General features: G+C 40.5%; 1 protein-coding gene across 1 annotated transcript; it reads right to left on the reverse strand.

Annotated features, from left to right (window-relative positions):
• Window positions 1–1,184: 1,184 nt before the first annotated feature.
• Window positions 1,185–43,783, reverse strand: LOC145449920 (uncharacterized). The gene is made up of 9 exons (XM_080328358.1): window positions 43,721–43,783; window positions 43,496–43,613; window positions 43,337–43,428; window positions 40,748–40,865; window positions 40,588–40,679; window positions 38,087–38,241; window positions 33,444–33,625; window positions 32,589–32,724; window positions 1,185–1,398 (listed from the first exon to the last, which is right to left on the reverse strand). The coding sequence occupies exons 1-9, from the start codon at window positions 43,781–43,783 to the stop codon at window positions 1,395–1,397; spliced, it is 960 nt and encodes a 319-aa protein (XP_080184484.1). The 3' UTR covers window positions 1,185–1,394.
• Window positions 43,784–72,089: the final 28,306 nt, after the last annotated feature.

A 72,089-nucleotide genomic window follows, 5' to 3' on the forward strand; every position in this document is an offset into this window, starting at 1 on the left:
ATAAATTTTATTGTGTTCGAAATCGACTCATCTATGCGTGTGCCAAATTTCAGAAGATTTGGGAATGTGGTAGTTCTAACTTTTGTTATCCAGGTTGGGAATGACCTGTAAGCAAAAAATTCTCGGAATATATCCAAAAGATTCCCGGAAACGTTCGATTCTACATGATTCAAAAGATCAGGTTATTCGGCACTGTGCATATTCTCCGGAAGACCTTGAATGCACCACTGGACTAAATTACACTTGTAGGCCTACTCGAAAATCACGGAATAATTTCTGTAAATTCGATTCTTCATTTTAAATAATCTTTACCTCTGCAACCTTCCCAATTCTTCATCTAATGTAATTCTGTAATCCGACCTCTTCATGTATTGCATATGAAATATTAATTCGACTGTATTACTGAACTTTTAAAAATTTACTTCAATCTCGCTATATTCCTTCGGGGCAGCTTGTTCCTCGACTTGTGTGTGTATTTACCAGTTTTACTGTGAATAAAGAACATAATAATGTATGATTAATCAACACATCGTGAAATCCATAATTTCATGGTTGTGTGATATCGGGTGCGGCTAATTCGCTAGTAATATAGGTCAGAGGTGCGACAGCAACCCTGTTTTTTCAAATATACAGACTTCACGTCGAACTCGACGGACTATATTTGTCCGATGTTGACATCAAAATAACTTGAATGAAGGCACCGGATTTCTCGTATTACGAAAGAAAATATTATGTTGTACTTCTTAATGAGCAGTTATCAGCAAGCAATATTTTTAAATGGGGTTCCAAGCCTACTTGCCTCAGCCTCCGCAAAGATAACGGTGCTGGGCGTTACGAATCATTAGTCGCAGCAATATTGAAAAGTAAGATTCAAAAGTACTGCTCGAGATCACAGCTCCACGGGCGTCTACAAGGCATATACTCGCCTGTCTACTTGAGTTTATGACTAGAAAAAAGGTCATCACTGTCACCTGGCTGCCAAATCCGCTAACTTACTACGACTAAAAGTTACTACTACACCGTGACCTGTCGACGAAAACAACGTATTGTGTGTGTGCGTATTAAATCAATTACAAATTAGACTGTACAAGTACATATTAATTCAGAACAATGGATATATATTTTACGTAATTCCCTATGGAAAGCATAATGTATCATAAAAGTCGTATATCGGTTTTATGTTACTCATTGTGATTGGTTGTGGTCAGGATAAACTTTGGGAATCAATGTACGGTACAACTCTTTCATCAGACTTCGTGCTCGATTGAGTACACACGAAATGTCGAACGTCATCTGGATACATTCCGATACAGTACGGATTTTCAAGAAGAAGTATTTTTTCGAAGCAATCAAGTCATTGTGAAATCCAGCATAATGCGGCGGTTGTTGGTCGATTATCTGAAATTCAAGCACAACCTTATCAAGCAGCTACAACTCTTCTACATAAGAGTAATTTTACGTAGCATTACATCAAATATTACAAAATCGAAAGCAAAAACTGGGTTAGGAATCGTAATAATGAAGAAATCATCCAACACACGAATACCTCCTAATACCTGCATCCGTGTTCATCCGTACCCCAAGGACAATCCGAAACCGAGTTGCAAATGCGATTTCGATGAATGCATCTGTCGCTATAATCGCATTGAGATGTGAAGTTAGGACATGGTAAGGGACGACGCTTCGGTAATTCACCTAAATGTGTAGGGAGACATTTTGTTGAACAGATTTACGCTTGGAATGCTAACATTCGACGATGCGTGCGAAATAGTTTCGGGACCCCGAAAATACCGATCACGGGTTCCTGGGCTTTCAGGCTATTTTATGATCCAAATCTGGAATTAATCCCAATGAATTTCCGAGATTTCTAGAAAACATCTATCAAAGCTTACTACAGCTTAGTAGCGCCATATCTCTTATTTTGCAGCGTCAAAATATCAGCCTATTGTATCAACTAACAAAATCACATTCGCGTGATTTTTGCACTTAGTGGGGGAGATAGCGTAGAAGTGTCGGCCCGGGTTCGATCCCATCCATCGAAGGTTATTCTCTGCTCGGCGACAAAAACGGCAAAAAAGACCGGATTAAGGACGACGAAGACCACGAAATAGCTTCTAGAAGGTCCGACGAAGAAAAAACATAAGATCGAAGAATACTGTGACGTCGGGATTAGGTCAGCATCGTTCGGCATCCCCCTATATGTTCATTAAATAGCACTGTGCATCGCATTGTGCATTGTGTGTGTGTCTTGGGTAAATAAAATTATAATCTGATGATTGACGATTGATTCGCTCATGTTTCAATGATACAAGAAATTATGTTCTTGGATAAATTGTATGTGTTTGTGTATGTTACTACTTTGCTAATACCGGGATTCAGGAGATAAAATACCGAAAAATTCCGACCCTGCGATTTCAAATTAGATCCGACTTACAGCAAAAGTCATTCAGGGGTAACGAAGTACTTCTACTGTGGCGAGATAGCGCAGTGGCTGCATCACCAATGGGTGCGGGTTCGGGTCCGACCGAGGGCAACTTCAGAATTCCTATGCTCAAGTGGGTGGGTGGGTATGGGGTATTATGGAGCTTAGCAACTAGGGCTTTGTGCCCCAGGCCTGAGTGTTGGAAGCTTATCTATGCTCCTCCCCGGTACCTCATCCACGTGAGCGGTGTTTCACAAAAATCCTAAAAGTGGGCCTTGCTGTAAGTCGGCAGTTACGGTGAAAAATGAAGAATATCGGCCTGATGCAAATGGCCATAATAGTCGACAAACACTATAAATACCACAAAACAAAGAAGTACTTCTACCTTTTCGAAGAACTCGAGTATAAGATAGGGTGCCGCTACTTGCGGTACTTACTCAAGCAAATCCAATTCTCCGTTACTTTTACTTCTGTTTGGTGATATTTTGTGATTTACTTACTAACATACTTGTCACTATTGACAGTCTACTTGTCCTCCAATTAGAGAGAAAGACCGACGAATTTCGAGGCTATTTTTACGGAGTTCAAACAAACATAACTAAAGCCCGATTTGAAGTGGCGTATATACGTTCACGAAAATATCCGTGAATATAATTAAGGTAGTGGTTTGCTTGGTTCCGTTCACATCGCATCATCACATCACATTTTTGCCTCTATTTTAGGGATATAAAATTGTTAGAATTGCCTCTATTTTCGGAATATAAAATTGAAGTATATGGCATTTTACGATCCGCCATACTTGTTATTAACGTATACTAATCGTGCAAAGCATTAACAACGTATCCGATACAACTTCTCCGTATTGCTCTTGGTCTAAATCAGAGGTCTCAAACACGCGGCCCGCGGGCCGCATGCGGCCCGCCAGAGCATTTTGTGCGGCCCGCGACGGCATTTTAGATTTTTATGAATTTGACTATATAAAAGTGTCACATACATCTTTTCATGTTATAACGTTGAAATTCCCTCTTAAATTGCTCCGAAAGCCTGAAACTATTCATCAAACTTCACTATCACATCAATTGCAAACGCTACCACGCAGTGGAAGATTCACTATTTCGCCACATTTCCAATTCATGATGACAAAACCTGACCCTTAGACGATTCGTGACTGAAATCTGTGAGTTGGACTTGGACGCGACCCTTCTTAGAATTACTCAGACTCGGGCTAACTCGATGGCAAAATGAAAATGACTCGAGTGGACTCGGAGTGACTCGGAATGCCGTGAATTTGTTAGAACCATGGACGCAACAAAACTAATCGCGTATCAGGGGAATAATAATAGATCAGATGGTCGCAGCTTGGTATTTCGCTAATTAAGCAAGTATAGTTATGGCAATCATTTGCAATCTGTTACTTACATCTTTGGTGGCTAAACCATGTTATTAAGGCCACTTAAAGGTACCGAGTACCGTTGTGGTACGCTCCAACGATGTAATAACAATGGGCCGTTCGGCGTTCCGACATTTCATTCACTAGGACACATTTATTAATATATTTATACTATATTTATATTTCTTCTGCTCCTATATATTTGAAGATATTTGGCCATGAGATTAATAGCCTACTCATCAAAAGTATACCCGAATCCTGGATTGGAATTACCATGCCCAACTTAAAAATGTTTTGATATCAGATCAGTCTCTATTATCAATCTGGTAAATTCAAAATATTCATAGTAGCTGCAAAATTATAACCCGATAGCTTTTATGATGGCATCATACATTATTTGTCCGCCCATATGGTGTCTATATCTTATAATTAATTTATATCAAGTACAACAACAATTCTATTCCAATAGTTATAAATGTGATGATTCTTTTCGTGCCAGGCCTAAATTGATACAATTTGACGATGTGTATATACTGTCAGTCTGCTGGATCGGCTCACTTTCAGTAGGACAATTCATTCCCGCCGAATAAGGCCTACTTGGAAAGATATAGAATACCCCTATAAATGCTGCGGCCCGCGGCGTCGTCAAAACTGGAAAACTGGCCCGCGAGCACATTTGAGTTTGAGACCTCTGGTCTAAATGACGAGCCTTATAATACGAGGACGGGTGCCACGCCCTGGCATTTTCTGAAACGTGCTGCTCGGTGAACAAATGAAAAAAAAATCGATTTTCCGGAGCACAACTATCCCGTACATACCTTTATGCGGCCGAAAAGTAAAAGTTATTCCTCTTGGGACGCAACAATTGAATCAAGCTCTGTACGCCTTCCGCATAGCTCAATTTGCAGCTTTTGACAATTCATGTGAGTAGATTTAATGCCAGTCGATTCTACTTCTACACTAATTCTAGTAGTTTTGCATGACTATTAAAAGCACCACTTCTAATCGCACTTGAGTAGATTTCTGCGTCGCTACTCTTTACTTCTATTTGATTAGCTTTCTTGATTACTTTGACCAACCTCTGGAAAGTATACCTCGTTGTTGTGCGCGTTGATTTTTTTAGACGGTGATCGTATACATACATGATGCATATTTATATTTAAGTTTCAAGATAGCGTGGTGAGGGTATATTGTATAATCCACATCTGCAACACCAAGGGGTTGTGATTTCAAATCCGACCAAGGTCGACTCCAGAATTCCTATCGAAGTGTTGAAGGTTTATCCAGGCTTTCCTTCCACCTCTAATTATAGGTAAGCGGTGTCTTATAAAAGCCTAGAAGTGGGCCGTGCGACAAGTCGACTGCTACGAAATCAAAAAGATGGAATATTGGCCTGGTGTAAAAGACCATCAGTGTAGTTGATAAACACCATGATTACCACATGCATGCAAACAGACATATGAATATTAGAGAAGCACTACAAAAATAATTCATTGTAATTTTCGAAATCGCAACGACTTCACTTATCCGGGCTGGGCGAAATCGAGCACCAATTTGTTCGATTCCGAATCGATCAATGTCAAGCTTCAGTCGAATATTCGAGTGCCGCTCATCTTGACGTGCCCAAATATTATTAATAATTTCAATTTTTGACTTAGCTACGAGGTAGTGATCGGGGGCCAGTGTAGCAGTTCGATTATTATCAGTTTAATGATATGTCCGTATGAGCGTCAGTACCAAAGAAGCCTTATCCTACACCTACATGATTTGAAGTTAAGTGATATGACACGGAAATGGGTCTACAGACTTCCTCGATCTAAAATAATCCTCCATGCACAGTTTCAATATTTATAAATTATTTACAATTAAGATGATGAGTCACAATCCGTACGAATACCATAGCATAGAGCATTAGATTGCTCTTTAAAAACTGAAAGGAAATATGCAAGAGCCCACCTGTACATTGAACAGCAGCCAGTGTGCCTCTTGGACAGTAGTCGTATAACCGCTGGAATGTGCCTCCAGGGCAATCAGTCAGCGTCCATTCGCTTCCCGCGCAATTGACATTATTCATGAAATTGGATTGCCGTATATGATATGGCAGCGACCTTGAGTATCTGCGGCGAGCTTTTCCTTTCCTGTGAATAGGGGTTTAAAACGAACCTTGACTTCATGGAAAGAGAGCTGACCGGATTTGGTTTCTTTACCATGTAAGCCAGGGATGAGCAAACTACGGCCCCGACAACATTTTATGTGTCCGCGAAAGTATCGCGAAACGTAATTGAAATATTGATACAAATCCGCAGTGAGAAATTGAATTACCAGAGTGAGTTAAATTAACTTCTTTATGATATTAATTAAGGTATAATCTTGATATTGCAATTTTTTTTAATTTTATTGCTAACACGATGGAGCAACCTCCGGGACTACGCATTTTCAAACTCTTCGGTTGTTCAACATCCAAGTATAATCGCAGTGATGCAATAGTAATATTAACCCCGAATAATCCAATTCCAACGTCGGTGTTTTCAGTTGAATATGTTGCATTCCTCACAGCGAATACGCTGGACTAACGCCAGATTGCGACTATACAGAAAAGGAAGCATAGAACTATATGGCAACTTATGCCATCGTTAGAGCCATTCTTTTTTCGGTTCCTAATTGTATTCAGACGAACAAGCGGATATTCGTAGTATTTCTGCGAATTCCATCGTTCGCGAATAAACGAGTTGTGCGCCAAAACTTTTAATGGTTGAGTTGGGATCATTTTGGGTTGATGAATCCGATTCTGGGCTCCGAATTTCTCTATCACGTCGGATTTGTCCGGTATATTTTTCTCATTTTCATAAATTATACAAAATTTCGGCTTTCATTAGTGACATTCCGATGCGCGTGCAACAGCATCAGATCAAATATTGTTATCTATTAGGGATGGTGTGAACGTGAGGTTCACGTTCGCGTTCTGTGTGTGAACCTCGGAAATTTAGAGGTTCGCGTTCACAACAGAACCTTGGTAGGCTCTGCACTGTGAACCTTTTTCATATATTGCAATTTTCACTTCATTATAACATCATTGGTTCAAATTTATTGCATTTCAACTGCGGGCCACTCCATGCATGGCCCTGGCAGCATTCAAAATCAACACTAAACGAGCATGCACCTTGACAATCTCAAATGTTTTACTTGCTTTGTTACAAAAGTTTGCTCGAATTATCCAGTTTTTCGTTTGTGAATATTTAGTGACTCTCTGCTGTGAGTTTGACCCGCAATCACACAACATCACGAGCGAAATACGTAGTCAGCGAAGGATACTTATTCAACCAATCAACAAGATTGATATCGTTTTCTGATGTAAAAATTCGAGAAGGCGTATGGGGTCACTCTGGACTTCATATCTTTACTGTATCATTAAAACAAAATCTGTGCGATTGAGGAGTTGGCTACTGTTGTATAACTTCTTAATGAGGTAATATCGGTAGCAAATATAGAAACCCATTTTACACTCTGATCAATATCAATGTAGCAATACTCAGACACTGAATACATTGTCTGGTCTGGCCTAGACCGATAAGGGATGAGCGTATATTCCCTGGTAAGTCCTCGTCGAAATTGTTGGCAAAGCGACGAAAGATATTGATTTTATGGTAGCATTATATCCTTTGATTGCCTCAGTTGATACATTTAGCGACGTTTAAAACACCAATATGTACTTCAGAATTGTTGCATTATGTGGCCCAAGTCGTCGCTAGGTATCGTGTACATTAATATAGGCTATCACTTCATTGAAAGATAGGGTTGGAATTAGCAATATGACGTCACGTGACGTCATGAGGTTCACGTTCGTGTTCACACAGAACCTTTTAAAAAGGTTCGCGTTCACACGAACCTGAACCTTTCAGGGGTTCACACCATCCCTATTATCTATGATGCTGAAACCTAGGTTGTTGTGGAAGAGAATAAGTGAGTTTCAGTGAGTTTGAGTGACTCTCTGTCTTCTTTCAATCGGGACCTCTTTTCGACCCATAAAACTATATGTGGACGCAACCCTTTTAGTCGGTAACAGTAATTATCTTTGTATACCACTCTTCGTTTAAAGATTATGATTAGCGGCTCCATAGTTAATTTACTTTCCTGCGGTATCTTTATACATATGTCCTGCAGACGTGTCAGTCAATGCATTTTGTGACAGCACTTTGCTCCATTGTAAAACGTTACAGCTTTCCAACAATAAACATTACATTGTTAGTATATTATGTAGAAGAGAATTGTTCACTCCGGCACCTTAACCAAATATATGGTCATTTAAGCTCGCTTTAAAACATTAAAAGACACAGGATGTCTGCTTTTCCAAATAAAAAAGTGCTTATTATGATAACTTGAAAGAATTCATCATGATTAATATCCGCCTGTGATCGTGCTAATTCTTCTTCAGTTTTCATTTACTGTAAACATTTATCGGAATCGAGGGAAGCTCTTTCTCAACTGTTTTTCTTTTGGTTTATTTCCACGATATAACAGGCTTCTCTCGTATTGTCTATTATAGACAGTCAGATGAATGAAGACTGATTACTAACAGGTCAACATGAAATCCGAAGTGTATGTTATACATAATATAAATAAATATGCATCGGCTCCACAGGACATTCGATCCGTCTCGACATAAGGACATTCTGCAGCCTACACCGGGGCCTACGCCTACACCAAATACCGTGTTTACCATGCTGGAGCAGAGTCATAGATAGGGTTGCATCTAAAAAAGGCCTTTAAAAATACAAAAATGTGTTTTTTAAGTTGTAAAATTATGCGATAATTGTGTAAGTGCTTTCCAAAAATCATGGCCCTACGGACAATTACCACCAGATATAACCGACATATATTGATATGGGATGATTGGAACCGTCAAAATAGTCGGTTCAACATTAATAGTACATATATTTTGTCGAAAGAGCTATATTTACCCTATATTTTCAATTGTCAATGTGAATCCACTATGGCGTCACAATTGACGTCATGGCTTTAAAAAAAGCACAAAAAAGCACAAAAAACAATAAGACATGTCTTGAATGAGGGCGTTGTTTTAAACATGTTTGTTTTAAATTGATTTTTGTTTCAAATGCAACCCTAATCATATAGATGAGCACCGATATTTGAAGTGATGTTTTTGAATGGTGTCGAGGCTTTGTGTTTGTGTTTTGCGTGATTAAAGCCATAGTTCTAATTATAAAAGCTTTACATTTTTGACGGTATCTATAATTTTCCGCAATATTTTACTATGACGTTGTACGAAGTAATCGGCGTTGCTACTCAAGTAGCACAAGCAACATTTCTACCGAATTAGAAGTACAAGGACTAATTTCTAAAACATGCCAAAAATTCAAGTGAATGACGAAATGTCAACAGAAGTCAACACACAAGTATATTTGGAAACGCATACTTTCAACAGTTACTCGGAGGTGACTACATGAGATATCGCAAGATGTATCATCTTGGCTAACGAAAAATGTCTATCATGTTTGTTTTGGGGTATTCATGGTGTTCGTCGACTGCTATGGTCATTTACACCATATATACACCATATTCCGTAACTGCCGACTTATAGCACGGCTTCGGAAGTCGACCTCGGTCGGACTCGAACCCGCACCCATTGGTGTTGCAGCCGTAGATTATATTATACCACTGCGCTATCTCGCCACACGCTACAGTGGTCGAATATATCAAAATACCGTGCTTCAAGCGCTATGTCGCGCAGTTCTAATCATCGTATAACTCATGAGAGTGGTGCAGTCTTTTCCTTAAACATATTTCTACTTTTCAAAATCCAAATCGCAAAAGTAAATAGTTTATCTAAAATAATGTTCAGGTAGAAGTGGAAATATTCTGAAAACACATCAACGTCAGTGAGTACTGCAAGTAGAATAAATTGCCAGATTCAGATTCGCATTCAGCGCCGCAAATAGGTAAAAATAATCCAGAGGAATCCTGGTGCAAAATCGCGTGCAGACCAGTGTTATCTGTAATAAAGTATTCAAGTGAAAAGCAACGCCATACGAGGCAACATTTTGGAATCAGTAGACGACTTGAAGATAGAAATCCGTATCTCGACGCAATTTCAGTTTGGCACCCCTGATTTACAGCACGCTTCAAAACAGACAACAGTTTGTCCCAGTTAAAACGCAATTTCAACTATTTCAGTACAAATTTTGAAAGAAACATTGATAATAATGAATTTCTCTCACCCAAAACCGAGATATTTACACACTACTTTTGCATCTTCATGGCGCCAGTTATTCCCGCAAATAGTGCCCCAGCGTCTCTGATTTCGATAACCGTTGTACACCTGTACAACACCAGCCGAACATTTTCTGTTTTCTCCGTTTTGACCACAGTAAAGTTTCATATCACCCTGAAATATATGATACACGAAGTGGAGTTTACAATTATTCAGCGTCTTGGATGTGCGAGTGCAACTGACCTTCACTAATAGTAGCCTACACTGATGTTGATTTCGAACAGTCGAAATTTGAAACAATTTTTTATTCATGGCGTTCTTTTGATATAAATTATTTGGTACTTGCAGGTACCAGAGGCTGTTTTGCGCTGAGTCAATCTTTGTCGCGAAATATATTTGGAGTGGCCAATCAATTTCCACGAACCTCTTGCTCAATATAATTTACGAACATCGTCTTAATAACTATAGACCTCGTAATGTGAGTTAGATCGCCATACCGTCACATTTCTTGAAAGAGACACGTGGTTGAAACATAGTATAGAATAATAGAACCATTGTTCTATAGCAAATATATCATTTGTGTCACATGAAACGGATCTTATACTGTTGAAAGTGTATATCTCCTTCTGCATGCACGGGATGTACCAACACGTACTCAGCTCTACACAATCCGCATGAGTAAGTTTTCAGATTTTCATGGTCCATTAGATCGTATTCATGACTGCTTCTCAAAACCACAAACGTAGGTAGATTTCGAACAGAGCAAATTCAGCTGCTACATGAAGTAGTGTAACCGTCTGGCTCCGGAGCCATAATGACTCTGTAATCTCCGGTGGGAATTACGCGGAAAATTTAATTTGACTTGGGCAATGACTGTATCAATAGCCTATACTTATCACGACTATATCAAAACCAGGATCAGGCTACACCGCTCAAACGCTCTGACATCGGATCAATCTTCAGTACATTTTAAAATGTTGTACTTTAATTGTAGTACGTCAAAGGTCAACTATAGATGCAATATTATAATCCGACAGTTTTACGATGTCATGATACATCCTTTCGCATGATGTCTATAACCAGGCAGGGATATTTTGCGCATTTCGGGAACCAAATGCAAAAACTGCCCAAAAAAATTGAAATGCAAAAAATAAGCTATTTTTGGTATTTAAATAACACTTCCTGTACAAAAGGCCTTCAGATCTACACGCACCATACATACATATATACATGCAGCCATTTCCTAGCTTTTCATTGCCGGGTGGACGATTTTTCATATTATATTGATTTATTAAATTTCCTTATGATTTCTAATCATTGGTTGCTGGGTATAGTGACGTATCAGAAACATTTTTGAATTTGCCATTGAGAATAGATATTGAAGAACCACTTGGTTTTGTATCGGATAAATTTGGTCTCCAACATCGTTTTCAATTCGGATTTAAATCTTGCTGTTTGATGGCAGAGTGTGAATACTGCATGTTTTGTGACTTCGTTTCGTAAGTGCGACCAAACTGAAACAATTTACATGGCTAATTCGGATCTAAAAATATTAATTCATGGCGATGCCAAAAAATAACACGGCCCGTCCATAACCCATTAATAAAAAATATTACGCCTGGCACAAAAACCATTTTGTCCAAATATTTGAAAACGTGATTTTTCCGTGTCAAGCGTGAATAGTGCAATAGTAAATTAGTTTTCCACGTTTGCGGAATGCCTGTCTGCTGGATCCCGATAAATAATGGCTACTTGGAAACTAAATATTAAATGACCCTATTATTGATGCTGCGGCCCGCGGCGTCTTCAAAAACTAGGAAATTGGCCAGCAGGCACATTTGAGTTTGAGACTTCTGGCATAGAATATTCTGGCGCTGTTCATTTGAAAACGCATTATTATGTAGAAATCGTCAGCAACGTACCGTGAAACTGGCTTTTCCTTTCCAAGGCTTGTCACTTAGTGGTACAACCCTCAATGGGATTTGACTTCGAACATTTGGAGGAAGCGCTGTAAAATTAACATGATTCAGAAACACGCGGTCTAAAAGAAACGTTGCAAAGGCACGTGTCGTTTAGCACGAAATTCAAATATGTAGCCTACATGCCGGACCATATTCCAGCTGAAATCGAATAATACGCCTAGAACGGAAGACATGCGATCCCCCCGACATTCTATTTCCTCTGGCGGTACAGATCAACATATTTTTAAGATTTCTGGTCTAGTGCATTGTGAAAATTCGTCATACCTGGGTCGTGGTCGTAGGCAGCTAATACAGCCGGTGTTATAATTCCCAGTATTACAATCGTTAACATCCATATTTTCGGCATTTCAGTTGGGACAGATGTCGTTGCAGTCGGCTGCCAAGTCGATTTAGTATAGCTTTTCTGAAACTTACGCAACGAAAGAACAGCCTATATCGGGGTTGGGCAACGTCTCTGGTCGGGGGTCAGATATGGGGAAATGAAGTGCTTGGCGGGCCGGATTAGAAGATAGTTACATTAATCGCGTGTTTATCCGTCCATACAAGGAATATATCGTGTTTAATGCAAACTTAAAGTTCAAAGTATAGACATGAAAAACAGTATTTAATGTAGGGGTCACCAACAAGCGACTCATAAGGTCATATTTTGTGTTTCGCGCGAGCTGATTTCAAATTTTGGAAGAACGCTTAGTAAAGCATTTGTCATTCCCTGACATCAAACTTATGTGGTCGAAGGATTCATTCAGACTGTGGTAAATCATGGTCCAATTCCTGATTAGGGAAGCAGATTAACTTTGAATAAGATTCGCAAATATATAAAACCTAAAAGGTTAGCTGATTGAGTTGGCGGCGACCTATGGCTCCGTATTCTCGCCAGTTGATACGTGTAAGCCAGGGGCCGGCAACCTTCTGTGTGCAGCGTGCCAAAATGTCCAAAAACATGTGAATTTATTACCAACTGGCGTGCCGAACATTTTAAATGTTGTCATACTTAGCGTTTCAAGCTGGAAATACCGCCAACCGGTTACCTGCACCTGGCAACGGCCACGGTTACGACAGTGATTCATACAAGGTGGTTTTATGTCACATTAAGGTTGGTAAGGTTTTTTCTAGGCTCCTCCCTCTCATCTCCATACAAAAAGCCCAGTAGTAGGTCATGCTATAAGTCGGCAGATATGGAATCAAAAATAAGCGATATGGGCTTGGTGTAATTGTCCGTAGTAGTCGATAAACACCATGAATACCACAAACGACAAAACTTGGTTGGTCTGACACTAGATTTGTCTGCTAAGCTCCAAAGGTCTAAGTAAATCGGTGAAAGTTGTCGTTGCTCCAGATATATTGGAATCGCTTACACCTATCAGATGAAACTAAAATAATATGTACTATCGTGAGGTGAGCACGATTCCAAATCCGCATTCAGACACGGAGCTCATTGTTTTCCTCGTTCGGTCTCATTTGATACGTAAGGCGAAATATTTCCGGGTTGCCTACGAGCTTTATACATTTTAAAAACTTCTGTTTCACTTTTTGCTAAAACATGGTGATAATATGCCGCTTGCGTCAAATCATTTGGCGTGCCATGAAAAATCATCGTGCCCATATTTTCCGACCCTTGGAAGCGGTGTCTTTCAGAAGCCTAGAAGTGGGCCGTGCCACAAGTCGGCAGATATGGAATGATAATGTAGGTAGGATATCCGTCTGGTGTAAATGACTATTGCAGTCGAAAAACATCATGAATTCAAAATTTCAACTGGCTCTGCGTCGGCGCATATACTGGTTGGAATGGAGACGGATTTGGTGAGCAGCGTTTTCTGGGCAACCTAACAATTCAATCAGAAAATTCCCAGAATCAGGAAAAAAGTTATTTTTTAACAATCCTATACTGCACAGTGCATCGCAGTGCGAGCCATCTGGAACGTCCTGGAGATGTGGTTTCGTAACACCGATGCTTTACGAAAAGGCACGTTCACCCGGGCCTCGATTTCCCGAAAATGTACCGAAATAGCGGCTGGTATGAACAAAGTTCGCGGAGACTCAATATCAGTATGAACAGTGAACACGAAATTCACATGAGAAAATTACGGAAATTCCTGGTCTATATGAACATAGCATGTTTCGGCGCGTTTTACCGAAAGGTTTCGTAAATCCGGTATGAAATGGGCTTTAAATATACTTGCAGGTCTATTCGGGGACCAAAGATTCATTGCAGGTATTATTGTTCTATGATAATTGTTGATGGCAGTGTCTAGTCGTGGCAAACATGCCCAAAGCTCACAAGGAATATCGATACTAATTAGGGAAAACACATGACCTCTTCTAAGTGGATTCTCGTCTTTTTTTCAGAAAAATCGAAATGTCCTTCAGGGACGCCCAAATGTTCTTTTTACGCAAATCGTTAGGCGATGACACAGAGACAACTAAAAGTGGTGATACTGGCAGAAAAGACAGCTGAAAACTGCATTGCTTGCTGCATGACTACGGTTGCATTTAAACATGTTTTTATTGTTTTTTATGTTTTTTAAAGCCATAATGTCACGGATATTCAATTGTGACGTCGTAGTGGATTGACATTGACAATTGAAAATATTGGGTAAAGCTTCTTTGACGAAATATACTATATTGCTCTTGAACACACTATTTTGAGGGTTAAAACAATCCCATATCGATATGCGTCGGCTATATCGATGATAATTGTCCGTATAGACTCATACAACGTGTTTATTGGAAAGTACTTACACAATTATGGCATAATTTTACAACTTGAAAAAAAAAATTTAAAAGCCTTTATTTAAAACAGCGAGATGGTGTAATGGTGATGCGTCCGGCTTCTCGGTCGGTATAGGTCGTTGGTTACGATACCCAGCCGGGTCAGACCAAAGACTCAAAAACTGGTATCCACAGCTATCCTGCTGCTAGACGCACAGCTTCCAAGGATAGCATGAAGGAGAAAAAACGTGGGTGCAGACTCGGTGACCATACTGTGGTATCTAGGGTTGCATTTAAAACAAACGGTGTTTCAAAACACTTTGTTTAAAACAGTGTTTTAAATAAATGTCTTTTCAAAAAAAAAGAAATTGTGTTTTTTTCAAGTTGTAAAATTATGCTTTAATTGTGTAAATACTTTCCAAAAAACATGTATGAGTCTACGGACAAATACTACCCAATATAGCCGATGTATATCGATAGGGGATGGTTGGTACCCGCAAAATAATCGGTTCAACATTAATGGTAGAGATATCTCGTCAAAGGAGCTATATTTACCCTATATTTTCACTTGTCAATGTCAATCCACTATGACGTCACAGTTGAATATTGGTGATGTCATGCCTTAAAAAAAGAACAGAAAAAAAACAAAGGCAACAATAAAAAACATGTTTTAAATAAGGGCCTTGTTTTCTCCGTTGACCAAGCATCTCGATGGTACAAGCGAAAAGGAATGTCATCTCTCTCTCTCTCCCTCTCCGTATCTCTTTATTTTAAATGCAACCTAAGTAAACACCATTATAGCGGGTGAAATGCGGACAAAACCTTCACGTCTTCAAGACAAACTGATTACCGCTTACTGGGTTATGGAGAAAAGATCCTGCAACGGGATTAAGAAATCGCACACTCAACTTTGAGTACATCGATCGGTCCTCAGGGGAGTATAGAATAAATGCATACTCAATTAAATAGCCACCAGCTGCATGAGTACCCAGTTTTATCACGTACGTTTTACTATTTGCTTGCCTTTAACCGAAAACCAAATTTACTTTTTTGCATATTCGCCTTCCCTGAGATACGAAGGTATACACATTGTATAACGTCGGGACTTAAAAATGTAAGTGAAACAGCACCACACTCAAATTCGCACAAAAATTATGGGTTCATGCCTGTAAATCTTTGTTTATATATACCTCAACGAAATGATATCGTGCAAAATAGATGATGATATTTTTGCTACACTCCTCACAAATCATATGTACCTATGCGTATATGAGTCGAGTATGTGTCTGTGCCACAAGGTAACCCCTGAGACTGGCTCATGGATACCCTGCTGTTTAATCGAGTGCTATTACGAAATCGCGATATTAAGTCAGTCATTCTATTCAATATAGGCCTAACTAACGAGTTCTGAGATGATATTAATATTCGCCTGAACCATCGATATGTGTTGGCGACAGAGATGCGACACGACCGCAAGGTCACCTAGTCCGTTTTATTTCACCTCCATGCTAACCGTGGATGCTGAGTGCCTAGCAGGATAGCCGCCATATCAGTTTTCCAGTCTTTGGTCTGACTCGGTCGATCCCACGAGCTACCGATCAAGAAGCCGCGAACGCGTCACCGTTACACTATTTCGCTTTGCGTAAGAGTCCACCTTGCTTTTCATATTGACATACTGCTATTCCTACACGATATTACCATTAGATCAATTGATTTACTTCTCCGGTACTTAGCTGTAACCTTTGTGAAGTCCATTCAGTCTACTTCTGGTCTCGCGTATTCAAACGCTAGTTCTTCGAATGGCGACGCCCCTATATATATGCGCTGTATGCGTACAAGAAAGCTTATCAGCTCGGAGAACTCAGCTCCTGCAGGTAATTCAATTGATGGACTTGTTTTTTCGTAGATATACAATGCGTACATTCGTGTTGGACGTGCTCCTGTGACGCAATTCGTTGAATACATCTCGAGTTTTGAGCAGTCAACGTGAACGATGTGTTCGAAGTCGACGAAAAATGAGCTCACAATCACAAGTACGCCGTACTTCACGAATGGGTGCATATCCACGTAAGAACAAGTCTGTCAATTACGGTACAGGAGCTGGTTCTCCGAACTGAGAGGGTTTCTTTTACGTATAGCGAATAGGGGCGTTGTCACTTGAAGAAGTTGAGTTTAAACACGCGAAACCAGACATAGACTGAATGGAATTGGCAAAGGTTACAGCCTACGAGTCGACGTAAAACTGGTCATTTTTATAGGCTACTAAATGTATATTAAAACGTTACAGTAAAATCGCACTATAGTGCCTCGCCTTCGCGCCCGTTCTGTTGATCGCGAGACCGGAGCATCTGGAGCACAAATATAATAATTAAGTTAAATCACAATCACACTTCCCCTTGATCTAAATATAACAAGAGAAACCAGCACATAACTCAACGATGTAACTTCAAACGTGGAAATCAAGTGAACAATTGTAACACGTAGTACATGTATGAAACGGCAAACTTCCCCTAGGTCTGAAGATCGTACGGGAACCCAAGTAAACAGGATAAGTGTGGAGACGAAAAAAACTAATACGCTGTGTACACGTATCGATATTTCAAACTGAACTTCGAGACATTGCTTTGATTTATTGACGGGGAAGGGGAATTATTTGGTCTTCCTCCCCGGTGATCTATTGATCACATCACCAATTTCACAACTTAAACATTTTCAATTTCATGATAGAAAATGGTGTCAACCCCAATTATCTGAAAACTGCCAGAGTTGTCCCGGTTTACAGAGCCGGAGATAGAACTAATGTCACCAACTACCGACCTATATCTGTCCTACCGTGCATTGGAATTGTTTTCGAAAAATTGCTCCTCTCCCGCCTGTCTTCGTTCCTCGCCAAGATGTCTATCATTTCTCCACAACAATTCGGCTTCCGCAGAAAACATCAAACCTCGCATGCGCTGCTAACAGTGGCTGAATAGTACTATGACATCTTGGAGAAACGAAGTGTGGGATGTAGCATTTTTCTTGTTCTAAAAAAGCATTTGACTGCGTCGATCACAGTATTCTTCTCTCAAAATTGGTGCGCTACGGGTTCCTGGGTCCACAACTAGAGCTCATGAAAAGCTACCTGACTGGGAGATATCAAATGGTTTCGACATCCAACACTTTGTCCTCCCCCAACCTTGTTACCTGTGGTGTTCCGCAAGGCTCTGTTCTTGGATCTGTCCTTTTTACTTTAGATGTCAATGATATCTTTGAAACCTCATCATTGAATACCACACTCTTCGCTGACGATACTCACCTCCTATCTCACGCACCTACTACCGAAAGCTTGAATGCCGTCACCAGTGATCAAATGCCCAAAGTGCATGGAGTGGACGTCCCATAATAGCTTTCGGGTTAACGCCGCGAAATCCCAATTATTGGTCGTGAACTCCTGCGATAGCCTAACCGTTGACATCGCTGGCCAACCAATTTCCAACACTAAATATGCCAAATACCTTGGTGTTTTACTGGATTCGGACATGTCCTGGAAGAGTCACATACAATCACTCAAACCACGACTATCGAAGGTATGTGGTCTATTCCGCCGCCTTAGCTACATTCTGCCAGTCAGCGTGCTGTTGATACTCTTCAACTCTCTATTCCTATCAAAGTTACAATACGGAATTCTTTGTTGGGGTGCTGCCTGCAAGAATACAATTGACCCACTGCAAAAACTTCAACATCGGATCATCCGTATCATTGCCAAAGCCCCACGGGGGCCTGGATGTGCAACTGATAAATCGCTTCTCAAAAGATTTGGTGTTCTAAACTTAGAAGATATGAGAAAGCTAGAAATTGCCAAGTTTATGTATCAGTTCCATTGCGGTCAATGTCCCTCAAATTTCAACGACTACTTCACCTCGGAGACAAGAGCGCACAAGTACAGCACACGCGCGTCAACGAAGAACAACTATCATATGATCAGGACTGACTACAAGAAAACGCATTGCTCTATCACAGTGGTTCCCAACCTTTTATTTCCCGTGGCCCCTTGCGCAGGCTTCTCCCACTGGTGGCTCCCTGCTTACCACTAAAAAAAGATTTGTTTGAACGTGCTTGCGTTTATTATTTTAATGCCATCTTTGATGGTGTTCAAAAGCAAACAAAACAAAACGAAACAAAGTCAACGAAGTTTAATTGACCATCAATGCGAGATTTGCTCATGGGATCGTCTGACGAGGCTCTTTATATGACACAGCAAGGCGAATGTCACTGCCAACATAGAGACGGTTTCTAGATTTTTTTTTGATGGTAGCCAGATCAGAAAACCCAGATTCACAAAGATAGGTTGTGGCAAATTGAACGAGCAGTACAGAAGCTTTCTTGCTGGGTAGCGGATATGAATCGTAAAGAGACATCAAGAAACTGGCAAAATCTTCTCCGTTTTCAAAAACCAATTTTACCGCATTTGAAACGTTTAGTTCTCCCAGCTCCTCTGCCTCTTCTTCAATAGGGTCAATTTCGGTGTTGAACGGGTCTTTGTACCACGGAACATGCACACGTTTTTCGGGAAAATAAGATTCAAACTCAGCAGAGACGATTCTCAGGTGCTCAGAGATGCAAGTTTGGATGCCCACGGGTAACTCAACTTTTTTAATTTCCAGGTATTGGCTTAACAGAGGGAACGACGAAGTTGAGCGTACCTTGATTCGTTCTCCCCAAACTCCAATTCGAGCGCATATTCCAGCTAGTTTATCTTGAACGTCACTGACTGTTACATCACGGCCTTGTAGGGAAAGATTCATTTCATTAAAGCTCCCAAATACATCTGCCAAATACGCCAGTATCATGACAAACTCTTCATTTTGAAAGTGGGCGTGGAGATTGTTTTTGTTTTCTCGCAGAAAGATTTCCACCTCAACATGGAGTTCATATAGCCATGAGAGACATTTCCCTCTGGATAGCCATCGAACATTTGTATAAAATAGGAGCCGAACATGTTCATGTTCAGCTCCCATTTCTTTGGTAAGAATTTGAAAGAGTCTGTGGTTTTTGGCCCTCGCACGTATGAAGCTAATCACTTTTACCGCGTCGTCCATAGTTTTCATCAAACTGGAAGGTAGATTTTTTGATGCAAGAGCGTACCGATGTAATGAGCAGCGCGAGGACGTCACGTGGGGCCATTCTTTCTTCACAAGCGTGACGAACCCCCCTTTGACACCAACTATCGCTGGAGCACCATCCGTACATATATGTCTGAAATTTTGCCAGCCGAGTCCATTCGCTTCGAAAAACGAGTTCACAATAGTCTTCACATCTACGGCGGTGGTGGTGCTTGGCATGGTATTGCAAAACAAGAATTCTTTTATCTTTCCCTCTTTTTCATAGCGAGCAAAGGCAATCAAGTGATTTTCCATAGCGCAATCAGTAGATTCGTCCAGCTGAAGGCTAGCCTGAATCTTGCTTTGCTTGATTTCAGAGCAAACTTGCTGACATGCATTAACAGCCATATCATCAATGCGTCGGCGAATCGTATCATTTGAAAGAGTAATCTGCTGAATCTTTTTCTTTTCTTGCAGGTCCTATCAGTAGTTCTACCATTTTCTCCGCACATGACTTGATAAGGTCCTCGGCTATAGTGTGCGGCTTCTTGCACCTTGCAATCCGATATGCCACTTCATAGCTGCATTGAAGAGCTGGCTTTTCCTCCGGCAGGAATCCGAAATGGTTTAGTGTTGCTTCACGGTCGAATCGTACTCGCTTAGCAGCCAAAGCATCGTTGCCAATGTCATTTCTCCGCGGATGATTCTTGTCGTGGTGGTTTCTGAGTTTGGATGGACGTAATGACTCATTGGACATAACATACGAGCAATGCATACATTGCGCGCATTCTAGGCAATCTCGGAGAACTTTTGTAAAGCCGAAAGTAACATAACTTTCTTTCCATTTTCGAACTTTAGGCATTTTGAATTTAAAATTTACGGTAATTTCTTTTTGAGTCTAAAATAGGCTAGGTTTGACCGTTGGTTCTCTATACTTGATATGAAAAGATTCAATTCCGTTATTTTGAGCTCCTGAGAACGAGACTAGTAGCTGCATTCTCTTGACGTAGCCTAATACAACTCACGCAAGCTGTGCAGTGGCGTACGCAGGATTTGCCTGAGTGGGGTGGGGGGCAGGGGCAAACCCGAATTCCGGGGAGTGGGTAATTGCCACTGCACAGCTTGCACATTCATAATCGCGTCGAGAGGAGTCTAAACGAAACTAAGTCGGCGGCTCTTCTTGCCAAAGTCGTCGAATTTCTCGCTGTCGACTTTTATATCCCCATTGATGTAAAGTCGCGGCTAACAGTTGGAAGTGATCATTCGTGACTCGTGAAAGTCCCTACCGGGATACCGGCATTACAGATTTCTCACGTACGGCATACCGCATGATTTTCATACCGGCATACCGCCCACCCCATACGGCAGAACAACACACAGGTACAGGCTCAAATCACTAACATTGTCCAGCTGAGAACATCCACCGTAGGCCACCATTCGCAAACCCTGCCTAGGGCTGCAATGAACGTACCTTTGATATAGTTCTTCGGGCATCACGTTCCGGGAAAGACTAGCCTAGAACGATGCGAACTGTGTTTTTTTCGTAGACACGAGATATTTACTCGATATCGTCGAACCTTGAATTCATTACCCATATTGTTTAATATGATACCAACCCCTTACTCCCGACAGAGAATGATAGAGAAACTACAACTAGCCTGCTGAGGAGGTACAACCGCTAACTAGGACCTCGTCTTCGCTATCTGCATTAGGGCTCTTCAAAAATGATTTTTTTTCTCAAATCGTACTGGCTACTTGATAAAATTGTTAGGTTACCTAATTCAAGCCTACACACAAAATTTGGTTCAATTCCAGCCAGTGGAAGCGGAGTTATTGCCGTCGAAAAATTTGGATTTGAATAAAATAGTATTTACGGTGAGCACAACTATAATAAATAAACAAAGAATCGGTCGGTAGCTGCATTACTACAGGTAAAGAAATTTCTATTTATTATATAAAAATAAATGAAAAAACTATGAAAATTTTCTGTTTACTCCATCAAAGTGTTCGGTTGTCTATAGAAACGATGTTCACCAAATTTGGTTCAATTTCAACTAGTGGAAGCCAGTTCTTGCCGTCGAAGAATTTTGTTTATTAATAAAATAGTATTGACGGTGTCCAATTCTTTAATTATTTATTACAAGGGTGCCCACCGTAAATACTATTTTATACTATTTTTATTCAAATTTTTCGACGGCAATAACTCCGCTTCCACTGGTTTGAATTGAACCAAATTTGGTGAACATCGTTTCTATAGACAACCCAATGCTGTCATGGGGTGAACAGAAAATTTTCAAATTATTTGTTATTTATTTTTAGATAATCTATAGAAACTTTCTTCTCCTGTATCATGCGGCTACTGCTTAGAATTGAACCAAATTTGGTGTGCAGGCTTAAATTAGGCAACCTAACACTTGTATCAAGTAGCCAGGACGGTTTGAGAAAGGCATTTTCGAAGACCCTTATTGTACACAAACTCTTTTTGTTGACACAGCCTTGGCTGGTGTATTTTGATAAAAGTGGACTCCAAGGCACACAAATGAAAGTGGGAACGGCCCGTTGCTACACGATATTATCATTTGATAAATTTATTTACTTCTCCGGTACTTAGCTGTAGCCTTTGCGAATTCCATTCAGTATACTTCTGGTCTCGCGTATTCAAAACGCTAGTTCCTCGAATGGCAACGCCCCTATGCGCTATATGAGTAAAAGCAAGCTTATCAGTTCGGAGAACTTGGCTCTTGTAGGGTAGGTAGTGTAACGATAACGTACCATAGTTGTTTAGAAGTACCAAGCCATGCATGTGATCCTGATGTAAGCCATGCTCTTGGTCTGCTGTGTTTCTTATTTTATTGGCATATTTAGTAATTGTTTACCTTTCTATAGGCATAACTAGTAATTAGGATCAATGATGTTAGTGTGCGATTGTTGCCGGAATAAATTAATAAGATTTGCATTGTTAGATAGGACGCAGTAGAGTAGTATTGATTCTGTTTTTGTGCAACTTTTAGTTCACCGTATCACTGCGGTATTTCCACTGCAATAAGAAGATTCATGCGCCTTGGCTTTAGTCAACGAATATATTGAAGGATATACAAGTGTGGATTTGGTTGTGGTACGTGTTGACTACCGGGACCCTTGCTACGTAATTCGAGTTTGATCTTGAAGAGCCGTAAAAGGTAGGTTAATTGATGGACTTGTTTTTTTCGTGGTTATACAATGCATCCATTCGTGTTGGACTTGCTCCTGTCACTCAGTTCGTTGAATACATCTCGAGTTTCGACTTTCGAGCAGCAGTCAACGTGAACGATGTGTTCGAAGTCGACGAGAAATGAGCTCATAATCACAAGTACGTATTTCACGAATGGGTGCATAACCACGTAAAAACAAGTCTATCAATTACAGGAGCTATGATAGGGTTACCATATTTTTGTAACATAAATTCCGGACGCTCTTTAGCGCCCACCAGCGGATTTCAAAATGAAGTATGAGCGCATTGTGGATCAACACGACGTCACACTAGAAAAGCTTTGTCTATCGACTAGAGGTGGTCACGATCCGATCCAGGAGTGTGTGGTTGTGTGTTGTAAGTTGTAGCTAGGGCCGAAGTCACATTTTCCAGCTCCCTGGCGCCCAAATAAACACTGATTATATGAGCCGTTCGTAGGGTAAGCGATGCAACTTCTGAGGGATTGCTATATGCATCTGGTCGTTAAATGATTTGAATGAATTATGTCAATAGTATTGGTTCTTCCATAGATTACTATATATGGTCAGAGTTGATGTTGTTGCGACATATACACCGACTCATGATATACATACACACGATCTGTGCATATGCGTATGCATACCATGAGCACATGATGTGCATATGCCACTGGACAAGGAAGGTGCAGTGTACGGCTCTCTAAGTCTCGCACCACCTCTCCATGCTATCACAATGCGCCGAGCAGGGAAGTGATGGATACAAGCAGTGGCGTAGCAGCCACCTGGCGGTTCTGGCTCTGCGCCGGGGGCGGCAGGCTCCAAGGGGGCGGCAAAATGAGGCTGCACAGTGAGAGAGATGCCTGCATCATCGTGATGGTTTGAAGATGGAGATGCGATAAGGACTTTATAGTAAGGTCTTCTAGTCTGCACCCCGTTTTTTTCTCCTCCGTGATTGCTGGGCGTCTAGCGGGATAACCGCGGATACCAGTTTTCGAGTCTTCGGTCTGACCCGGCCGGGGATCGGGCCCACAACCTACAGATCAAGAAGCCGGACGCATCACCATTACACTATCTCGCGCGGCGTGTAGACAGCCGGCTAAAAGAAGAGTGCTTGGTAGTCCTATAGCTGGCGTCCCGTCAGCTAAAATTTAATCAAACAGGTCTCAATCGAAAGCTATAGTGTCGCGCTGATTCCGAAAACACGAATTAATATGTTAACATGGCGATGGCATCATTCCGAAATAGCCGTCACGGCCGATTGTTCGGAGAGTTCGCAGAAAAAGGAGAAGGTCTGGCGAACAAACAGAAGATGCTGGCCTCAGTGTTGTTGAAGAATTTAGACGATGCATGTTTCAAGCATAGGACAGATTTAAACTTGAAGCTGAAACTAGGTTTACCGGCATTCACCACTTAAATGATATATTTGGATTTTTGAATTCCCACGCGCTGCTGCAAAGCGAAAGTCACAATTCATTCACCAGCGCTTTTAGAAGCACTTATGACGACGAGGTGGACTTTTTGGAGTTAGCTGCGAAAATTGCCATGCCTTATACCTCGAATTAGGGATCATATAAAGCAGAAGATTGCTAGCTTTTCGTACAAACTAATATGAGGCCTCTAGGACAGGGGTTCTCAACCTGGGGGCGCGGAGCAGTGAAACCACGTTTGATCGTAGTGCAACAACGTTTGATGTTTTACAGTGGTTGTTTAATGCAAAGCTACTTGATTTGACACCGTATTTATGCTCGTGTTCGAAACTTTATCTGAACATTGGTGTTTCAACTGCGAGCAGTGTGAGGAGCTTCTCAAAGCTCAAACTGATCAAGTCTTATATATTTAGTTCTATCATGAATAATGATCGGCTATCAGCTCCATTCATTCTGTCTATAGAAAGAGATTACGTTCAAAAACTTGAATTTGAGGATATTATCGCTGCATTTGCTTTGAGGCGGCCATTGATTTTCTATTTGTACAATACATTCGTTCGCTATTTCTTGTTTTTTTTTATTTTTGCCGTCATTAACGTCGAGACGGTGAGGCTGAGAAGCGGCATATTATTTGTAATTATTCCTATTGACAAGATTACTTGAACATCAATCTATGTCGAAATTTGATGCGGTCTACCTAGGGGGGCGGTATTTTCAAGAGAGCCAGGGGCGGCAGCACATGCTGCTACGCCAGTGGATACAAGTGGTACTAATCAGGTCTTCGGTCCCACGACCTACCGATCCCACGAACCCACGAACCTACCGATCAAGTAGCCGGACGCGTCACGATTACGCTATCTTGTCGGTTTACGCTATATTGACGCTATATTGTACATGGCTAAGTCATATGTCCAAACAGCCTAAACCGACTCAATGAATATACCGTTATCTTGTAATTGCGATTACAATTAAAATTATTTCTGTAACTTAATGATATTTTTATTAATTTTTGATCGCAATTTTTGCGAGGGTGGTAGTCCCCATATTAAAATCAATTAACGTGTTACTAAATCGCGCGCGGCGCGAAGAAAAATTTCATGTAGCATAAACTGCCCAAAAATAATATTGTTTATGTTGATTTAGGAAAAAATTAAAAGCTTACTTCAAAATTCCGGACATTTAGGCATATTTTAAAAATTCCTCCCGGACGCAGTTTTCACAGTGAAATTCCGGACATGTCCGGGAAATTCCGGACGTATGGCAACCCTAAATGAGTTCTCCGAACCGGAGATATCTATACCTAGTAGATGTCTCTAGATATCCCTGCTCCGAACTGATAAGCTTTCTTTTACGTATAGCGAATAGCGGCGTAGACTAAATGGACTTCGAAAAGGTTACAGCCAACCAATCGAAGTAAAACTGGTCATTGTAATATACTATATGTATTTTAAAACATTCCAGTAAAATTGCACAACCAGTCTTCTCGTCTTCGCGCCCGTTCTGTCGATCGCGAGACTGGAGCGTCAGAAGCACACATAATAATTATGTACTATTTGTAGATGGTACACAAACTCTTTTTGTTGACACAGCCTTGGCTGGTGTATTTTGATAAAAGTGAACTCCAAGGCAAACAAATGGAAGTGCGAAAGGCCCCTTCCAACGACGCACATGCGGGATTAACCAACAAGTGTTTGCCGAATGTAGAATTTATGGCCTTTGATTGTTCCGCATCAATCGCGAGCGGATGAGTCAATGATGAGCTTTTCACCAAGCGTGATGCGCGTGTTCTAATAAATCTAGCGACATGCTGGTTTATACCTGCAAACGCTTTGACGTTCTTCTCACATATCCACAATTACAGTGGCACTTAATCGTAAACTACATTACTTTGTAGAAGTGCAGGATGCACGTCTTTACGTGTTGCAGGGAGCAGTTGCGTTGACGTGAAAATCACGTTGGTGTTCACTGCATTTTGAAATGCAAAAATTTATTTCAGTTTTCTAAAAACATTGCTGTTGTGGTTGCTCAAAATAAGCTTTTCTCCTGTCACTATCACTATCACTTATCACTATCCCTCACTATCTGATACGGCTTTGGCGATGGTAATATCATATCTTTCAATTGAAGATGAATTTGCTGATATGAATGGGCAATGGGCATATTGCCTTGGCGTGAAATGCCCCACCACTGCCAAGGCCGAGACGCTTGAAAAGGCTCTGCGGGCTATCTAAAAGACCACGATTTACGAGTATATAGTTTTCCAGAAGTACCGTGTCTAGTTAACCCAAATACCGATTCTTTAGTCCAGGGGTGGTCAATCTGCGGCAGTAGAAGGGAAATTATGCGGCCGTCTACATTTAATTCAATTAGGATACGTTGGCGGCCGTCAATATGCAAATTTCAATTACGGATTGACTCCCTAATCAATAAAAGGTCTGAATTGCTGAAATTTTCTTAGCGCTACACGCGGTTCTAATTTATGATTTTCATATCGTAGTGTCCATTGTAATCTGAGCCCCGCAGTACAGATGCGAACCGCAGAGGATAATGATTCGCCGCACAAAGAAATACCAAATTGTTATCATATTCTGCTCATGACGAAGCAAATTTGTTTCTGGTAGGCTTATGTTTGGGCGAATCCAATCTTGCAACTATACCGACAATCCTGATGAAAGGTAAAGAAATAACAGCATTTAACAAAGGGGACTAATAACAATTGGCCCACCCAAAGATGCAGAACACCATTATAATAAATTCCCTAAATTAGTGAAGGTGAATCTGATCATATGGGCAGAGAAAAGATAATTATTTGACAGTAATATGTAAAACTATATTAATATTATTGAAAAAATCACTCTGACCCCTGACATTCATACATGCCTTTGTGACTGCGACGCGAATTTTGAGCGGTCCGCGAATACTTTATGGAATTCAGAACATAAAACCTACTTCTGAATGTTAATCTCCTGACCAAAATCAAAGTCTATATAAACTGAGCTTGACGTTCGTTCACTATGAAGCCTGTTTATTTATTTTCCGCGAATACGTAATGTACGTCCGTCATACCAATAATCCAAATACAAAATTACGCCATTACAGCAAAGTCTGATGCAACAAGTCACAAAAAGACACTGTTTTCAAACCTTCTTTGTTTCCATTATCACATTTATTTTACATACTGTGTGCTTCAAATTGTTACGTGATACGTTTCCAAATCCCTAACTCGTAATAACACAAGTCAATCAGCGCTGGTGATGAAACGATAGACCTGCAGGCATGTCAAAAAAGAGTGAGGCCGACTGCCGAAATTGCAAGAAGATTCACAGAAATAAATATTTGTTTACTGGAGTCATGGGTAAAGCGCTCCTTTAAGTTTGTGACGTGCAGGTCGTCGTAGAGTATAATTTAAGTTATGGCAAAAAAATGAAGACAAACAGTCGTGTCAGGGCAGGCTAATTTCGAAAGCACTGCTAGTTTCCATAAACAACAAGGGGATTTCACCAAGCTGTACACTGCTCGGAAGACAGCGATCAAGACAAGCTTTGTAGTACCATATTCACATTTAATGTCTTAAAAAACGTGTCTGCGGGTTCAAAAAGAGTTTCAAATGTATCCTGTTTACGATTGTTTTGAATTATGATGGCGAAGAAATATTATTTATGTTAATTAACTGTTGCTTTTTCATTGCCTAATAAATCCACTGTGCAGCATGTATATTTACAATGTAAGTTACTACTTTCACTTTTAGAAATACAATGACAACGCTGCAGTACATAGTTTACAGTTTCGACTCCGCCCGACAACCTATTTTCTGTTTTCCTTTATCGCGCGGGACTTGGCATAATGACTCCGGATTATCTGGTTGCAAGACCAGTCATGCGTAAGGCAGTGTTGGGATGACTCGAGTCAGACTCGAGTCACCTTTTTCGTATGACTTGACTTGACTCGAGTCACTAGGCTAAAATGACTTGACTTGGCTTGACTCGGCGCATCAGAAATGTGGATTGACTCGTGACTCGGAGCAAAATTCACGAGTCAATTTCAAGTCATCAAGTATACTTATAATAATCGGTCTCGATAAAAATCACTGTATCTTGCATTTGTTCAGATTGTTCGCGAAACGCTGGTATAACCCGTGAGAGCGACCAATCATTCAATGATCGTGCGTTTTACTGAGCCTCCATTGTTCTCTCACAAATATATTGACCGCAAGCGAAGTGATCGAAGCCTACAGTTTACGTTGTCATAGACTAGTATAGTAACGTAATTTTATAGCAAAATGTATATTTCTGTTCTCCGTTGTTACCAGAACAAACTTCTTGTTTTATTGAAATTGAATTCGAATATAGTTTAGATCGTCCTCAACCGTTGGTGCAGGCTCGAATTGTATCATATCAATTTGTAAATGGGTAATGTATTGCATCTAATCAATTCGTTTCTCATTCCCTATTTTGGCTGGTGACTATAAACTGAGGCTATTCAATTATACATACGCAGTTTAGCAGTTCTACTCATATGTGAGCAATGCAGCCCCTTCTTGCGTGTATATTTAATTCTATAGTCGTTCATCGGTTCAAAATCAATGACCATTCAATCTGTATTTCAGACAGCTAGCAAAATGCTTTGACATAGCATACCTCATACTTCGAAAAGGCAACTTGACTTGAAATGTGACTTGACTCGTGACTTGACTTGACTTGACTCGACTTGACTCGAGTCACCTCCAAAAATCGAGTGACTTGACTTGACTCGAGTCACCTTCGAAAATCGATTGACTTGACTTGACTCGAGTCAAAATGTGCAATGACTCGAAATGACTCGTGACTCGAAGGTAGTGACTTGATCCCAACACTGGCGTAAGGTAGCGTTCGGCATTGGAAAAGACGAAGTGAATGTAGTTTGTCTGGGGTTGTCTCCGTATGAAGTAGGTCTTGGGTTCTCTTTGTGTGGATTTGTTACTGTGTTAAGTCTTGGATTGGATTGGAAGTATTAATGTATTTATTGTGCCTGCCTTAGTTGTAATATATCCGCCGAATCTGCAATGTGTCTCTGGGTCCAGTCGAACCTGAACTAACTTAGCCGTATTCAGTCAGATATCGAGGACTACGACCGAACGGCTACACTGGCGACTGAAACAACGTATTTTGTTTATTGAATCAATTGCAAATTATTCTGTACATATTAATTCACAACAACGCATATATATTTCACGTTAATTCCTCACGACAAGCACGAGGTATCATGAAAGTTATATCGGTTGTTCGTTACTTATTGGGATCGATTGTGTTTCGAGATAATCTTTGGGAAGTAGCGTACTGTAAATTCTTTTGTCGTGTCATTCTTTCGTCTTCGTGATTGACTGAGTACATGAAATGTCGAACGTTATCTGGAACGTAACGATTTTCAAGATGTATTTTTTCGTAGCAACCAAGTCCGTACGGGATTTTACTGAATAGGTACGCTGTTGTGTTGGTCAAGTAGCTGAATCCCAAACACATACATAACAAGTTAGTATTGTTCACACCCCGATCAATAGCTAACCGGACGAATTTTGAGCAGCATGCCAGTGATGAACGGCCTGTGATATATTTTAGTCCGAGTCCAGTACTGAAAATCTCCGATTCAGTCCAGCTCCATCCAGATCATAAAATATTTCAAAATCTAAAGTTCAATTCTACGACTGAAAAACAACAACAGAATAACACGTTCCTGCGATTGAGGATAATTAAATACTGTGTAATAGAATCCGGGTCTGAAATACACAAATTGCATAATTCTTCACGTGACTAGTATGTCTATATAGCCTACTGTACACTATAGGGCACATTATCTTCATCGTTTGTTAGAGCAACGCGTCAGCTAATCAAAACTAGCACACTGTCTGTCATCACAACATGTGCAATATTGTCGCAGTGGAATCAAAGTAGCTTATGTAGCCTATATATTTACACATTTTGAGAAAATTCACTTTATGTAAATGACTTACCTTTTCTTTCGGATTTATCTTAACCATATTTTGAAATAATTTGATAAACATAACCATGGCGAAGATATGGCCGAAAAATATAAAAAAAATTACAAAAACTTGATTTTCTATCAATTCAAAAATTGAAGTCAAACGTTGAGAAAATGCACATCAGCTTGGAGAAAGAGTGAACAAAAAATTCATTAAGGCGGTCACTACACGACAAAACTTGATATAGTAGGCCTAATTGACTGAACGAGCACATAACATATCATGGACAATGAAGTCAGTCATTCATTCAAACATAAACAAGCATGGCTACTGTATATGGTTACCATAGTTTAACGTTAGTCAGTAGCGGTATACCTTTGTTAAATTTGTCGCCATCTTTCGTTTGACTTGTGACCGTCTTCACTGTGATTGGACATCATTCAGACCATAAAAGACTAACCACAGTGTCACGCTTAATATGGAGACCAACATCGACTCTGTCATGATGGCCACATTCGCACAATTGCTACCTACCCCCAGCGCAACAATGTTAGAGGCTTTTGCTCTGATCCTGGCAATACAAAATAAAACTGTATCTTTTCATTAAATCGCAATCTTGTGGTGTATTGATTTCATTAAGATTTTAATAGAAAAATGATGATGACTATAACAACTTGTTTCCACCGTTTCGGACTTCAGTTTGCCTACCTAAGTTCGAATCTTGAAATTCTAAAATTCCAAGTCCAACCAGATTCAACATTATTGAAAATAATCGGTCTGGAGCGATCGAGACCTAAGGTGAAAACCCCATAGTTCGGACCCGATCCGATCCAAGTCCAGTCCATTGCTCATTAGGCCTGTTCAAAAACAACTTTTTTCCGAATCACACTTGCTTATTAATGATAAAACTGTCATGTTGCCTAAAAAACACTACACACCAAATTTCTGTCAGTTCCGACCAGTAGAAGCCGTGCAATCTTAAATTGAAATTTCGGGCGTTTTGAATTTATGGTATAGCTAGGCTACATATATTTCGCCAAAGAAGCTAGTTTTACCCTATATTTTCAATTGTCGATTTCAATTGACTATGACGTCACAATTGAATATTCTTGACCTCATGGCTTTAAAAAACCATAAATAAAACAATAAAAAACATGTTTTAAATTAGGGCCCTGTTTTAAACATGTTTGTTTTGAATTGTTTTTCGTTTTAAATGCAACCCTAGGCCCAGTCAAAAAGGATGATTGCGATCGGAAATGGTCTACACGCCTTGTAGGTATAGGAGTCGTGAAAAGCAAATATCATAACGCATTGCGAAAAAAACGACGTTCGTCAAATCTACATCGTCACGACAAGAATACTTTCTGGTATCGATATTAAGTTGGACAATATATTTTGGTGTATTTAACCTGTGTGTCAGACCATTTTCTCTTCATGATGCCGATTTCAGCCTTGAAAGTATTGTATTTGCTAATTATATCAGCATCGTTTTAACGAGACTATTTCAATATCGTTGAATCATTTCCTGCAAATCTGTGTCAAATTAATTTTTGATTAATTAGCAATTTCGTTATCTCAACTCTATCACAGGCCAGTGTCAATATGTATATACATGAAAAAAGCATCACTTTCCCTTCAGGCGTGCCTGGAACACGATGTTTGGTCATATCGAAGTGTCGAAATTTGCCACCGTTAACGCTATATATTCAATAAATGGTCGAAATTTCAATTTATCATTGTACGGCTTTTGGTGGTTGGAATCGACCCAAATTCGGTGTGACAATTTTATCATTAAGCAAGTGAAATTACAGCCAAAAAAAGAGAAAAAGCGAGAAAGAGAGAAGGAGCGAGAGAGAGAGAGAGAGAAAGAAGAAAGAGGGAGGGAGAGAGAGAGGGAGGGGACAGAGCAATATATGTTTGGATATTCCGCATTAGACGGATAAAATAAGAGAGTGAAAAAAACACCAAAAATAATGATACAAAAAAAAAACGCAAAAAAGTAGTTATAGTATCGGATTGGAATGTGCAATGCGATTTTTGATGTGATAAACTATTCTGATCACATCAAGCAGCTACAACAACTCTTCTAGATAATGGTAATTTTAGGTGACACAACAGCAAACATTACAAAATCAAAAACAAAGACAGCGAAGGGTTCATCCAACAGACGAACATCTCCTACCTGCATTCATCTTCATCTGTACCCCATGGACAATCTGCAGTCCCGTTGCAAATACGATTTTGATCGATGCATCTGTCGCCATCTCTGCATTGAGTTGTGGATTTTCCACATGACAAGCGACTCTCCGAGAATTCACCTAAATGTATAGGACGACATTTTGTAAAACAGGTTTGTGCTTGGAACGCTAACAATCGACGATGGGTGCGAAGTATAGTGTTGTGTTATCGGAAACAGCGATCACTGGATTTCAGGCTAATTTTCTGACTCCGATCCCAGAATTAATCGCAATAAAATCCCGGGATTTCTAGAAAGCATATACCAAAGCGTAGTAGCGCCATATGTCTCATTTTGAACATAAAGCAGCGTCAAAATATTGCGCAATAGTTTTTCCTGCTGCACACTTTTCGAAAATTGCCTAGATTTGGCGCCCCCCATATTTAGGGACGGCAGTACAAACAACGGGTAAAAGTACGAAGTCCGGTCGCCGTTTTCTGGTTGGAACTTGACTATTGGAAATACCGCGAATCGCCCCTAGGAGCGCTCGACTAATTATCGCTATATTAATTGTATAATATGCTACAATTGGGATCAAATCAAGGTTGCTATATCAACCATCACGTACGGGCTCATATCATTTGGTTCGATCCCAGTGTGAACATCCTGAATTCCGAACGGAAAACGGGGTCTCCAGACTTCCATGAGGGGGAAGAAAGTATCCAAACGATAATCAGCTACAATTGTAACATTTTTAAATCATTTACATTGAAGATGATAAGTCACAATACGTACAAATATCCTCACAAAGAGCACTATATTGCGTCTCAAAACTGAGAGGAAATATTGCAACAAACCCACCAATACATTTGACACCAGCCAGTTTGTTTCTTTTGCAGCTCCTGTATACCATCAATTCTCCTCCATCGCAATCAGTCAGGTTCAATTCATCGCCTTCGCAATTGATTTTTTTCATGAATTTTGGTAGCTCTTTTATGACTGATTTCTGCTTGTATGAAACTCTTTTGATTGCTGATCCTGTCCTTAAATTTATGGAAAGAGAGCTGACTGAATTTGATTATTTACTGGTACCCTGTAAGGCTGTAAAGCAGGGATGTCAAACGCAACTTGTGTCGCGGGCCGGATTCAAACTTTTAAACCGCTCAGGGGCCGGATCAGTAAAATGATTAGCCTTTATTTCACTCGATTCACAAGATGCGGTTATGTCGCCGTCCTTGACTGGAAGCTTATACATTGGAATACGAGCAATGCATCCAAGTGTGGTTAACCATTTTAATGATGGTCGAATATAACTATATATAACGTAAATGAGCTTGTGAAGTGCATAAAGCTATATTTATATCAAATCTAAAAACGGAAAACATTGAATGAATCTGGACAGTAACGATATAGATCAGGGTGTCAGGGTGTTTGCGGAAGGACTAATGTTATGCCTTCCAGTGAGCCTGGTTAAATGAGACAAGTGCTTGGGTGTGAAAACCGCAAATATTCTTCGTTAATGATATATTGAAGAGCTTTTGAATGGCGTCCTGGGACACGTGGCCTGTATAAGGCACGGAGTCGCCAAATACATCAAAAGTTCACCATGACTCCGGTCAGTAGTTCTATAAAGACCAGTACCATCCAATCATTGATGACTATATGTGGGAGTGCGACTAAGATTGAAATGAGGCCAGAAAAAAGTTTTTTGCGACAACGTGCCGCCACTTACCTAATATAGAACAAAGGATATGGTGTCATAGTGCTTGTTTCTAAACCCCGAGTCCGCGGACTCAAATGAGTCCGTGGAAGGAGGTGGATGAGTCCGCGAGCACACTTGTTGACAAATTGTCAACCCGACAATTCCGTGTGTGTTTTCAATGTATAGCCGCTAGTCTCATATTGCATTTGTTATTTTTGGGGATTAATATTGATAATACCTTGAGAAAGGGTCATCGATCAAAATTTGGAGGTCTGTTTTCTACCACGGACATAGTTTTAGCTTCAGCAAGTCGAAAATCTATGTTAATGTCAAAATTTGCAATGTTTTCGTCCACTTCCGGATGATGATCCGGAATATGTAATTGGCGGATTAGCGGGGCTCGTTCACTTTCGGACCAAACTCACTACATCCTTACGGAGAAAATATCTTTTTGGTCCGAAAGTGAATGAGCCCCGTCCTAATCCGGATTCTTTAAATTTAGATTTGAGAATTAGGCTTCCGCCGTGGTGTTTGATTCGCAAAATACCGCTTTTTAAATGTTAATCACCTTAATAGCTCTGAGATAAAACGCACAGATATCTCGGCGGTCCTAAACTGGAATAGTGCTCTCAGAACTACATTCATTACGGTGCAATTTATCAACTTATCGTGTGCCCTTATCAAGAGTTAACGGCACAATAAGAAGCAGAAAGAGTTCATATACAATATATACCGGTAATTGTATGTGTAACGTCTTCCGTGTATCGTATAATTCGATTTTCTGGGCTCTCTTTGTTAAGATTGTCGGAGTACCGGAACAGCTGCGTCTGTCTCTAAGGTTCCTTTAATATCATTGTATTGTTACGTCATATGTTGCCAATTTGGTTTTCGTTTGGATGCCTTTCTGTATGCTTCTTATTGTGCTGTAAACTCTTTGTAAGAGGCACACAAAAAGGTTTCGAGTTGATAAATTCTACTGCAATGAATCTATTTCTGAAACTTGAGCACTACAACAAATTGCTCAGCATTCCAAGCAATATTCGTTCTTAAGTTTTCTGTGTCTTGGGCAAAACCGTCGGCTCGGCTCAGGAGCCATAATGACTTCATATTAACTGGTTGCAATACCAGTCATGCGTACAGGTAGCGTGTTGTTATATAGCTCGTGCTAGTGGTGCGAGATTGAAAAGAGGAAGTAAATAGTCAGACTTGGTCTTGGACAATATGTCTCTGGGTCCTTTCGAACCTGAAGTAACAAGTAAAGTAAGTCAAGTAAATTCTGTCAGATAGCGAGAACTACGACCGAACGTATACCCACGACCGAACGGATACCCAATTCATTGAAACAAACTGCAAATGCATATCATTACTACAACGTAAGATTGATATCGTTATATGACAGTTCTTCATGCACACGTTTATGGCGCGATATACGCCAAGTAATATGGTATTTACTGCGACTTATAGTTCACTTGTAGACGTTATCTGGATATTTATAAATGGTAGGGGCATGTTCTCATCACAGAAACAATCTATAGCTGTCTAATATCAGTAGAACTCGCGATATATAGCTTTACAGACTGTACTAGACTCGCTGGTACCAGCCGGTAAAAGGGCTAAAAGAAAGCAAGTTTTTGCGTATCATGATGAATACTTAAAGCTTGGATTTAATTTGATTGAGGTGAATAGCGAAGTGAGGCCGCAGTGTGTGCTGTGCTCAACAGTCTTAGCTCACAGCTCTTCAAAGGAAACGAAACTTCGTCGGCACCTCGAATCATACCATGAAAATTTTGTTAACAAATCTCTTGAAGTATTCAAAGAAAAAGAGCATCAGGTGAAGCAAGTCGACTTGATCGCCCGACTGCTTGGGGAGGAATAATATATTCTCACAGTCAAGCAGTGCGTGCTTCTTTTGCGGTTGCATGTATAATCGCTCGTGCAAAAGCACCTCACACAGCCGGAGAAAATTTGATTAAACAAGCATCTGTTGAAATGGCCAGAGTAATGTGTGGTGATGCTGTTGCTAACAAACTGGCAATGGTTCCTTTGTCGAACGACACCATGATGCGGCGTATCGAAGAACTGCCAAGAAATGTTCTGCAACAAACAATCGCTGCCATAAGGTGCTGTAAAAGATTTAGTTTGCAACTGGATGAGACAACAGATATCGGAAGTGATGCACAACTCATGGTTTTTGTGCGATATTTTGACACAAATGATTTCGTTGAGCAGTTTCTGTTTAGCCGTCCACTTGCTAAAAATACCACAGGAGAAGAAATATTCAAGAAAGTGAATTTATTCTTTGAAGATCATCAACTTGAATGGTCTAATTGCGTGTCCGTTTGTGCCGATGGTGCTCCAGCCATGATGGGGAGTAATAAAGGCTTCATCAGTTTTGTGAAAAAGAAAAACAATAACAATTCGGTTGTTCATTGCCTTCTTCACAGAGAAAATTTGGCAACAAGAGAAATACAAGAAAATCTTGCCATAGTTTTCAAAGAAATTGCATCTGTGGTAAATTTTATTAAAGCTCGTCCTTTGAACACTCGCTTATTTCGTGCTTTGTGTGACGAAATGGGAGCGGAATTCAGTGGGTTGTCACGAGGAAAGGTGCTTGAGAGAGTGGCTACTCTGCCTTTCTGAAAGACCAAAACCATGAACTTGCTGATCGCTTTTGTGATGATGAATGGATTGCGAAGTTGCTATTCTTGGCCGATGTTTTCTGCCATGTAAACCAACTGAACAGCTCAATTCAAGGAAAAGAGAAACTATTTTTTGATGTTTTGGAAAGTGTTGGTGCATTCAAAGGTAAAATAAAGCTGTTGGTGCATCGAATGAAAAGTGGGAAGTTAGCTGCTTTCCCGGGATTGAACTTATTTGTAGAGGAGAAAGAGATCAATTTGGAGGTCATCCTGCCCATCTTTCTTGATCACCTCAACACATTTCTTTCTGAATTGGATCGTTATATTCCTTCCAACGATTATTGCAGGATCTTTAATTGGGTCAGGATTCCTTTTCAGGAGACAGCGCAAGAAGTTCATTCAGATATGGACTGCATTGCTGAACAATTGATTGAATTGCAAAGCCGACAGATTTGGAAAGACAAGTTTAAAAAGGCTTCCTTGACTCAATTTTGGGCATATGTGCAGTCGATGGAGCCTAGTCTGTCAAATCTTTGTGAGCAAGCTGCAAAAGCTCTATTGCCATTTCCAACCACATACTTGTGTGAATCTGGCTTTTCAACTCTGACGATGATCAAAACGAAGTATCGCAATAGACTTCAACCAGAAGAAGACATTAGATGTGCACTGACAACCATAGTTCCGGAATTAGGTAAACTTGTCAAGCAAGTACAAGGACAAGGATCCCATTGAATATGTGTCGACTGAAAAACAGTGCTTGCTTTTTTCGTTGATACCATATTAAACTCTTTTGAATTGAAATAAAAAATAAAAGAAATTCTTTACAATATAGATTGAGTCCGCGGCTATATAGGCGAGCTTGAGAATAGTCCGTGGATAAAAAAGGTTGAGAACCGCTAATAAGCTAAGATAATATATTGGTGGGTGCAGCCTACGCTCCGCCTGCAGCTACTGGCCCATGCTGTTCGAAATTAGATTTCATGTGACTATTTTCCAGATTTTCGGACGTAAACTTTTCATAGTCGAAAAAAGAGTTATAAAAAGCGATCGATTTAATTTTACGGCATCATGCTCTGAAACAAACAAGAATTTGTCCGACCTGAAACGCCGTTAGTTCACTACAAATTTTGACAGAAACATTGCTATAAATAAATTTCTCTCACTTGAAACCGAGAACATTACACACTACGTTGGCATGTCCATCGTGCCAGGTATCCCCGCAAATAGTGCCCCACTGCTCCTTGTTGTACACCAGCACAATACCAACCAAACATGATCTGTTTTTTCTGTTTTGAAGACAGTGGAGTTTGAGATCGCCCTGAAATATATGATGCATAAGGTGAAATCAATTATTATTTCGCGTCCTATATGTGCGAGTGCAGCTGATATTCACCAACAGTACACTAATGTTGATTTGACCCGATCGAAATTTGAATCATTGTTTTATCCATCGCGTTCTTTTGATATACATTATTTTGATACTAGGAGGTACCATAGGCTGTTTTAGCCCAGAGTAAACGGCGAAATATATTTGGAGTGGCCAATCACTTTTCACGAACGTCTCGCTCAATATAATTAACGTTCATCGTCCTAATTGAAGCGAGCCTCGTAGTGGGAGGTAGGGTGCCATACCGTCACATTTCCATCTGTTCATTACATCGCATTGTGTGTTCCTTTTTCGGATGAAAAGATATTCGGACAATTACTGAATATAAATATGACAAAATTATCATCTACATATCGGCGGTACAGCAATTGTTGACGAAATCACGCTGGTGCAGACAGTGTTGGGATGACTCGAGTCATGACTTGACTTGAGTCAGACTCGAGCCACCTTTTTCGTATGATTTGACTTGACTTGAGTCACTTTGCTAAAACTACTTGACTCGACTCGGCGTATGAGAAATTTGGATTGACACGTGACCCGGAGCAAAATCCACGAGTCAATTTCAAGTCATCAAGTAATCGGTGTCGATAAAAATCACTCGATCTTGCATATGTTCGGATTGTTCGCGAAGCGCTGGTGTAACCCGTGAGAGCGATCATTTATGCAACGATCGTGTGTTTTGCTGAGCCTCCATTGTTCTCTCACAAATAAATTGACCACAAACTAAGTGATGAAACTTACAGCTCACGTTGTCGTAAACTAGTAGTAAAGTAATTTGTTGGAAAATATATATTTCTGTTCTCTGTTCTTACCTTAACCAAACCTCCTGTTGAATTGAAATTGTAATCGAATATAGTTATATACTCCTCAACCATTGACGCAGGCTCGAATAGTATCATATCAATATGTAAATGGGTAATGTAGGCTATTGCATCTTATCAATTCGTTTATCTATTTTCTATTCTCTATTTTGGATGGTAACTATAAACTGAGGCTATGCAATTATACTTACTTGAACAGCTTCTGGGAGGTACAAAACTTCAATATACAATTGAATAATATATTCATATTCGGGTTCATTCCAATATGAATATATTATTCAATTGTATATTGAAGTTCTATACTATAGGTTTATGTGAGCGATACAGCGCCTTCTTGGGTGTATATCCCACTCTATATTCGTTAATCTGTTCAGAAACAATGACCACTCAATTTCTTTTTCAGACAGCAAAAAAATACAATGACGTAATAGTGTCTTATACTTCGCAAATGCCACTTGACTTGAATTGTAACTTGACTCGACTTGATTCGACTTGACTCGAGTCACCTAAAAAAATCGAGTGAGTTGACTTGACTCGAGTCACCTTCGACAATCAATTGACTTGACTGGACTCGAGTCAAAATGCGCAATGACTCGAAATGACCCGTGACTCGAAGGTAGTGACTTGATCCCAACACAGGGTGCAGAAACTTGCCCTCATAATATATGATTGGAAAACCATTACCGAGAATGGACATTAACGACAATGGCTAAGGCCGAGATCTAAATAACTGAGATGGACATTGTCGAGAAATTTATACCTGAACCCCGCGATGCACGTTAGGTTCTCGGCCTATGCCCATACTCGGCATTATACATTCTCGGTACTGTCCATTCACGATGATGTCCATTCCCGGTAATTTCCATTCTCGGTGGTGTCGGATCTCGGTAATGTTTTTCACGGTATTGACCGTCCACCACAATATATAATATATGACCCCGCTTGTGTCAAAAAAAATATTAAAGCCGTTCACACTTTCATTTGTGTGCTTTGGAGTGTTGGAGTTTATTATTCGAAATTCCATGCCAGTGACGTTTACGTTTGTTGATATACATTATACAATGTTCTTTCCAATTTTCTACAAGTTTCTGACGATTTTCCCTGACGAGTGTCAGCCGAAAATATTTGGATGCATTTCAATATGAATATGTTATACTCAATTGTATGTTTCTTACAATTTATTGCTAATAATTTCATCATTTCAATGCACCACAAGACTGCGATACAATTAAAGATCACGATCACAATCTTTCCTCAAGAAGACATAATAATAATTTACTGTTATATAAAGCATTTTATAATTCAGTTGCGTTATTTAGCTGCTAAGCCCATTCACTGATATTCAACTTGCAAATTACATAAATTCAAATTATAGGCCTTTATATAACATAAGATCTTCTGTCTGACGTTGTTCATTCAAAAACTCAGTATTCTTCAGAAATCGTCAGACACGTACCGTGACACTGCCTTCTCCCTTCCGAAGCCGACTGTTTCTTACTTCTTCAAGCCGACTCGAGATACTCACTTGCGGGTTATTCATAGATGTAGCTGTTGGACAAAATTCCAGTTGAAATCGAATCAAAAGGTCTCTAGTGCGTTGCAAAAATGCGTCATACCTTTGCCGCCGTGCGGCGGATCTTGCCTTCTGATCCGATCCTCGTTGACTGGAGGTCTGGTTGTGACAGGTGATTCGCCATCTCTATCAGACTGTTTGTATTGTTGCTTGCGTTTTGTCTAAAATATGAGACGTGTACATCCTCAACTCAAACAGTCGTATCATAGCAATTTACAACGTTGTAAATTGCTATGGTCACATATATTCAGTGACGACCCAGCACCAAACCGAAGCACACGCGATTGCGATGTCGTTACATTCTAGCGGCGCTATATAGCAACCACAACACCCCCCTACTCAGGATAAGCGCAAGCTGATAAAATAAGCAATGGAAACATATACAATACATAGACAATCCGAATGAAGGCAGTTAGCTGCACGTCATCCTAATCGCCACGCCAATTTTCATGCCCTATGGAGGATACATTTTGTAAAAAGTGATTAAATTCCGAGACTTGATGATAACTTGCTTTCGAGTAATAAATAACCCTCAGATTATACATAAATTTCGAAAACTATGATGTCTATGCAAGACTATATTCGCCAGATATTCTGTTATTATGTGTATTTGTGACTCTATATTTTCGCGGATAATATGAGCTCTCAGATAACACTCATCAATATTGAATTAGGCGCGGTTTTTATGACGATATATTAAAATTCTACCCGCATTTCGCACGATCAACTACGCATGATTTTATGCGTATTTGAGACGATCTATGTTCGAGAGAACACTAGAGCGATGACACTCGTCAACGTTGAACTAAGCGTGGTTTTATGGGACTATATAAGAATTCTACATACATTTCGCGCGATCAGCTACGCAGGAATTTAAGTGTATTTAAAACTATCTATGTTCACGAGAGCTGTGATAGTAATTGGGCAGCAACATCACCACTAATTAATTGATATAAAATGCGAGTTTCAGAGCAGACAGATCGCGGTTTCGATTTCCGAGGTCTCCGAATTTCAAGACTTATCTGGATCAGTTTCGAGGAGGGGTGTTAAACATACGGCCCGCCAGACGATTAAATCCGGCCTGCTAAGCGATTCTGAAAATGGGTGCATGATGCAGCACATTTCTGACAAATGTTGAGATTTTGAGTACGAAATACTTTCATTAAAAATTCCTCCGATACAGAAAGTGTTGAGTGCGTTTATAGGTCACATTATAACTACTAACTAACTAACTAACTACTACTAACACCGTGATCACCATCAGCAACAAGTCGCTGCCTATGAAACCAATTCCGAGAAGAGAAAAAGTGGACACTGAGCTCAGAGTTTTTTTTGAAAAAGAACTAAAACGTGGGTATTCACAGAAGTGAAACGCCAGTTGGAAACCGGTCTATGGAGAACATCAACGTCACGGAAATATATATTATAATATCTGTGGTCACACTTCCTTTTCACTTATGATCACTTGGCACCTCCCAAACTGTCGGAAAAACTTGAGTCGCGATGTAATAATACTGCGCCAAATGTCAACGTCTGCGTTTACAGTTAAATTTCTTGTATTCCTAAAAACGCATGTACAGGACTATTGGCAGATTACGACCAAAACAGAGCCACCGCAGCAATATACCAACGTATATTGTCATTGATGTAACTGTTTTAGCAATTTATATAACCGTATTCAGCCTCCGAATAATCTTCATTTGCCAATTCCAATGTTTGCGAATAAAGGTGTTCACTGTTCATAGAATAGAAACCTAATGATCCGTAGGCTGGATAATTGAGTATTCAAGTGAACAAGGGCAAGGATTTGAGGTAACATTATGGCATAATTTGACTGGTCCAACCCGCGAGCGATTTGAAGGTTTGAATCCGGCCCGCGATGCAACTTGTTAAAAACACCGTGCGTTTTAAACGCAACCCTAGTACCGCCCGATGAAACTTATCTCGTCCATATCATAGGTCGAAACCTAAATTCCGAGTGACCGCATTCCTTAATGGCATGTTCTAAACCAGGGATGGGTAAATAATTTAGCTGGAGGGCCGCAATAAACATATGAATCCAGTCGCCTACCACATTGTAAAATTGGGATTTCAAGCCAAATCTTTTATTCGATTATATAGTGACCGAAGACATGGATATGAAATATATGACGAATACAGTAAATGGATTTCAAGATAACGCACTGGTCAAAAGCATTAACCATATTTGATATGCTAGTCATCCTCGCAATAACCTAATAGTAATAATTTGAGATGAAAGTCGGTTGTTCCAATTCCTGGAACAGGATGGAAATTTGAATCTCTGCGATTTTCTGATTCAGGACAGACAATGCCGACAGAATTATGGGGTTATCTTCAAGTATACGGTTAATGGAATGGTTCACTGCGTCGCTGTATAAACCTTATTCCATCTTCACGATCTTTCCTCAAGAAGACATAATAATATTTTACTGTTATATAAAGTATTTTATAATTCAGTTTCGTTATTTAGCTGCTAAGCCCAGTCAATGATATTCAACTTGCAAATTACATAATTTCAAATTATAGGCCTAAATATATGTAACATAAAATATTCTATCTGACGTTGTTCATTCGAAAACTCAGTATTCTTCAGAAATCTTCAGACACGTACCGTGACACTGCCTTCTCCCTTCCGAAGTCGGCTGTTTCTTACTTCTTCGAGCCGACTCGAGATATTCACTTGCGGGTTATTCGTCGATATAGCTGTTGGACAAAATTCCAGTATAAATAGAATCAAAAGGTCTCTAGTGCGTTGCAAAATGCGTCGTACCTTTTCCGTGGTGCGGCGGATCTTGCCTTCTGATCTGATCCTCGTTGACTGGAGGCCTGGTTGTGACAGGTGATTCGCCATCTCTATCAGACTGTTTGTATTGTTGCTTGCGTTTTGTCTAAAATATGAGACGTGTATGTCCTCAACTCAAACAGTCATACCATAGCAATTTACAGCGTTGTATATTGCTGTGGTCCTATATTCAGTGACGACCCAGCACCGAACCGAAGCACACGCGATTGCGATGTCGTTACATTCTAGCAGCGCTATAGAACGCAACCACAACATCCTCCTACTCAGGATAAGCGCTAGCTCATAAGCAATGGAAACATATATAACATATAGACAATCCGAATGAAGGCAGTTAGTGGTACGTCATCCTAATTGCCACGCCCATTTTCATGCCCTAAGGAGGTACATTTTGTAAAAAGTGATTAAATTCTGAGACTTAATGATAACTTACTCTCGAGTAATAAATAACACTCGAATTATACATAAATTACGAAAACTATGATGTCTATGCAAGACTATATTCGCCAGATATTCTGTTATTATGTGTATTTGTGACTCTATATTTTCGCGGATAATATGAGCTCTCAGATAACACTCATCAATATTGAATTAGGCGCGGTTTTTATGATGATATATTAAAATTCTACCCGCATTTCGCACGATCAACTACGTATGATTTTATGCGTTTTTGAGACTATCTATGTTCAAGAGAACACTAGAGCAATGACACTCATCAACGTTGAAATATGCGTGGTTTTATGGGAATATATTAGAATTCTACATACATTTCGCGCGATCAACTACGCATGAATTTAAGTGTATTTAGGACTATCTATGTTCACGAGAGCTCTGATAGTAATTGGGCAGCAACATCATCACTAATTAATTATTATAAAATGTGATTTTGAAAGCGGACAGATCTCGGTTTCGATTTCCGAGGTCTTCGCATTTCAAGACTTATCTGGATCAGTTTCGAGCAGGGGTGTTAAACATACGGCTCGCCAGACGAATAAATCCGCCCTGCGAAGCAATTCTGAAAATGGGAGTATGATGCAGCACATTTCTGACAAATGTTGAGATTTTTAGTACGAAATACTTTCATTAAAAATTCCTCCGATACAGAAAGTGTTGAGTGCGTTTATAGGTCACATTATAACTACTAACTAACTAAGTACTACTAACACTGTGATCACCATCAGCAACAAGTCGCTGCCTATGAAACCAATTCCAAGAAGTGAAAAAGTGGACACTGAGCTCAGAGTTTTTTTGAAGAATGAACTAAAACGTGGAAACGTGAAGTGAAACGCTAGTTGGAAACCGGTCTATGGAGAACATCAACGTCACGGAAATATATCTTATATTATCTGTGGTCAGTGGTCACACTTCCTTTCCACTTATGATGACTTGGCACCTCCCAGACTGTCAGAAAAACTTGAGTTGTGATGTAATAATACTGAGCCAAATCTCAACGTCTGCGTTTACAGTTAAATTTCTTGTATTCCTAACAATGCATGTACAGGACTATTGGCAGATTACGACCAAAACAAAGCCATCGCAGCAATATGCCAACGTATATTGACATTGAAGTCACTGTTTTAGCAATTTATAAAACCGTATTCAGCCTCCCAATAATCTTCATTTTGGCAATTCCAATGTTTGCGAATAAAGGTGTTCACTGTTCATAGAATAGAAACCTATGATCCGTAGGCTGGATAATTGATTATTCAAGTGAACAAGAGAAAGGATTTGAGGTAACATTATGGCATAATTTGACTGGTCCGGCCTGATATATCTCAACTTTCGTTTGCTGTACGGTATTATGTTAGTTCCGCAATTATGGCTCATTATAATTGAGCACTAGTCGACCGTGACAGACGTCGCGCTTCGCTCGTATTCGCCAGGCTTCACGCTTACGTGGGAGCTTAACGTTGTTTGCTGCATTTCTTTATCCTTTCAGATCATAGTGTGATTGGGGTTATTACCTATTAGCTTGCAATAAAACTGTAGTCACACTCATACTGTGTATTGCGTGGGATTTATTACGGCCCGCGAGCGATTTGAAGGTTTGAATCCGGCCCGCCATGCAATTTGTTAAAAACACCGGTTGTTTTAAACGCAACCCTAGTATCGCCCGATGAAACTTATCTCGTCCATATTATAGGTCCAGACCTAAATTCCGAGTGACCGTATTCCTTAATGGCACGTTCTCAACCAGGGATGGGTAAACAATTTAGCTGGAGGGCCGCATTTAACATATGAATCCAGTCGCCTACCCCATGGTAAAATTGGGATTACAAGCCAAATCTTTTATTCGATTATATAGTGACCGAAGACATGGATATAAAATATATGAAGAATACAGTAAATGGATTTCATGATAACGTACACGTCAAAAGCATTAACCATATTTTATATGCTAGTCATCCTCGCAATAACCTAATAGTAATAATTGAGATGAAAGTCGGTTGTTCAGATTCCTGGAACAGGATGGAAACAAGGGCGTAGCCAGAAAAAATATTTGGGGGGGGGGGGGGGCGAAAAATTCGATGACGTAAAATAACCCCCCCCCCCTTGAAGATAAGAAAAAAATAGGTGAACAAACGATGATCTTGGGCCCTTATTGGATGATTAACACAACATCCGTGGCGATCGTTACACATATATTCCACTCACAGATATAAAGTGATGTTATATAATAATTTGATTGTGGAAAACTCGGGCGCCAACACTTTCGCGCCAAGCGCGCAGATTTTTCAAGGTTAATGAATGAAATTGGTTCATTATATTGTTACTTGCATATTGCAAATACGTTTTCATTATCAGATTTACCGGTAAGGCTGATAGAAATGGTGTCATCGAGTAGTCAGGGGCACTCAATTATGCAACTGGAACTGTATGTTCATTGTTCATGCTCATACAGGGCCGTGACAGCACTTCGTCAGTCCCCCCCAAACGTTGGTCTTGGGCCCTCATATGACGATAAGCCGAACTTCTGGGGGGCTTCGCCCCCCTCAGGCTATCCGCAGGTAGAACTGAGTGAGGTGTTTTGGAAACTGTAGGGCGCGTTGGTATGACTCCGTAACAATGTCATTTCGTGACCTCCTGTCTGCTATATCAGAAATATAGAATCACCCAAACGTAGGCTACTAAACTAAAAGACGCACACGATTTCAAATTGGTATTTCTTCACTGCATATAATTTTTCCCTGCGCGGTGGTATTTGTCTTGTGAGGTTCAGATTGCCAAGACAGGAACATTCGGCGCCAGTCATTTAGGCGCCTGTGAACAATTAAACCTATATGTATTATGTATATATAACGATGTTTTCGGTCAGCATAAGGGCAGTACTTTTCGGCCAAGGTTTTCTCGCTGCCGATCGTTCTGGTACACTTCTTGGAGTCGCATGTTACATGGCCTAAAAGTTTATATGTCTTGCTAAATCTTGGCGCTGTTATGGCCAACGCCGACATGCCCATTTCTATAAATGTTGCGTATTTTTTCTTGGAGGGAAAAGCACCCCAAAATCAAGATATGTGGCAACTTGAAATCGCGTATAGCGCGAAAGTTTTTTGAAAGAGTTGCATGAAAATTTCAAAAAAATACTCTATTATATATGTTAATTTACGAAATAAATTTCCCCTTGGGCTCAAGCTCGCCCCCCAATTGGGGGATTTGGGGTGCGGCAATTGCAGTCCTGCACACGGCATGACCATTTATGAGTTGCTAGAAGGTATGCGCCGGGCGGGACAGTTTTCATTTATTGCTGTACAGTAGTTACTTCATGACTTGCGGAGAAAGCTGTCACCACTCAAAAGATCGCCCACACTCAAGGTCGTAGCCAGAAAAACATTTTTTTTGTGGGGGAGGGGGGACACCTCGTGGGATCGTCCATCCTTGCATGGGCAATTTCATCACTACCCATTATACATGCGATTCTTTAGACGCACACACACACACCCTATGGAAGCTTCCAGTTCCAAGTATAGCCTGTATTAGGAGATCGATTGACGGACGAGCCCAAATCGCTGCCATTATAGGTGATGAAAAATCAGTGTGAATTGTTTTGTATAAATGAATGAATTTGATCAATAATATCGGTGCATGTACATGAGCAAGTGGTGTCCATTATGAATAATTACTTAGTTGAAGCAGGGTTGTTTAGTAACCTCTGGTAAAGATTGACGCTACTCTAAAGATTGGAATCGCTGATACATATCAGACCAAATTAAAAAAAATCCTTGGATCAAACTCGTGCGATTTCAAATTGGCACTTTTTAACAACGGGAGGTGGCGATATTTTCCTGTGCCAGTCGTATTTATGTCTTCGTCTGTCCCGGAACGGAAATTGCCGGAACTAATAGTCCCCCCATACTGAACCGAAACCCATAGACTCAATCAACCCAACGACCCCGGGCTATTCAAGTGTATCTACTGGCACTGTTGTATTCTCATAATTGAAAATGCAGCTAAACTGAATTATGATTATTTTCGGATTTTTTTTTCGGTAAACCGATAAAATCAAGACATCTATGGACTCTAAATCGCGCCATGCGCGAAGAAAATTTTTAGGTTGCGTTCACCTGCCCCACAATACTGTAATATTTATTGATTTTACGAAAATTTTCCAAAAATGTGGGGGGGGGCGATCGCCCCTTTCGCTCCTCCCTGGCTACGCCAATGCCATGGAAATTTGGGTCTCCGAGATTTTCTGATTCAGGACAGACAATGCCGACAGAATTATGGGGTTATTTTCAAGTATTCGGTTAATGGAATGGTTTACTGTGTTGCTGTGTAAAACTTATTCCATCTTCACGATCTTTCCTCAAGAAGACATAATAATAATTTACTGCCATATAAAGCATTCTATAATTCAGTTGCGTTATTTAGCTGCTAAGCCCGGTCACTGATATTCAACTTGCAAATTACATAAATTCAAATTATAGGCCTTTATATAACATAAGATCTTCTGTCTGACGTTGTTCATTCAAAAACTCAGTATTCTTCAGAAATCGTCAGTCACGTACCGTGACACTGCCTTCTCCCTTCCGAAGTCGGCTATTTCTTACTTCTTCAAGCCGACTCGAGATATTCACTTGCGGGTTATTCATAGATGTAGCTGTTGGGCAAAATTCCAGTTGAAATCGAATCAAAAGGTCTCTAGTGCGTTGCAAAAATGCGTCGTACCTTTGCCGCCGTGCGGCGGATCTTGCCTTCTGATCTGATCCTCGTTGACTGGAGGTCTGGTTGTGACAGGTGATTCGCCATCTCTATGAGACTGTTTGTATTGTGGCTTGCGTTTTGTCTAAAATATGAGACGTGTATGTCCTCAACTCAAACAGTCATATCATAGCAATTGACAACGTTTTAAATTGCTATGGTCATATATTCAGTGACGACCCAGCACCGAACCGAAGCACATGCGATTGCGATGTCGTTACATTCTAGCGGCGCTATAGAGCAACCACAACATCCCAACAACATCAGGACAAGCGCTAGCTCATAAGCAATGGAAACATATACAACACATAGACAATCCGAATGAAGGCAGTTAGTGGCACGTCATCCTAATTTCCACGCCCATTTTCATGCCCTAAGGAGGGTACATTTTGTAAAAAGTGATTAAATTCCGAGACTTGATGATAACTTGCTTTCGAGTAATAAATAACACTCAGATTATACACAAATTTCGAAAACTATGATGTCTATGCAAGACTATATTCGCCAGATATTATGTTATTATGTGTATTTGGGACTCTATATTTTCGCGGATAACACTCATCCACATTGAATTAGGCGCGGATTTTATGATGATATATTAAAATTCGACCTCCATTTCGCACGATCAACTACGCGTGATTTTATGTGTAGGCTATTTAAGACTATCTATGTTCAAGAGATTACTAGAGTAGTGATATCATCGACCTTATAGACGCACCAATCCCAGAAGGCCACGTCGCCCTAATTGCCACGCCTACATTGCCACATCATCCGCCCATTGCCGCACCTATTGGACGCCCCTTGCCACATCATCCGCCCATTCCAGCACCTATATGACGCCCATTGCCACATCATCAGCCGTGCTCATTGCCACATCATCTGGCACGTCATCTGTGCCACATCATCAAGCGCCACACCTATAGTGTCACATCATCCATCCATTGCCACATATCACTCATCAACGTTGAACTATGCATCGTTTTAAGGGAATATATTAGAATTCCCATACATTTCGCGCGATCAACTACGCATGAATTTAAGTGTATTTAAAACTATTTATGTTAACGTGAGCTCTGAATTGGGCAGAAACATCATCACTAATTACTTAATATAAAATGCGATTTTGAGTGCAGACAGATCGGGGTTTCGATTTCCGCCGCATTTCAAGACTTAAATATCAGCTCGCAGTTCAGCTGAACAGGGTTTCATTCTAATACCTGCATAATTTTTGCATGTCGAGTATAAGGGTAATTAAATCAGCACTAAAACGCCAACGGACTAGCCGCAGGCGCACGATCCCTGACGCTATAATTAATCAAAGACTTTCGCTGCAGGTACGCGAATCCCAACGTTATAACGATAGGGACAAATTAGTCACATGAACCCAAGTCTAATGAATATAACGACAGACACGAGTTAGTTGATAAGTAAAACTAATCGAAAAATTCACGAAGTTCCGATACACTATATATTTTTTTAAATTATTCATCCACATGAGTCGAGATGTAGCTAAGTAAATCATTTTTAGGTATTAATCATCACCACGCTTCCGTAAACCAACAAAATACAACTGATGTCCTATTCCATTATTCCATATAACACTATGTAAGCGACCGGCCTGATTTGAACACTCCAATATTTCCAAAGCAAACTTATCGCCCACCACGGACACTCAGCGAAGAGCACCCGCGGAGAACCGAGGGCAGAGCACCCACATAAAATGCCATACAATTCTTGACATGTAATATCTAAGAAAGGCTACATCTAGACGACTGTAAGCTGACTTACACTTGTACACCGAATTAAGTTGTATTATCTAGCTAAAAATTTGTGCAATTAAGTCGAGACGGACTTTCAGCATTGCCGTTGCCACTTACTGGCCATGAAAAGTGTTAATCTGTGGCCGGCCATGACTAAATTTCATTGCCGGCCATAGCCAAATTTCATGGCCGGCTGCAATATATCAAGTTTGTATCGATGATAAGTACTGTATGTGGCCCAATCGTGGTCAAATGCATGATTAATTATGTTCTATTATGGGCGTACAGTAAATAGAACTAGGTAAGAGTGAGAGTTTAGCTCATAGTTTATATGCGTTTTCACCCGAGATACGAGAAGAATAGCGATACAATGAAACGATAGGAAGAAGATCTGAAATCTTTGAAATCAGACATCAGACATCAGACATCTGCAATAAGACCTGGGTCAAGGCCAGTGGTTCTTAACCTTGTCCCCAGCGCCCCCAAGGGGCGAGTTGGATTTCGAAGGGGGTGGAAACGCTCAGGGGGCGTTATGGGGGTACTGGGATCAGAGGGGCGTGTGGGGGGCGCTGAAGAAAAATCTTATAGATGGTGTAGTAGGGACATATCATTAATGAGTTCTCATTGGACATTAACATTCGACAAAATCTGTCAACTCTCGAAATTTTTCGACTATGTTTGAACTGTGTTATTATAATTGATGTTGAATGAATTTCACGTACTTTTATATCGCAAATTCCCCGTCAAAACAGCCCCGTCAAGCTTGTTGGGGTTGTTTTCAACAAAATGTTTCGAACTAGGTATTGTAAGCTGCAGCGCAGTGCGTGTCGAAATCGAAGAAAGAGGCAGTGTGTCACTTTTGAGAGTGAGAGCCCTTTGAACATTAGCATGAGTGTGATGGTGATCAGCAGCTATATAAAGTTGAATCAAGCTGAACTGAATAACTGTGTCAAAAATTTGAATTTGCCAAATGAATCTACTCTTATTGTAGGCTCCAGATTAAAAGCCAAATAAATAGCCTACTTTGCACTGATACCACTTTTGCTTGGTATATGCATCGTGATAGTGAATACGCTCTCTTCATTGCCGGCGAACCCTCTTTAGTCTATTGTGTCGATGTCTAAGGTATCATAGAGACATTGGGAAACGTGAATTGCGCCTCTTTATTTATGCATCAAGCCTAAAAGCTGTTTTGTCGCACAATACAAATCAATGAGCTTTTATCCCTGTAGTTGGTACAGCTGGCATCAAGAGGTCTTACGAGAATATCAAATTTGGAATAAAGTATTTAAACTACTCAAACGTGTAAAGTTTCCGTTGATTTTGAACTCATAAATATACTGCTGGTTCAACGATCTGGAACTACAGGGTATCCTTGTTTTATGTGTGAATGGAACAGTAGAAATCATTGAATTAAACGTAAGTGGCCAATGTTTTGAAGCCTGCTCTTATCGACAGATCTAATGCTGTATTTCCACAATGATATGTTAAACTGTATCTCATGAAAAAGTTTTTAATAGCTCTGATCAAAGAGAGTGCACGTTTTAAAATACAGACCTCGTCATAGCCGGTAATTTTGATGCAGATCGAATGCCATCAAGAAGATTCCGTATACAACCGATAGGAATGTCATAATAAGACCCATTGTATCAATTTTGATATTGCAGGGTCGAATGACTCCGAGTCTCGCGCTTTTACATGGAGACTGCTACCCCGTTCGCTGATTTACTCGATGTCTTCATCGTGTTATAACATCACAAGATAGTCATGACCCTATCTGATGACAAGACGACCTTTCACCCCAACTACTGGTTGCTGTTGTTGTTTGTGGTATTCATGGTGTTTGTCGACTACTATGGTCATTTTCACCAGGCCGATATTTTTGATTTTTTATTCCGTAACTGTCGACTTCTAGCACGACTCACAAAGGCTTTTTGTAGGACACCGCTTACGCGGATGAGGTGGCGAGGAGGAGCCAAGATACTCCAACACTTAGGTTTAGGAATTCGGAAGTCGACCTCGGTCGGACTCGAACCCGTAACCCAGTGGTGCACTGGTGTTGCAGCCGCGGATTATACCACTACGCTATCTCGCCACCCCGACTGCTGGTAAGAAACTCTATTCATATTGATGGATATGAAATAGTATTATCTTGATGTCAAGGTGGTAAATTAACATATTCGGATACGATTCAACTTCACTTGTAGCGCGAGTTTGATTTCAAGTTGACAAAGTAACACATTGATTGAATATTCTAATGATTCTTATAACACAACTCAAGTTAGCCCTGTTCTAGAAGTTTGAGAACATATAGCGACCGCGTGAATAATCGAAACGGAGCTGAAAATTGGTCAAGACAAGTAAAGGGTGCGGGGTCATCACCACGGGCTTTCTGGCAGGTCACCCCCGCTCCCTAAGAGACCCTGCTAGTGTGCCATCGATTACATATAATGCTGACAGTTGCAGGACCAGTGTCGAATCTCCAGAGTATGAGATTGCCATGCCTTGAGGTATATAAACTGCCATGCGTCAAAAATCCACTTGGTAGTTTTCTATTAATTATTTAATTGTACTAAGCGCGTGATGAAAATCACAGGTATGGTTGCCCTAAGAAAATTAATATTTGTCAGGAAGTTTCAGCCGAACAGCGCAAGACTCGACATAATGCCAGCTGTTTAAAAATGAAAATACGTCAAAAAAGTCACTTGGTAGTTTTGCTAGTTCTAGTGCTAAAGAGCCGCAACAAAGGCTAGAAAAGTCGCATGCGGCTCGCGGGACACAGTTTGCACACCCTTGTAATTTATCATACAATGATCTGACGCTATTAATCTGAAAACTCAGTATTATTGAGAAATCGTCAGCAACGCACCGCAAAACTGCCTTCTCCTTTCCAAGGCCGCGGTCGGCGGTTGCTTACTTCTTCAATTTCAAATCCCGTAGAAGTCGATCGGATTGAAGGTAACTCTGTTGGATGCGCATAATCGATATTCCTCGATTTACCTGTCGGAGAAAAGGTCAGTCGAAATCGAATCGAAAGGTATCTATTGCGTTGCGAAAATGCGCCGTACCTCTGCGGCGGTGCCACAGATTCTGCTTTGTGTACCTCTCCGGTTCGGGCTTGACTGAAGGTCTGGTTTTGACAGGTGATTTGCCAACTCTACGAGACGGTCCGTAGTTATGAGGCTGACGGCATGTCTAAAATACGAGACGTATACGTGTTGGTCCGCAAATATTCACATATTCAGCGACGAGTGACGACCCGACACCGTAATGAAGCACATGCGATCGCGATGTCGTCACATTCTGGCTGTGCAATAAAGCATCTACTACATTTCGAGCGTAGCAAAAGCTCATAAGCAATACAAACAAATGATACAGAGCCACTGCATGAAGATCATATACAGTCCGAATAGAGGCAGTTAGCGATAAATACATGGGTCGCGGTGGCGCATGAGGCAATTAACAGGCAAAATATAGATGAAAAATACATATTTACGCACGTCACTATAACTCCATCATTACTCCTCGGTGTATATACGAGGCGTGATACTGATTATGTTCCATTCGGCGGAATAGTGGCGTCTCATAATGGTAATTTCTATCGAAAATAGTTGCACTAAAACTGCGATCAACCCCATGATCGGAAACTTTGAAAAGGTCAGAGAAATACTGAAAGTCTATCTCAAATTACAGCACTTCATCGGCCCCAAAACGTTGGTTTTGGGCCACCCTTGGGATCTCAAACCAAACTTCCAGGACGTCTCCCAACCCAGACAGCAGGACAGGACAGAATTTCGTCTGTAATATTGGGGATTCCATATATTGATATTAATTTTTCATCCTCCAAGTGATAAGTTTTACTGGCTTAACTGAAGGAGTTGGTGACTTCTGACAGCGAATGGAGGACTATTCCGGGCCATGGACAATGGACAATAGACAATATATGTATCGATGGTTTCGGTCAACATGCTGCGGTCAATTTTGCCTGCAGTTTCATTTGGTAACACACTTCGCGACGTTACATGTTGGCCGAAACTTCATGAGTCTTATAGTGCTTGGAGCTAATTTTGGGGTGTGGCATTAACGGCCCTGGATTGGACAGTTACAAAATGCTGTAAACTTGAGAAATCGTCAGTAACGCACCGTGTCCGTGACTTGCGAGATGCTGCCTGCCTCGTTGCGAAGCCATTGGCGCGGTTGAACTGGTAGATTTACTCCAGGCAGGATGGGAGGGGGTCGAGCGGCGACGACTGAAAAAAACATTGCAAATAATGAACATGTCATTCGCATGAAATTCACATGTATATTTGTCGGATCAGATTCTAGTTGAAATCGAATAATAAGTTTTTAACGGAAGGCATGCTATTTAATCGGCATGGTTTTTCCTCTGGCGGAGTAGATCACCCAATTATCGAGGATTTCAGATGTAGAGCGTTGCAAAAATGCGTCATACCTTGGCCACCGTACCCCTGATTCCGCCTCGTGTTCAGATTGTCGGAGTATGTAGGTGAGATTGGTACAGACGATTGACCAACTCTACGAGACTGTCCGTTGTCAGGTGGCTGGTGGTATGTCTGAAATATGAGACGTGTATGACTGTATGTCCTTAACTCAAGTATAGTCATATATTAAATGACGACTCCGCCATGCACCGAAGCAGAGTGGGATCAATTATAATATTTTAATTCAATTACAATTATAATTACGTCCTTGCATGATTCAATTACATTACAATTACTCAATGCTAAAAATATCAAATTACAATTATAATTACAATTAAAATTACTTTCAAACAGGTAATTGATTCAGTAAAGAGGTGTTCTTTGATAACCGTAGCGACGTAATTAGCAACTATCTCAAGTTATTCGTGTTTCATTCCTGATATGTAGAATACCTTTAATTACAAAAACTCGAAAGTATTCGAACCATTCCTAATCATGAGTACATGCACAGAAAATGTTTCAAGCGAATGTTAAGAACCAAAGGTTTGAGCGACTCACATGCTACTCAGAGCTGAGCCAGGATAATGAAATGTAATTGGTAAGGCGTCAGCGATAAGGATGATACCTATAAGGTGCGTAAAATTAAAATAAATGCAAAAGGAAAGAACCTCCTGATAACTAAGCATTACAATATTTCGGTTCGCATTAACATTTTCACTTGCGAGAAAATGTTAGATTGCATTTGATGAACATTAGTGTGCGAAAAGTTTCTGGCCCCAGTAAATTTGGCCAAGATTGGAGGTAAGATTGGGATAACATCTCTACAAATGCGTGATCAAGTTTGATGAAGCCTTGGTTGAAAACTTGAATTTTTTTGCTATTGTTGCAACACGCCTCGGTACTGGTCAGAGATTTAAAAAATTTTGACCGTGGTGTAGGAAATGGTTCAGCACAGGTTTCAGAAGAGTTTATTTGCTGTTCAGTGTTCATCCATTTTTGAAATATTTAGATTTAGTTTAGCCCACTGGTTCTCTAACTTTTTTTAACACGCCCCCTTGATGACAGTGAATATTTCGTGCCCCCTTATTGTCATAGCACACAATTAAACCAGAAAGTTAGCAATCCTTAGGCCTACATATAGTTTGATGGTATGGAAGGTTAAGACTGTTGGTGAGAGAATTCTCCAATACGGAATTCAGACTATACACCAAGCAATAACTGTAAAAGCGAGGTGAATCGGGCCAAGCGCGGAAAATATTTGAGCTCACTAGCTGCAGCGTCGCGCCCCGTTCAGTTGCTTTCACGCCGGCCAAGGGGGAACGCCCCCAGTTTGAGAACCACTGGTTTAGCCTATATGGTAATTCACAAAGTTTTCGGTTGCTACTGAAGTATGGGAAACAGTTTAGCGTGACTGAATTATCTAGTTATAACGCAGCACGCATAGAACACCGATGTGAATAGCCTAAGGCCTTAAGGCCCCTCGTCGTCATCCTGGCTCGTACCGGATTTTCACCGGATTCACGACGAATAAATGATTGATTAACTGAATATTTTATGTTGTGATTGTCAGGTTTCCATGTAAATGTCATTGAGATTGTAATTGAGCAAAATTTTGAGCAAATTACAATTACAATTACACAAAATAGAAATGCTTCAGGAACAGGAAAATCGTAATTAATTACATTCAGCTCAATTACAAATTACAATTGATCCAACTCTGATATACACTCGGTCAAGGGGAGCCAATTTCAAAAGAACTGCAAGCTTCGCTTATAACAATAAGGCTGTTTCACCAAGCTGCAAGACTGCTTGGAAGGAAGCGACCAAGACCATAAGATTTGTAGTATCCAAATTGTAGTTTAATGTCTTGATAGAAAGCGTGGATATGGGGTTTGAAGAGAGTTTAAGATGGATTATGTTCAACATTGTCACGAATTCGTTTTTTACAATTGACTAGCTGCAACTGCCCATCTTACTGTAGAAAGGAGATATCAGATCGGGGTAAGCACCGGCTACAGGGGGCTGCCATAGCTGCTCTGGGGCATGCCACAGAACGGTACGTGAATTTCACAGCTTCTATGGAACTTATGGAGGTTTTCCGATATCTACATGGGCATGATCATACTGCAATGTTTTTGTCCAACTCTGTGCTAGGCTGACGATTACTATTGACGTGAGTCGAAATTATCCGTGTTTCCTTCAATATCTATTTATAATTCAAATCATTGACTTCAATACTTACTATACTACTATACTTACTACCTAAGTGTTGGAGGATTATCTAGGCTCCCCTCACCATCTCATCCGCGTAAACGGTGTCTTACAAAAAGCCTGCCGCAAGTTGGGACGATACGGAAAAAAATAAGGAATATCGGCCTGGTGTAAATGACTATAATAATCGACAAACACCATGAGTACCACAAACAACAACAGTTACCATCGTTTTTATATTGACGGTCAAGTTCAGACACAGCGACGTCGCCGATGCCTCGATCTGAACGTGCCTCTTCGTCTTTATTGCTTCATCGCCTTTTACGCTATGTAGCGCATGCACATGTTTCTTTTGATGTAGGCCAATTCCCTATTCTTTGCTTGATATATGCTGTTACGAATCGTCTCGACTTCTTCCTATTGCTTCATTGTATCGCAAATCGTACGGTATTTCGCTTATAAACTGGCCAAAACATCCTCGCCCTCACCTATTGCTATCGATAGTACGTCTATAACAGTAGACGTTTGACCAAGATTGGGTCTTCAGACAGTGGTCATCAATGCTAAGACGGTATACTACGGCCGGTCATATGGCCGCTTAGGAAGTTTCATGTCTTTCATAACGAGATTTCACGTTCGGCCATGAAATTCCCTTACCGTCCATAGGATGGCACTTTTCAGGGCCAGCCACAGAAACTCCGTGGCCAGGGAATGGCCTTGGTATAATTGCTGAAAGTCTGTATCAAATTTCTAGCGCACCTGCACATAGCAGTTTGTCGTCCGTTTTTTCAGAACGAGTATGTTTTCAATTCAGTATGGGGTTCACCCGTGTTACTGTAATCCGTGGAGCGCCTTATTTTATTCCACGAGGGCAAGTTTTTGCAACTTTTTTGTATAGCTTCCGGCTGCTTGCTTAGTACTCAATATTTATATGGTATGATGTTGTTAGCTGTTGGTAGAAATTTTATATTGCAACTTTCTGCAACTTTTTTCGTAAAACTTTTATAGTTTACTGGCATAACTGAAGGAGTTGGTGACTTCAGACAGCTAATGGAGGGCTATTCCGGGCCATGGACTATGGACAATAGACAATATGGTTTCGGTCAACATGCTGCGGTCATTTTCGCTTACAGTTTCATTTGGTAACACACCTCGCGACGTTACATGCTGGCCGAAACTTCGTAATTCTTATAGTGCTTGGAGCTAATTTTGGGGTTTGGCATTTACGGCCCTGGATTGCACTGTTACAAAATGCTGTAAACCTGAGAAATCGTCAGTAACGCACCGTGTCCGTGACTTGCGAGATGCTGCCTGCCTCTTTCCGAAGCCATTGCCGCGGTTGAACTGGTAGATTTACCCCAGGCAGGAAGGGAGGGGGTCGAGCGGCGACGACTGAAAAAAACTTTGCGAATAATGAACATGCCATTCGCATGAAATTCACCTGTATATTTGTCGGATCAAATTATAGTTGAAATCGAATAATAAGTTTTTAACGGAAGGCATGCTATTTAATCGGCATGGTTTTTCCTCTGGCGGAGTAGATCACCCAATTATCGAGGATTTCAGATGTAAAGCGTTGCAAAAATGCGTCATACCTTGGCCACCGTACCCCTGATTCCGCCTCGTGTTCAGATTGTCGGAGTATGTAGGTGAGATTGGTACAGACGATTGACCAACTCTACGAGACTGTCCGTTGTCAGGTGGCTGGTGGTATGTCTGAAATATGAGCCGTGTATGACTGTATGTCCTTAACTCAAGTATAGTCATATATTAAATGACGACTCCGCCATGCACCGAAGCAGAGTGGGATCAATTATAATATTTTAATTCAATTACAATTATAATTACGTCCTTGCATGTTTCAATTACATTACAATTACAATTACTTTCAAACAGGTAATAGATTCAGTAAAGAGGTGTTCTTTGATAACCGTAGCGACGTAATTAGCAACTATCTCAAGTTATTCGTGTTTCATTCCTGATATGTAGAATACCCTTTAATTACAAAAACTCGAAAGTATTCGAACTATTCCTAATCATGAGTACATGCGCAGAAAATGTTTCAAGCGACTGTTAAGAACCAAAGGTTTGAGCGACTCACAGCGAATAGGCTACAGGACATTCAGTGAAATGTAATCAAACGATTAGGCTACTCAGAGCTGAGTCAGGATAATGAAATGTAATTGGTAAGGCGTCAGCGATAAGGATGATACCTATAAGGTGCGTAAAATTAAAATCAACGCAAAAGGAAAGAACCTCCTGATAACTAAGCATTACAATATTTTGGTTCGCATTAACATTTTCACTTGCGAGGAAACTGTTAGATTGCATTTGATGAACATTAGTGTGCGAAAAGTTTCTGGCCCCAGTAAATTTGGCCAAGATTGGAGGTAAGATTGGGATAACATCTCTACAAATGCGTGATCAAGTTTGATGAAGCCTTGGTTGGAAACTTGAATTTTTTTGCTATTGTTGCAACACGCCTCGGTACTGGTCAGAGATTTAAAAAACTTTGACCGTGGTGTAGGAAATGGTTCAGCACAGGTTTCAGAAGAGTTTATTTGCTGTTCATCCATTTTTGAAATATTTAGATTTAGTTTAGCTCACTGGTTCTCTAACGTTTTTAGACACGCCCCCCTTGATGACAGCGAATATTTCGTGCCCCCTTGTTGTCATAGCACTAGGGCTGGGCACAATGATTCGAGTACTCGAATCTGAATCGAGTATTAATTTTAATGATTCGAGTCGAGTAGTAAAAGGCGATTTTTTCGAGTACTGAAATTTTACGTTCCTCGCGACTGAAAGTTCATTTATCAACGAGAATTATCGTTACGATAGTAATTTTCACTGTTGAAGCCTTGAAACCTTGATTGGCCGTATCGTAGCATACGAAACATAGTACAAAGCTACGAACGTTACTGGAAACAGCACATTTCTGAAGTCATGGTCATCTCACAACATTGTCACCAAGTGCAATGAAATCGGTATGGTCGAAAAATTACCAAAGTATCTTTAATGTGATGGATAAACATTCATTATATTCTTCGTGGTGGCATAAACGGTACAGATTTGAACTTTGACATATTGCATTATGTTATGACGCCATAATGAGTGATACTCGATTACTCGATTACTCGACTCGAAGCATATTACGTGATTCAGAATCGAATCACTCAGATAGTCGATTTTGCCCAGCCCTAAGCACACAATTAAACCAGAAAGTTAGCAATCCTTAGGCCTACATATAGTTTGATGGTATGGAAGGTTAAGACTGTTGGTGAGAGAATTCTCCAATACGGAATTCAGACCGTACGTACACCAAGCAATAACCATAAAAGGGAGGTGAATCGGGCCAAGCGCGGAAAATATTTCAGCTCACTGCAGCGTCGCGCCCCGTTCAGTTGCTTTCACGCCGCCCAAGGGGGCACGCCCCCAGTTTCATAACCACTGGTTTAGCCTATATAGTAATTCACAAAGTTTTCGGTTGCTACTGAAGTATGGGAAACAGTTTAGCGTGACTGAATTATCTAGTTATAACGCAGCACGCATAGAACACCGATGTGAATAGCCTAATTATTACATGCGGTGACTGTTTAACAAGGCCTTAAGGCCCCTCGTCGTTATCCTGGCTCGTACCGGATTTTCACCGGATTTACGACGAATAAATGATTGATTAACTGAATATTTTATGTTGTGATTGTCAGGTTTCTATGTAAATGTCATTGAGATTGTAATTGAGCAAAATTTTGAGCAAATTTCAATTACAATTACACAAAATAGAAATGCTTCAGGAACAGGAAAATTGTAATTAATTACATTCAGCTCAATTACAAATTACAATTGATCCAACTCTGATATACACTCGGTCAAGGGGAGCCAATTTCAAAAGAACTCCAAGCTTCGCTTATAACAATAAGGCTGTTTCACCAAGCTGCAAGACTGCTTGGAAGGAAGCGACCAAGACCATAAGATCTGTAGTATCCAAATTGTAGTTTGATGTCTTGATGGGAAAGCGTGGATATGGGGTTTGAAGAGAGTTTAAGATGGATTATGTTCAACATTGTCACGAATTCGTTTTTTACAATTGACTAGCTGCAACTGCCCATCTTACTGTAGAAAGGAGATATCAGATCGGGGTAAGCGCCGGTTACAGGGGGCTTCTATAGCTGCTCTGGGGCAGGCCACAGAACGGTACGTGAATTTCACAGCTTCTATGGAACTTATAGAGGTTTTCCGATATCTACATGGGCATGGGCAATGGGCATACTGCAATGTTTTTTTCCAACTCTCTGCTTGTTGCTGACGATTACCATTGACGTGAGTCGAAATTATCCGTGTTTCTTTCAATAACTATTTATAATTCAAATCATTGACTTCTATACTTATTATAATACTATACTTACTACCTAAATGTTAGAGGATTATCTAGGCCCCACCTCACCATCTCATCCGCGTAAGCGGTGTGTTACAAAAAGCCTGCCGCAAGTCGGCACGATACGGAAAAAAATAAGGAATATCGGCTTGGTGTAAATGACTATAGTAGTCGACAAACACCATGAGTACCACAAACAACAACAGTTACCATCGGTTTTATATTGACGGTCGAAGCTCAGACACAGCGACGTCGCCGATGCCTCGATCTGAACGTGCCTCTTCGTCTTTATTGCTTCCTCGCCATATACGCTACGTAGCGCACATGTTTCTTTTGAGGTAGGCCAACTTTTTTCGTGTAACTTTTTTAGTATTGCGCAAAATGCAAGGGAATCATTTCAAAAACATGCTATAAATCTATTTTCAGTATGACTTTCTTCCTCTATGTTTTGAATCACAAAGAGCTGCGTGACGGATTTGTTAGATCTCAAATTATCCATGACACAACAGTGGGATTGCAAGCTAGGTTCAGCAACCCCAGCCAAGGACAACAGCTCGTACAAACGGAAACAGGATGTGTCTAGTCTTCCGAAGTCAAGTTTTGTTGAGATAGCTTAGTTAGGAGAGGGCTGTGTATTCCTTAGCTGTTTGGCATTTTGCAGAAAACTATTAACGGATAAAATTGTGCATATGCAAGTTTTTACTGCAACTTTTGTTCAAATCAAATGCAGCTTTCTCACTCTCACGATTTTGGTGCAACAAAAACGTTACCTAGTAATTAACAAAATGCTACAAACTTGAGAAATCGTCAACAACGCACCGCGGATTGCTGTGCCCGCATTGTTTGTGCCTTCCTTGCTCGTGCCTTCCTTGCTCGTGCCTGCATTCGTTGTACCCGGATTCGTTGTTCCAGCATTCGTTGTACATATATTCGTTGTAAATATATTCGTTGTGCATGTATTCGGTGTGCCTGCACCCGTTTTCGTTGTTCCAGCATTCGTTGTACATATATTCGTTGTGCCTGCATTTGTTCTGCCTTTATTCGCCGAGAGAGTCGAGCGGCGATGACTGAAAGAAACGTCGGGCAAAATTCTAGTTGAAATCGAATAATATGCTTAAAATGGAAGGCATGCTATTCAACCGGCATGCTGTTTCCTCTGGCGGAACATATCAACATAGTGTCCTAAATCGTGTGAAAAAAGCGAGATTGAACGGCGCACTGCATTTGGATGACGTCATACTTTCAATTTGGCCGAAGTCAAATTTACGGACATTTTGACCGACTTATACCGAGTTGTAAATTCGATAAAACGGGTACCAATGGAAAGGTACTGCTGTACTGATTACGAAAATATAAATTCTATGCTGCCCATGACCCTGTACTCCCCCCATCAGCCTGGAATTTTACATTGTGATGGAGTTTGGCATTGCGACGCCACAATGCTCTTTGGCAAGACGAGACTGCAGCTCAGGAGCAAGAGCCAGACAGCATTGCGGTGTCACAATGCCAAACTCCAGCACAATGCAAAATTCGACGCTGGTTTTGGGGGTTCCTGGGCCATGGGGAAAAGAAAATTCATGTTTTCCAAATCACTGCAGCAGCTGCTTTTCATTGATACCCGTTTTCTGAAATTTAGCGCTCGGCAAGCCGGTGGTCAAAAATAGTCGTAAAATTGCCTTTGGCCAAATGGAAAGTATGACGTAACCCAAATGCAGCGAGCCGTTCACTCTCACTATGATATCACCATATTTTGAGGATTTCAGGTCTGGTGCATTGCGAAAATCTGCCATACCTTGGAAAGGAGAGGCAGCTAATACAGCCGTTGTTATAGTCCCTAGTAGCAGAAACGTTAATATCCATTTATTCACCATTTCAGTGGCAGTAGGCTAGAAGTTGTTCCAGTCAGCTGCCAAGTCGATTTAGTATAGCTCGTTCTGAAACTTATGAAACGTAAGAACAGCCTCACCATCTGATCCGTTTAAGCGCAAAGCGGTATCTTATACAAAGCCTATAAGTGGGCCGTGCTAAAAGTCGGCAGATGCGGAATCGTACCAAAGCATATCGGCCTGGTGTAACTGACCATTTCAGTCGAAAAACGACAAGAATACCACAATACTACATACTTTGGTACTTAGAGGCTAGGTTTACAGACTTTACCACCAATAACGCACGTTCCAAAATTATAATATGGTCGAATTTATTTAGTAGTACGGGGCTGGGTTGAAAAATTGAGGCACCTTTACATATGTTCACATTTATTATGTGTTCGTTGTAGAAATTGAATTAATTCTCTCTGACTGTTTAAAAATTACTATGCGACGGTACGTTGTAAACTACCACGGAGACATGATGAGTTCCTTAAACCTTCGAGACAGCTTTCAGTTTATTGCTCGGTATCAGTCAATATCTAGCATCAGTGCGTGGATGGTAGCCTACGATGCAATTATGACATTGAAATCGAAATATAATTAGTATTATTGCCATCATTTAAACTTGGAAGTGTCAGCACAAAATAAACTCATTTCGAATTAAAGGAACATCATTTCTCTCAGGCGGCTTCGCTGCTCCCTTCATAATAATGCTTTCACGCCCCCAGTTAGAGAACCACTGTTCCATAGTGTGGTGATGATCTCCTTCGTAGAGTCACCATAACCGACCATTAAGAGATCATTTCAACCAAGATATGGAACCGTCACGTGTTCAAGACAAACCGATCACTGCTTACTGGTTTATGGAGAAAATCCAGCAACGGGATTCAGAAATTTGTTCTGTTCTTGATCTTGTTTGAACAATAACTCATACGACGAGGTTGCAATATGAAATCAGGATATTGTACAGCAGAATAACTTTAGGGCAGCGACACGATCCAGAGTGCAGGTAAACGAAAAGACGAGTAGATAACAGAACACAGGGTATAAATACAAGCACGACACACAAGGAAATAATGATTGGCGGTAATTACAAGTCCTATAGAAATTAGGAGTTGAACAACACTGAACGTAAATGCACGAACACGAACATAACAAAATTGTACACTCAACTTAGAGTATATCAAGTGGTCCTCAGGTGAGTACAGAATAAATTTATACTCAATTAAATAGTGAACAGGTGCATGAGTGCCTACCCAGTTCTATCACGTACGTTTTAATATTTGTCTAACGTTGAACGAAAACTAGATTGACTTTTCTGCATATACTCTTTTCCTGAGATACGAAGTTACACGTTGTATCGTAATATAGTAACAGCACCACACTCAAGTTCGCACACAATCTTTGGGTCGCATCACCATTCACCATTACACTATCTCGCTTGGCGTAAGAGTCAACCTTGCTTTTCATATTGACATATTGCTATTCCTATACTAGATTATCATTTGATACATTGATTTATTTCTCCAGTACTTAGCTGTAACCTTTGCGAAGTCCATTCAGTCTACCTCTGGTTTCGCGTACTCAAACGTTAGTTCTTCACGTGGTAACGCTGCACACAGCAGAGTATATTACAGCGGACCTAGTGTTCATACTGCGAGCGACGTATCGTACTACCACGAGGTAAGCCAGAATCAGACCAATTATACTCCCAGTATCAAAACATTCACTCGAACGTAGACGAGAAACCAGAACACTTTCAATATGAGTCATTCTCACTCAAGCAGGGAGACTAATGGTTAGCTATCAAAGTTGCAGAATATTCCAAACACTAGTACAGTATACAACGAATACACAATATGTACTGTACAATATATACAACTGTTTACCAATGTCTCATGTAACATTAAAATTATCATTTTCAACAATATATGCGCTCTATGCGTAAAAGCAAGCTTATCAGTTCGGAGAACATAGCTCTTGTAATTGATAGTTTTTTTTACCTGGATATACATTGCGTTCATACGTGTTGGACTTGCTCCTGTGACTCAGTTCATTGAATACCTCTGGAGTTTTGAGCATTGAACGTGGACGATGTGTTCAAAGTCGACGGAAATGAACTCACTATTGATTAATCACAGCAAGTACGTCGTACTTCACGAATGGACGGTTGGACGCGTACCATTGAGGCTCACTTCTCAAAACTCGTGTGGTGTTCAATGAACTGAGTCACAGGAGCACGTCCTACCAGAGGTCTCAAACACGCGGCCCGCGGGCCGCATGCAGCCCGCGAGACCATGTTGCGCGGACCGCGACGGCATTTTGGATTTCGAAGTATTCGACAATATTTAACTACCAATTTTTTAAATTAGAGAACCTAAAATTCGCACTAAAACTACTCCAGAATTCTGAAACTACTCATCAAACTTCACTATTGGGCCTACATCACCTTCAAAAGTTATGACGCAGCAGAAGGTTACTTATTACGTGACATCACATGTTTATGACGGTTAGATATGATCCGTTGATGATTTCTACTGAAAATTGTGATTTGGACTTGGGCGCGACCTTTTGTAGAATTACTCCGACTCGATGGGTGGAAAATAATAATGACTCTATACCTAAGTCGCGGCAAAAGATACAATCAGAGAAGGACTTTTGTAACGCGGAAGGCCATGACTTGGTATACAACCACGGGCGCAACCAACTATCAAACTGGTGTGGAAAATCGTAACATATCGAAAGGTCGTAGCTTACGTTTCGTGGCATATTTAGTTATCTAAGTATAGGTTGGTATGGCAGCAATTGGCATTATGTTGCCTTCCTGACGTATATTTGGTTACATCCTGTGTCATCTTGGGTATCTTTACCCATGTTATTATCGCCAATTGAATGTGACGAGTATAAAGTAGTCGTAACCTACGATTCACGGCTTCGGCCGTGGTGCTATATGGCACAGTAATCATTAGATTCAAGTTTTTATTGACCCATTCAAATATTCGAAGGTAAATCTAACACTGATTACATTTGACTTTGGTAATGACATGACCAATAGCCTAGTTATCAGGAGTATACCCGAAACCCAGATTTGGCTGTACTCCTCCAATGCCCGGGTATCAGATTAATCTTTGTAAAATTCTAAAATTCTACCTATAATTGCGGCACGTCAAATGTCCGCTAGCTGCAGAATTATAAAGCGACAGCTTTTACGATGTCCCGATATTTGTTCTCAGGCACGCTGTCTAAAACTAATTATTTTGACAAACTATGCCAAATACAGCAACAATTTTATTCAAATATATAAAAATAACATATTTTTAGTGCCATGCGGGAATTCGCAATAGTAATTCACATGTTTACGAGACGTGTGGAATGTCAGTCTGCAAGGTCCTCTCAAATAAGGCCTACTTGGAAATACATTGAAGTCCCCTATTATTGGTGCTGCGGCCCGTGGCGCCATCAAAAAGTAGGAAATTGGCCCGCGAGCATATTTGAGTTTGAGACCTCTCTACACGAATCCATGCATTGCATATCCACGTAAAAACAAGTCTATCAATTACAGGAGCTATGTTCTCCGAGCTGATACGCTTGCTTTTACGTATGGCCATTTGAAGAAATAGAATCGGAATGTTACGCCAAACCAGAGATAGACTGAATGGACTTCGCAAAGGTTACAGCCTACCAATCGAAGTAAAACTGATCATTCCTCATGTTCGACACGAGATATTCAAAGTCGACGAAATTGAACTCATTCAACACGTCCAGCACGAAGGAATGGAGAGAAGATCACACCGTATCGAAATATTTGCACTTACCTATATCAAGGCAAACCGTGGTGGTATCATATCTTTTTCTTTGCGACAAAATATCCAAATTTCCAAATATATCAGATATAGAATGATTTCACGATTCTGTGACGCTGAAGTCATACCGAAAATATCTGAAATCGAGATAGTTAACGAAAGGCCTGGGATGCGGAACCAAGTCCGATCTGCGAAATCCACATAGGCCTACTCGTCACCTGTTAGATCAGTGGTTCTCAACCTTTTTCCTCCAGCGCGCTATTCAAAAACTATCGTGCTCCAGCGCCCCGAACCTCATATTGTAAGGAATGTAATAAAGAAAATGATTAAGAGGGAGGGCCGTAAGGGCACTTCGTCAACCCCCACTAAAAACGATTGCCTTGCGCTTGCGCACCCATAGCGTGATAAGCCAAACTTCTGAGGGCTTCTCCCCAAGAACCCCGTAGCGTGATTTCGATGGTCAGCAAAGATTGTTTGGCCTGGTCGTCCTAGGTACCAACATTTTCTATAATGCATGAATGAATAGGTGGTAATTACATATAAGTCGCTATAAACTTTTTATCCTCTCAGCCCACGTAATCAGATTTACCAGTAGCGCTGAGTGAGCTGTTGTATGGGAAAATGAAGGGCACGTAATTAATAATTAAACATATTCGGGTGTGCCCGTAGGCTGAAGGTAAGGTTAAGAACCACTGTGTTAGATTGACCTCATATTTTGAATTTCCGACTGAGTGTCTTGGTGAAGTGGGTGATGATATGAATTTGTCGAATGAGACATAGAACAGCTTAACACCAGTTGAATACAACATATTTTATCTCAAATCAATCACGTGATTGCGGTATATAGGCCTACCAAGTGGGACAGCAAGGCTAATACCCTATACCAGTGGTTCCCAACCGGTGGTAAAGTCCTAGATTTCTGGTCGGGAGCAAATAACGCAAACTCACTTGCAAAATAACTAGGCTACATGCAACATATACATATGTACGGAGGCATAACACCACGATTACGGTTACTATAGTTCACTGGTCTGAACTGAAATATATGTGCGTCCGTAATTTTATCGCGTATATTGTCCATAAAAGCTCATTTTGAACTCTATATGACCAATATTGGGTCAGTGTTGAGCGGATATTGATTTCTGAACATCCGAATCCGTCCGATAACTCGAGTATCTGCGGAACTATCTGTCCGAATTCGAACAATCTCTACCAAAAATCCACGCAAACCCGAATAATGACGTCCAGAATCCAAATCCAATAACTTTCCCAAAGAATCCTAATTATATATCTCAGCAGAGTGCAACAAAGACGAAGGTTGACAGAACAATTTCAGAGTACTACCAACGTGTTTACTTCTGTGTCCGGCTGTCGAGCGGACGATTTTTTCTTTTAACTTGAAATCAAAAGTCACGTCTGGTCAGGACTATCCAAAAATATCCGAATAAGTTATAACTATCCAAAAATATCCGAAACAAAATCTGCAATAGAATCCGAATCCCATCCGACTGTCTCAAAATTGTGCAAAATTCGTTCCGAACTCTATCCCAGTCCGTCCGAAGCTCATCTCTGTTTGGGGTCACAAACATATTTGTTACAGACACAAGAAGTTTTATGTATAAGTAAAAGGCCTACTGTCCGACGTTGCGAAACGAAGTCGAACTGTATTTTATTGGAGGGAGCATTTTAATGGTTCAATAGAGGGATTTTAGTTTGTGGGGAATAAGTAGGGTTACCAATTATCATATTTTGGAATCGGAAAATGAGGACACTTTTTCAAAATTTTCAGACTTACAATACTGGAATAAAATCTGGAAAAATAGTAAATTTGCCACGAAATTGTGGTTGGTTGCCTAAAAAAAGGTCAACTTTCCGGCTCAACTCCCGAAATGCAGTTTTTCTTCCACATCTTCCGTTGGTTGACTAGTAAAAAGAAGGTCATCGCTTATGTTCGAGCCATGAATTTCCTGTTTAGCGTAATTTATGCCCATTTTCATTCGAAACTATCCATCATCTTAGCTCTAAAAGCTCTAAAGGAGGACATTTTCAAAAACCTGAAAAAGGAGGTATGGCAACCCTAGAATAAGGACCTGAAAAAATCAGAAGTGGGGAACGATGGAATAAAGGTTGGGAACCACTGCCCTACTGATATATTTCATTTACTTTTTCGGCATGCCAATTAGCCAATCAAGAGCCGAGATTTCATGATTACTAGTCTTCTCACTGCTCTATGATCTGTGGCACGTCCCTACCTCTGCAGCTATTTATTCAAACGCTTTGCGCGAAATCTTTAACGACTTTCCTGTGAGCTTAGTTCAGGGGTGACCAACCTTTTAGGCCAGGGGCGGGAAACTTCTCCAGTCGGCGGGCCGGATATAGGAAAATTAAGCACTTGGCGGGCCGGATTGCTGAATCGATACAATCAATTTCTACTCAAGTAGAAGTAAATGTAACTTTTCATAAGTATGTAAAAATAAGTATTTTAGGCCTAGTTTTTGATTTCAGTATCGATTTATTAATATTTTCTTCCTTTCAAAACGTCACAAGACTGCGATACAATGAAAAGATATAGGAAGGCATCGGAATGACTTGGAGTAGTCTTTGAAATCAGACACATACCTGGGCCTAGGCGATGAAGAAGAGATATGCACAGCACACTGAATGAAAAATGAAGCGACATTAAGGCTGTGAAGCATGTGGAAACACAAATCTTTAGCATTTGGTGTGCCAATGGTTTGGAGAGAGCCACATGGACACGGAAAAGATTGTTACTTTTTCGCATGTGTTTTTTATTGGATTCAATGTCAAAAATCAGCATAAAATTCAATATCCCATTTGACTTGCGCAGTACGACCGATTCCTCATGGGTCAGATGTCACAATTCCATTGCCTCCAAAAGTTTTATCGAACAGTTGAAGAAGATTCTCTCGGCGAAGAATCTTTGTCTGAAGCATCGGTTCTCAACCTTTTTGGACATGCGCCCCCTGACCCCCCGCACTTATCGTCATGTCAAAAAGAGCACATCATCTAATACAGAGGTGGGCAACCTTTTTGCTAATCACGGCCACATTTCAACTACCTATGTAGCCTACGGCCGCATTCCAGGCATAGCCGTAATGAACTAACTGGACGCAAAATACCTATGCTAAACTGTCCATATTCATTCCCAGTGAACTCCGGACTATTCTACTTTTCACAAAGACCTATTGTACGCAGCGAAATCGTGAGTGGCATTGTTATGAATATAGTTATAGGCTTACCATATTTTGGAAATCTAGAAGGGGGACACTTTTTCAGAAATTTAAGACTTGCAAAACCGCAGAAGAACTCTCAAAAACCGGTGAATTTTTCCCACCTTGTGATCGGTTGACTAAAAAAAAAAAAGTTATCTTTCCGCTCAGATCTCAAAATACCGTTTTTCTCTCCACATTGCCAGGTGAATAATTAAAAAAAAGCTAAAATCACCGTTTTTCGCTCCGAAATACCCGCCGGAGCGTCACTTCGGTGCTAATTTGCGGCATATCACTCGCAATTTGCTCTAAATCTGACCTAAATTTTCAAAAAAGAGGACGTATGGTAAGCCTATACCTTACGGTCTTAAAAAGCGGGACGGTTGGCTGACTGGTCGGGACGCCGGGACAAGACGTTAAAAAGTGGGACTGTCCCGCCTAAAACGGGACGTATGGTAAGCCTATGAATAGTTGCTGGGATAGCATATTGTCGCGTAGAGCGCGAAAATTTTTCAGATTCACGAATGAATTCCGTAATTAATAGTAACAGTATCACTTTAACTATCACATATTTATCCTTTCTTAGCCCATTTGATCAGATTCGGTGGTAGAGTTGATGGAGGGAGTGCTTTCGAAAATTTAGGGCAAGTTATGCATCTTCGGCTCTGCCAATTCTTATTAGTCACTTTATTGAATGCTGTTATTTCTTGACCCACCCCCCATCGGCACAGTCGATTGTATCGTATCGGTAGTTGAAATATAGTGAAATCGCCCAAACGTAACATGAACAAATTTCTTTCGTGAGGAGCACGCGATTCTGATTCCGGCTTAGATTGAGAAGAGCGCTAGCCTACTATTTTAAAAAAAAACACGAAGTCATGTTAAATTGCGCGGAGCGCTAAGAAAATTTAAAAGATTAATTAAAATCTCTCAAAAAATCGGAAGTGAATTCGTAATTTCAATTTTCAAGTCGACACATAGTAATTGAATTAGTTGTCGACGGCCGCACAAATTCCCTTCTACAGCCGCAGGTTGCCCACCCCTGATCTACATATGTCACGCCAAGTTTGAATCCGTATTCCAGTTGTTGAGTCTTTTACATTTCTGACAAATTTCCCCAAACTTGTTTGAAAGTAGGAAATTACACTGACAAGACATCAATTTATTTCAAGGTTGGTTGTACTGAGACTATAATCCTAATGCTGGTAGTGACTACAGAGAGCACGGCGTCGTTCTGACCAAGTCTGTCTTAGGCAGTGCAGTTCGCCAGCTATAAACAACAGCTACCCAGCGTACCGAGCTTTAGACTACTACCAAAGCTATGAAGTAATGAATGACTTACACGTGGGAACTGCTCTAATCTTCGAGGAATATCAAAAATTTGCTCAAATGAAGTTGAAATCAGCCTATACTCTGTAGAGCACGACCGCTGTAGTTTGAATTTGGCAACCAGTCTTGAATACGAAATAAGTTTCATCTTCAACAATCGTCTTTCTAGAATGGTTGTGAAACACATGTTTAGTTACGATTTATAAACACTTTGTCAATTTCTCGCGCCCCTCTGAGAGCCTCCCGCGCCCCTCAGGTTGAGAACTATACTGGTTTGAAGAATGTTCCCAGCATGAGTGTGATGGTGATCAGCAGCTATATAAAGTTGAATCAACCTGTACTGAATAACT

This window comes from Botryllus schlosseri, chromosome 11 (assembly GCF_051294905.1).
Source record: "Botryllus schlosseri isolate E-star chromosome 11, Bs_hap1, whole genome shotgun sequence".
Lineage (NCBI taxonomy): Eukaryota > Metazoa > Chordata > Ascidiacea > Stolidobranchia > Styelidae > Botryllus > Botryllus schlosseri.

What these genes read in the sequence shown, in the direction of transcription:
- LOC145449920 (XM_080328358.1), bottom strand. Translation starts at nt 43,783, where the DNA reads ATGTTGTGGTTGCGTTCTATAGCGCTGCTAGAATGTAACGACATCGCA. An exon ending in TGTAATGTTCTCGGTTTCAA is followed by an intron (nt 33,626 to 38,086) that starts GTGAGAGAAATT and finishes CATAAATTTAAG; the next exon opens with GACAGGATCAGCAATCAAAA. An exon ending in GGCTGGTGTCAAATGTATTG is followed by an intron (nt 32,725 to 33,443) that starts GTGGGTTTGTTG and finishes CTATACATTTAG; the next exon opens with GTGAATTCTCGGAGAGTCGC.